The sequence below is a fragment of the Gymnoscopelus microlampas genome (genome assembly GCF_963454915.1).
Source record: "Gymnoscopelus microlampas genome assembly, chromosome: 5".
Lineage (NCBI taxonomy): Eukaryota > Metazoa > Chordata > Actinopteri > Myctophiformes > Myctophidae > Gymnoscopelus > Gymnoscopelus microlampas.
The window spans coordinates 43,144,726-43,216,814 of NC_139942.1; the positions used below are offsets into that span (position 1 = coordinate 43,144,726).

At 41.6% G+C, this 72,089-nt stretch overlaps 2 protein-coding genes across 2 annotated transcripts; both read left to right on the plus strand.

Annotated features, from left to right (window-relative positions):
• The first annotated feature begins 4,263 nt into the window (after positions 1-4,263).
• Positions 4,264-47,536, plus strand: LOC311046443 (xenotropic and polytropic retrovirus receptor 1 homolog). Its single transcript, XM_084058746.1, has 16 exons — positions 4,264-4,788; positions 21,233-21,284; positions 30,188-30,289; positions 30,952-31,175; positions 31,599-31,748; positions 31,874-31,957; positions 32,473-32,554; positions 34,861-34,950; positions 35,821-35,918; positions 36,408-36,587; positions 38,146-38,311; positions 38,708-38,905; positions 40,091-40,257; positions 41,911-42,050; positions 44,647-44,868; positions 45,477-47,536. Exons 1-16 carry the CDS (start codon positions 4,720-4,722, stop codon positions 45,529-45,531), a joined length of 2,079 nt encoding a protein of 692 aa, XP_083914872.1. The 5' UTR covers positions 4,264-4,719; the 3' UTR covers positions 45,532-47,536.
• A 15,754-nt stretch (positions 47,537-63,290) lies between these two features.
• Positions 63,291-69,246, plus strand: ttpa (tocopherol (alpha) transfer protein). The gene is made up of 5 exons (XM_084058831.1): positions 63,291-63,578; positions 64,201-64,354; positions 66,607-66,800; positions 67,484-67,594; positions 68,200-69,246. Exons 1-5 carry the CDS (start codon positions 63,333-63,335, stop codon positions 68,464-68,466), a joined length of 972 nt encoding a protein of 323 aa, XP_083914957.1. The 5' UTR covers positions 63,291-63,332; the 3' UTR covers positions 68,467-69,246.
• Positions 69,247-72,089: the final 2,843 nt, after the last annotated feature.

The following is a 72,089-nucleotide window of genomic DNA, read 5'->3' on the forward strand; positions in this document are numbered from 1 at the left end:
AGGTGTAAAAAAAAGTGTGGCGGACCGTCCAGTGAGGTCAGAGGTCAGAAAAGTGCCGTTTACAGTACATAGCCTATACAAATTGGACACTGGACCGGAGACGGACACGTGTGCCAACACTTGTGACATACTCATGCGTTCGGGGAGACCCCCTCTACAACGCCACACTCTCCGCTAAGCGGCACAGGTGTAAAAAAAAGTGTGGCGGACCGTCCAGTGAGGTCAGAGGTCAGAAAAGTGCCGTTTACAGTACATAGCCTATACAAATTGGACACTGGACCGGAGACGGACACGTGTGCCAACACTTGTGACATACTCACGCGTTCGGGGAGACCCCCTCTACAACGCCACACTCTCCGCTAAGCGGGAGAGGTGTAAAAAAAAGTGTGGCGGGCCGTCCAGTGAGGTCAGAGGTCAGAAAAGTGCCCTTTTCTGCCATTTTCAGACAATAGTGGACACTGGACCGGAGACGGCTGCCGATGCCAGCACTTGTGACATACACGCGCGTTCGGGGAGACCCCCTCTACACTGCCACACTCTCCGCTAAGCGGGAGAGGTGTAAAAAAAAGTGTGGCGGGCCGTCCAGTGAGGTCAGAGGTCAGAAAAGTGCAAATAAGTGTCAATTGGTCACCTGGTAGTAGTCTGGGAGGGTTAGCGTCGGAGCTTGGACAGCAGGGGCGCGGCCACTGCGTTGTGATTCAAATCAACAGCCAATGAAGAAAAGGGGGCGGGATCCACATGCAGTGGGTGTTGCATCTAAATAGGATCGACGGGAAGCAATTTCCCCTTGAGAAATTTCGGCCGCCATTGTTGTGTACTGCTGTTTGCCTCTCGTCGGACTTTTTAGACGAGTTGCACAGCTCTCAGACCGGTAAGAGGCGTGTCCACTCAGATTCAGAGCGTAAGGTACATCCCGCCCACAAATACCAGGGCTCTGGCCCAGAAGTTCCTCGCCAGAGCTGGCGAAAACTTCTGGGAACTCAGATTAACCTGGTAGTACCAGGTGACACTTTGCCGACTGGGACTGTACGTGTGGGACTGGGACTATTTTAAAATAGTTAAAATAGGCGATATACAAGCTCACAATGCGATTTACAATTTAGGCATTTAGGCATTTAGCAGACGCTCTTAATTGCATAAGCCTGCAAGCCTGCAATGCGTTGCTATCTTCTATTTTTGCACATTTGGCACTGCTGCTACAGATTATTATACATGTTTTAAGAGGTTTATCAATTATCATACATGCCATTCCATCTGTACTTTCATTTTTTTTCCTGTTATCTATAATTTTAAAAAGACATTGGTTGTGTTAGCACAGTCTCTGTAGAAACAGCTCCCAACATTTCACTGCTTGTACCTGTATTGAGTAAGTGACAAATAAATCCCTCTTGATTCTTGTTCAGATTAGTTCCAGAGTGCTCTTTGAAAATGTCACACATTTTGAAATGGCTCCACATCCATTACCTGATAGAAGAGAGTTGCAGATTTTCATGGAACTTGGTAGAAATGATCTCTGGGCTGCCCTATAAAAATGGCTCAAGGTCACAATCATAGTCACAGTCAATGTTACATCAGTCATATCTCAGGAACGGAGAGAGACACAGAACGAGATGTTGGTGTGTGCCTTTATTAATGGTATTGAAATGTTTTACCGATGTCAAACTGGGAAACTGAAATAGAAGCAAGGCTTGTCCATAGCCATGTCTGTTTTGTGGGAGTATCCACACATATCAATCAATAACTGGTCAACGCAACAGTACTGTATACACAGAAGATGCTTTAAAACTTCCTGATTATATTCTGTGGCACTTCCTGGGACTTGCATCCTCTTCCAAAAAGCCAATGAGTAGGTTTGATTTATTATGGAGTCACAAGGAGGTGACATCAATAGAACTTTTTAAAAGGTATTTTATTTAATTTGATACGTGAAGTCACAGCAGTAGATTCACTAGATTGGCTAATTTCAGCATGCAACCAAGTGTAAAATGTAGCATTACGACGCCATCAAGGCCCGCCAAAATACATTTTTGACGACAAAATCAACTGTAGATTTAGTCGACTAAAATCGTATTATATTTAGTCGACTAAAACTACAATAAAACAAACATTTAAGGTGAATAAAATATGACTAAAACTAAATAAAAAAAAATGGCAGAAAAGGGCACTTTTCTGACCTCTGACCTCACTGGACGGCCCGCCACACTTTTTTTTACACCTGTGCCGCTTAGCGGAGAGTGTGGCGTTGTAGAGGGGGTCTCCCCGAACGCGTGAGTATGTCACAAGTGTTGGCACACATGTCCGTCTCCGGTCCAGTGTCCAATTTGTATAGGCTATGTACTGTAAACGGCACTTTTCTGACCTCTGACCTCACTGGACGGTCCGCCACACTTTTTTTTACACCTGTGCCGCTTAGCGGAGAGTGTGGCGTTGTAGAGGGGGTCTCCCCGAACGCGTGAGTATGTCACAAGTGTTGGCACACGTGTCCGTCTCCGGTCCAGTGTCCAATTTGTATAGGCTATGTACTGTAAACGGCACTTTTCTGACCTCTGACCTCACTGGACGGTCCGCCACACTTTTTTTTACACCTGTGCCGCTTAGCGGAGAGTGTGGCGTTGTAGAGGGGGTCTCCCCGAACGCGTGAGTATGTCACAAGTGTTGGCACACGTGTCCGTCTCCGGTCCAGTGTCCAATTGGTATAGGCTACGCACTGAAAACGGCACTTTTCTGACCTCTGACCTCACTGGACGGTCCGCCACACTTTTTTTTACTCCTGTGCCGCTTAGCGGAGAGTGTGGCATTGTAGAGGGGGTCTCCCCGAACGCGTGAGTATGTCACAAGTGTTGGCACACGTGTCCGTCTCCGGTCCAGTGTCCAATTGGTATAGGCTACGCACTGAAAACGGCACTTTTCTGACCTCTGACCTCACTGGACGGTCCGCCACACTTTTTTTTACACCTGTGCCGCTTAGCGGAGAGTGTGGCGTTGTAGAGGGGGTCTCCCCGAACGCGTGAGTATGTCACAAGTGTTGGCACACGTGTCCGTCTCCGGTCCAGTGTCCAATTTGTATAGGCTATGTACTGTAAACGGCACTTTTCTGACCTCTGACCTCACTGGACGGTCCGCCACACTTTTTTTTACACCTGTGCCGCTTAGCGGAGAGTGTGGCGTTGTAGAGGGGGTCTCCCCGAACGCGTGAGTATGTCACAAGTGTTGGCACACGTGTCCGTCTCCGGTCCAGTGTCCAATTTGTATAGGCTATGTACTGTAAACGGCACTTTTCTGACCTCTGACCTCACTGGACGGTCCGCCACACTTTTTTTTACACCTGTGCCGCTTAGCGGAGAGTGTGGCGTTGTAGAGGGGGTCTCCCCGAACGCGTGAGTATGTCACAAGTGTTGGCACACGTGTCCGTCTCCGGTCCAGTGTCCAATTTGTATAGGCTATGTACTGTAAACGGCACTTTTCTGACCTCTGACCTCACTGGACGGTCCGCCACACTTTTTTTTACACCTGTGCCGCTTAGCGGAGAGTGTGGCGTTGTAGAGGGGGTCTCCCCGAACGCGTGAGTATGTCACAAGTGTTGGCACACGTGTCCGTCTCCGGTCCAGTGTCCAATTGGTATAGGCTACGCACTGAAAACGGCACTTTTCTGACCTCTGACCTCACTGGACGGTCCGCCACACTTTTTTTTACACCTGTGCCGCTTAGCGGAGAGTGTGGCGTTGTAGAGGGGGTCTCCCCGAACGCGTGAGTATGTCACAAGTGTTGGCACACGTGTCCGTCTCCGGTCCAGTGTCCAATTGGTATAGGCTACGCACTGAAAACGGCACTTTTCTGACCTCTGACCTCACTGGACGGTCCGCCACACTTTTTTTTACACCTGTGCCGCTTAGCGGAGAGTGTGGCGTTGTAGAGGGGGTCTCCCCGAACGCGTGAGTATGTCACAAGTGTTGGCACACGTGTCCGTCTCCGGTCCAGTGTCCAATTTCTATAGGCTATGCACTCCATTGAACAACATTTATCCATTTAGATACATTTTTTATCTTTTAAAAAACGTTTTTGTTACACAGAAACATAATATGTGTTGTATAGCTTCGTTTAAATGCTTAATTTATAGTTTTAATGTGCAAATGAACCGTTTTTCAATGGTTTTCAATGGTTTCTTTTTACTCTAGAGGGTACTCTTATTCTGAAGGGATCGTCAACCGGAAGTCTTATTTCTGCTCCGTTATTTCTGCTGACGGAACACAGCTAACTGTGCCTCAGTGTCACTAACCGACCTTATTTCACCACAATCAGTCTGACACAGAGACAGACAGACAACAAGGGACGGCGTTTCTCTCTCAGCAATGTGGCACCAACCGTCACCGTTCTCGACCATGATATGATGATTATTAAAAAAACAATTGTTGGCTAACGAGTTAGCCAAGCTATATGCTAATGTAAATAGAACGAGAGTCATGTTTACGCTGCTGTGTGTGTTGCTGCCTGCTGCTGCTGCTCTAATCTCCGGATGAGAAGAAATACACAGATATACCGCAGTGAAGCCCTCAGCGTCAGCCCGGGGCCGCCATAGGGTCGTCTGTTCTGTTTAGACGGATAGAAACAACACGCAGAGACGTTGTTGAGGAGGAGGCCAAGTGAGGAGGAGGAGGAGGTGGTGGTGGTGGTGGAGGAGGAGGAAGAAGCCGCCGAGGAGAAGGAGAACAAACCGCCAGGATGAAGTTCACGGAGCATCTCTCGGCGCACATCACTCCGGAGTGGAGGAAACAATACATCCAGTATGAGGTACCTATTATATGATGCAGCTCCCCGTGTAATTCTCTCACCGCTGTTCTAGCCTATACTAGCACACGGTGGTGGAAAAAGTACTCACATTTTTTACTAAAGTAAAAGTATCAATTCTGTAGAAATACTCCGTTACAAGTAAAAATAAAATAAAATAAAAAGTCAGCTATTAAAGATTTACTCGAGTAAAAGTACAAAGGTATTGGTATCAGACAGCATTGGAAGTAGACAGTTCTCATTGTGCAGAATGTCCCATTTCAAGTTTTGCAAATGTACAAGAATCTTTTGAAAATAGCAGATCTACAAGCTGCGTGGCGCGACGCATTGTGAGCTTGCTTTTCAAATGGCTTTAATGTATACAGGGCTGAAGTGGTTAATGTATGTTTTGTAATAATAATCAAAATCTACAAAGTAACTAGTAACAACATTTTTTTTTCAAATTTTCTAGTGGAGTAAAAGTACAATATTTGCCTCTGAAGTGTAGTGGGGTAGAAGTAAAAGTACTGAAAATTGGAAATACTCCAGCAAAGTAAAATAACCTCAATTGTACTCATAAGTACAATTTTGAGGAAATAAGTACAGTACTTGAGTAAATGTACTTACTTTACACCACTGCTACACACTGCTGCTGCTCAGCTAGCTGCCTGTGGCTACCTGCTGAGCTAACCAACGGTAGCTCTAACCGTGACTCCCACAACAACACCAACTGCCACGGTTTATAATCAACTGTGGGTTGGTGTTGTTAAGTTTGTATTATTATAATATATATATACTTTTTTTGCTGTATGAAAGGGAATAAAATGTTACGTGATGATGAAGGAACTATAAAGGAAGCAGTGCCAGCTAGCTCATTGAAGCTAGCCAAACTAGCCAAGCCAGATTTGTTTTTGTTGTTGGGTCTCCTGCTGCAGGCAGGTTCATTCTCATGCCTTTGTTTAAAAAACTGTTGGTGGTGGCCAGGTACACCGTAAAATTCTTAGTGTCAGTTAAACTGTGACTGTACTAATGTCCATTTAGTTCGATTTGTACCTGAATCTAAGAGTTGCAGTCTTGTTTCACAAAACTGGTGTAACTGGCAGATTTTGCAATGCGTTTTTTGGGAGACAATGCATTTAGACGAGTCATCACATATTTAGATCATCTTGCAGCCTGTTTAACCCCCTCTGTCTGTCTGTCTGTCTCTGTCCTAAACCGCTGACAGAGCAGAAACGTGTTCGTGTTTTTTTCCTCCTTTTTTTTCTCCTGCCAATTTTAAACATTGGACTGGATGGGAATGGGATGAGGTCAGTGAGTGCAAATGGGCGAGAGAAAGGTGGTGATGAGATAAACCCAGGCCAAATCTGCAACCTTTGGCACATCGATGCTGTTTGTGAGCCTTTTATATCGGGTATCTCCCAGTTAAATCACCAAATAAGCACAACCACACAACCGATATCTTGATGCTATGGAAGTTATATTAATATTAGTCATCTTCAGAAGGTCATGAAGAGGGTCTGCTCTTAAGAGAACAACTAAGAATGACCCACTGGGTGTGTAATAAACATGCTATAATTGCTATACAATTAAATACTGGTTTAACTGTAGTCTTCCTCCTCTTGATTCAACTACAGTGTAATTAAAAGAATAGATAGGCAGCTTTTGAGTATGGGTCTATGTTGTGAACAAGAGGGGGGAAAGGCCACACTCGCCTCCTTATGTCATTATCTTGCCTGTTTATTTGTTTGATTGAATACTTTATTAGTCAGAAGAAATGTAAACAGCACGAGGTACAGTCAGACATTAAGGTTAAAAGGATAACACAAAAAAAGTCCTGGGAACTTGTTTCCATTGTGACCCTATGTAATTGTATACTATGTGGTCCTGTGCTTAATTGAACCATAATGTTGTTGAGATGCAACACATTAGGGTTAGCAAGCTTAGCTGTGATGAAGTTTGTGTGTCCACCAACAGCTGTAATTTTATGGGCAAGGTTGTGAAATATGCATTGCCACTGCATGCCAATGCATTGTTATACTATGACTATACATGTGTACAGTACTGTGTTTATTATGCTATAGTTAGTTGCAGTACTGCACAATTCTAGCTCCAATTATAAGTAATGAACTGTGTGTGCATCAGCAAGCATGTCATTACATAACAGTTTACACACATCATTAGTTCTTATAGTCTTTTGTCAATAAGCATGTATTTAAATCAGCTATAAGCTTAACAAACTGGTCATTGACTAATCGGTACGAAGTGTGGAATGCAGATTGCAGAAACCATATTTCGTCTCCCCCTGGGTTGCCTATGTTTCATGCTTACGTTTCTCCCCCTGTCCCTCTCCTGCACGGAGCAGCTCTACCTGCGTTGTGTGATGATGGTCGTTGCAGTATTCTCTCATAAGTCATTGCCTCTGCTCTGAGTCTGCACAGTCACACTTGGTTCAGCACTGTCTGTGTCACTGCAGCAGCAGAGACCGTTTCAGTGCTTCTGAGCTGAGGCACACACCACCGGCAAAGCCTTTCCTGTTTATAGAAATTGTGACATTGAAGTGGTGTGGAACTATTTTAAGCCTCTGATGACTCTTTGTTCCCCCCCGGAACATTTTTGGAGCAATAGTTTATGTAGCCTAACATCTATTCTTCAATGATGTAATGTGTGTATCCTGATTCCCCTCTTCTGATCTTCACACACATTAATATGAATGATAGTTGTTTTAAAGCTTTCGTACAATGGTCATCAGGCTATTGGAAACGCAATTTGAAGACTATCTCTGTGTTTGTTTGTTTTATTGATTGAATACTTTATTAGACAGAAATGTAAACAGCACGAGGTACAGTACAGTCAGACATTTAGGCTAAAAGGGATAACTCCCATCATCACCAGATCAAAGCTGGAATTGCCACAGATTGAGCAAACAACCTTCTGCTTTATGGGGTTGACTTCTTTAACCACTTAAGCCCTATATACTTGAACGCAGAATAGCGAAAATAGCCGATCTACAGTACAAGCTCTAGTAGATCTGCTGTTTTCATTTTTTTTACCCCTTTAATGTTTGAAAATGTGCACTTGTTTTTTGAGAGTTTGTAAAAATGACTGGACATTTTTCAAAATGTTTGACCTATAATGTAATGCTCAAAATAGTGATGCCAGGGTTAACGTTAACTGCCAGACCAACTGATCACCATTTAATTAAAACAGTTATGTAACTTAATTAGGCTGTTTTAAATCATTCTAATACCAAACTGGTGAAAAGCTGTCATCACATGCTTATTTCTATGACCGTGTCAAGTTGATCCTACTGTAGTTTGCCTTTCTGGACTTACCGTTCCAGTTAATAACTCAGCTGTAATTCTGGACTTGGGCCCAGTCAGGCTAGTCTTTCACATAAGCACACAGGCCTTGAATGATGTGACCCAGACGGACTCAGGCCTGTGATGTTTTGAGACCCAGGCAGATGCATGTTGGCCTGGATCGCATTTCATGTTTTCCCACTGCAGCTGTGTTTGGGTCAGACGCATAGCAAGACAGTTCAACACTTGGCAGCAGTGCACCACTGTTATGATGGGATGTGTGTGCTGAACCATAGACTGAATCAGGCTCTCCAGTTTCATACTGGCCCAAGCCGCTTCATGCTTGTCATGTTTTCTCACAGCAGCTGTGTTTGGGTCAGATACGTAGCAGGAGAATGAATATTAGGGCGTTAACACAATGAACATCATGTATTTATTTTATATCATGTATTTATTTTACATTTGTAAGAGTGCAGTTATTATGTACATTTTTAATACGTAGTCCATCCATACCACTGATTTGTGGATCAATAATATTGAGTCAAAGGTTTTATTCGCAACAATGTGACATATAAATGTGACTTATTTTCTAGGCAGGCTTACTGGGCAACAGTTTGCGGGACTGGAACACTTACTGACCAGCTGAACAAAGGCATGACTGACTGCATAATTGGCTGCCTGGCCGACCAAAAGGATGATATGGATTTCCAAATGATCCGTTACAAAGTAGCTCTTTTTTTACCCTGATAAATATCTAGCATGACCGAAGCCTTTTTAATACAAAGGCTTGGCTTTCTGTCATCTGTGTTAGAGGAAAGCTAATTTATCCACCAATCGAATGTATAACTAATTATTGAAGTTAAAGTCGAGGACAGTGTTATTAGTAATAAATAAAGTACTGAAGAGACCTGAGTGATTAGGAAGAGGAGGAGATGGGAGAGTAGACCGAAGGATGAAGAGTCAGAAAATGAAGAGTCGGAAAAGGTAGAGGTAAGGAAGAAAGAAGGGAAGAATCTGAGGGTCTAAAGGAGAAAGCAGGAAAGAGCATGCCGGTGGCGAGAGTCCGGGTAGGAGAGCATGTCGTGGTGTTCGTGTATGGGAAGTCTCTTTGCTGATGGTGGCTGGTTTCGGTCAGAACAGCATGCAGAGCCATGGAAGAAAATGGAGAAGAAATCCACAGCTGTCACCTGATGTAACACTGTAGCATTCTGTCTGCAAGCCTTTTGCAGGGGCCACATTGTGTCCATCCTAAGCTCTTAAAATCTCTTTAAAATAGTAAAAATGCAAATGCAAAATATTCTACTAATTGCCGCTATAAATGGCTCGTCATTAGGTATCAGCTGGCTTTTAGGTTGTAGCCAGAAATGTTATAATATTGGGTTAAATGGGTAAACTCATGTAATTGAATGTGCACCCAGTAGAAATGTTTTAGAGCACATATTCCTTAGCACACATTGTACGGTTGAATCATTTATACATCAAGGAGGAAAGTGACAGAGATCCGGATGCTATCTTACCACATGCACTACTAAACTATGATTTTCTGTGGAGCCAATGCCACTAAAGGCAATAAAATACCCAAATCTGCAACAACAATAACAGCCTGCTGGAGAGACTCAGCCTGTACTTTACTGTGGAGATGCTATTTGTTCACTGCTCCCTGTCGAGGACACACACTCGCATACTCATGAAGCTAAATCTTAGTGAAGGCTAAATAATAGCCTACATCTCTGAAAATGCCCGAAACACTTAGCTTGATGTATCATTTTCACAAACTTTAAACTTCGTTTTTGTATCCAGAAAAACTGTATAAAAACATTTTTTATTTTTGTATTTTGAAGCTACAAAAAAAAGAAAAAACAAAAGAAAAACAGAAACCAAACTTTAATTGAATTCATAATTCGATAAGGAAGGTTGGATGCTCTAATAATGTGTACCTTCTGAGATACCAGATCACTTAATGTGAAAAGGGAGATTATTCCAGAGTATAGGTGCGGCCACAGAGAAGCCCCGGTCACCTTTGGTAATGAGGTTTGTTGGGGGAACTGAAAGGAGTTTCTGAGTTGACGATCTCAGTAACCTAGTGGCAGGAGGCGCTTGTATCAGATCGGAAATGTATGGAGGAGCTAGACCGTTGAGAGCTTTAAAAACAAAGAGCAAAGCTTTAAACTCAATTCTAAATTTGACTGGAAACCAGTGCAGCTGTACCAGCGCAGGGGTGATATGTTCTGGTTTCTTTGTTCCAGTAATGAGTCCAGCAGCAGAATTTTTAACCATCTGTAAACGGGAGATGGTTGACTGGGGCAGGAGAGGTGATAAAAGGATGGGTTACTGTGACTATAGGTCTGTGTGTGTTAAAATGGGTTTCAGCTAGGCTATAGTTCTACAACGTGTTGAGATTTGGCACTATAACAACATTTTATTGACATTATATGAAAAAAAAACGAAATTGAACTATTCAAGGTATTCTTATTTTCATTATTTGTAATTTTCAGCAGTGAAAATGGACTCAAACTCATCCACATTGAAATTGCCTCCATCTCTCTGTAGCGTCTCCTTTAACCTATTATTCACAAGTCACTACACATGGAGCATGGAAGGACATGACTGAATTGTGCAATTAAGGAAGTTTAGAGAAAAAACAAGCCTATCTAAGCTGGACTCTGGATACCATGCAGCCGGTTTGACTTCCCTCTTATGAGATATAAATCTCTGTTCTGTTCTGGTGGCAGGACTGGCAGAATGGAAGATGAGTCACCGTTTCGAAAATGAATCAATATTACGCTTCCATTCGAATGCATTTATCTTGCCCAAACTAGAAATAATGAAGCACTTTCCTGCTTAACTTGACTTTTCTGTTGGTGCCATCTGACAGCTGGATTTACACTCGTTCTAAAAACGCAGAGCGAGAACACGAACAAAGCTCTAATAGTTAAATGAAATAGATTTATGGAGGCTACATAGGAAAGGGACATTTTACTGAAACCATCAGGGGGAAAAGAATCTGATCAAATGAGCACATTCCAGAACCCTGTCTCCGTTATAAAAGCTTGGCAACTTTCTGTCTAGTTAAAGCGGAACTATGCAACGTTTTTTTAATGAATAAAATGTAATTCTGTCCAATCTCTATGGTTGGACAACAATACAGATTGTGTCCGGGTAGCTCAGTCGGTAGAGCTCTCGCCTTTAGACCACAAGGTCATGGATTCGATCCCGGGCCTCGCCAACTCAGCGTATGAGGAACACGGCTTGGGTGTGGCAAGTTGTGCGGTAAGTACTGGGAGCTGATGGTAGGTGTGGCGCTCCACCTCAGCAATCGCTGAGACGTCACAATGCGCTAGGCGTCTGGGAGATCCAGACGTCTAGCGTATTGTAACGGGGACAGACTACCGCATTATCGGCTGATACCGACCTTCTTACTTATGGTAGAGTATGTTAATACAATATAACTTATACAATTGGGGTGGTTGTATTAAGTCCCCCTGCTCTTCTGTTGAAACATATAGATCATGTCAAAGGTCTCATCAAGACACAGGATCTGACACACATTTTGACCTGATGGTCAAGATTCAATTCCCCTGAGCTCAGCTCAGGCTCTATTAGCTCAATGGTAAAAAATTACAGCACTTGCACAGGAAAGCGGGTTAAAATCGGGGGTAGAAGAGGGAAGTTACATAGTGCGGGTTTCAGCTACTTCACAAATGACATTTCAGCAAATGGTCTGGCTGGCCGGGAATCGAACCGGGGACTCGCTGATCAGGGTATTGAGTCCATGTGGTGTGCGCCCATAATTTTAAATCAGTCTGCTCTGGTAATCCTATTCCCAAGTACTTTTCTTAATACAAAAAATGCATTTACAATACGGATGGGCATTTTGTTTGTAAATGTGTACACTTGAGAATGTTGACATTTATCCACGGTTAACCATAGCATGAAATCTTATGTCATTTTATCTTACATTACTTTGAAGTCATATGGCCCAGCTCCAGTCTCCACATGACAGGAGTGCTTAGGTGTTGGAATGAACTTGAACCCCAGGGTTGGACACCCAGCACGTACCCCCTTCAGGGGAGTAGTAGTAGGAAAAAGTAAGACCCGCAGCTGTGTGTGAGTACATGTACATTAGTAAGGAGTGTGTGCGTGGTATGTGTGTGATCCCTCTAATACCAGTCAGGTGGTAGCTTGTGCCATCAAACCCAATTCTCCTCTTCGATGTCCTTCTTACCTCTCTCTAATTCTTTCCCTCCCTCTCTCTCTCCCTCTCTCTCTCTCTCTCTCTCTCGCTTCCATCCTTCGCTCCTTCATTCTCACGTCTTCATCTCACCTACTGCTCTGGTTCTGCTTCCTCTCCTCTATATTTCTTATCCCTTCCGTTATTTGGTCTCTTTCATTCTCGTGCAGTTTGTATTTTTCTTTGTTTGCTTTTAAAATGCCAGGTGTAATTGGGATGTGTACATTTTCAAATAATCGTTGTCAAATCTGTTGTTCTCTTTGCACTTCATATCCTAACCTTTAGTTTCTTCACCTCCTATCTGTATTCTCAACACTTTCTCACATTTTTTCCCCCCTTCACATGATAAGACCAGTAGAAGTGTCTCTCTTCCATGACTATTTGCTGCTGAGCGTTGCATTACTGATGAAGAACAACTGAACCAGAACACACATATACACAGATAAAGACAATCTCATACACAAACAACACACTCCATGGCCCGACCACTAACATGTATAGCAGCATGTACATGTATATACAAAATAGATCCGACCTACAGGACGATTTGAGCTTGTAGATCTGCTATTTTTGAAAATGTATTAAATTGATTAGTTCAATTAACTGTTGCACCACTAGAAAAGCAAATAAAAATATGTGCACACAGACTCTCTCTCAACCTCTTCCATGACATTATCAGCACTTGACCGATGTGCAATGTCTCATATTTCATAATGAATGTTAAGAGCTTCTGTTTCTCAAAGTTAATTCCATTCATGTCCATCTAAAAAAGAGCTGACATTGCATTACAGAGGTTAATCTCATAATGTTCCTACCAGTGCCAAGCTCTTTTTGTTGTTTTTTTGTTTTTTTCATGTCGCCATAGCCCCCGCTAAATCCGTTTAAAATCCGCGTTAATTTGGTTCGACACAAACACGGGATCCGTGAAAAACAAATAGCGAAAACTGCGAAGCGATCCGTGCCTCCATTTTGAAGTTACAGGCGAGAACGTTAGACAGGACGATGCGGTGAGGAAAACCACAAGGGAGATAAATCGATTCTAAGCTGATGCCTAGACAGGAAACGGATGCGAGCGAGAAAACCGGAACCAGTTTTATTTCGTTTCCGGTCGGCCCCGGAACCGGAAATGGGTCGAAAAAAATTCCGGAAAGTGCACTTTTTCGATTTAACATGGGAAATGCGAGTCGCGTAGATCTACGCGACTGGCACGCTGCGGCTTTAAATCGGTTCGCGTAGATGTACGCGATTGGCAGTCAATGTGTTAAGGTAAGCCCCACCATTGAGATTTTCAAATCCAAACTGAAGACCCACCTTTTTACTCTTGCTTTTAACACAGTTTAAGGTCATTGTCTGTTGTTGTTTGTTACTGCTTTGTTTCTATTTGTTTTTGTTGTTGTTTGCTACCGTTTTGTTTCTATTTTTATTTTTATTACTTTTTTACTACGTTAGATGCCTTATTTTGCTTTGTGAATAGACTAAGGCCTATTTTTTGCTCTTGTTTTGGAAAGCACTTTGGGTCAATTGCTGTTGTTTTTAAATGTGCTATATAAACATTTGACTTGACTTGACTATAATGACAACAAAAACAACAATAACAGCAGGCATAATAATAGTCTAATATAACATCAGTCCACAGTCGTGTTTCATGCAAACCATTGATCTATAGTTGATTAGAATAGATCTATACTCTTGGGGAATTTGATATAGCCTAATTAGCCCTAGCCCCAATGGAGATCCAAACCGAAGATATGCCACGTATTGTCTCACTCAGAGACCCAGGCATGCCATGTTCAGACTCGGTAGAACTGTGGTCATGTGGGTACCCGCCACGGGCGAGCCCACAAACCATTAAAACTCGTAACCCGGTCATTTGAGGGGATGCTGGACCAAATTCTGATTATGCTAGCCTTAGTCCTGCGGATAGTGTCAGCAAGAGCAGTCATAAAGCATGACGTCATTCTCCTGCAGTAAATGTCCTCCCCCCGCAAGAAACTCACTCGGAAGGTGTTTGATGTTCCTGACGATACCCCCCCCCACACACACACACACACACACCATTGCTCATTGGCAATGCATTGGATCCATACATCACGCATCACAATGCGTGGGATCCACACATCACGCATTACAATGCGTGCTCCAATGACAAAGACAATGTCGCCTGTCTGTCGGACCTGACAGAAACCACAGAGATGCAGCATATCAGGATGTGGGGTTTCTGTGGGAGACAGTTGAGAGCATTATCCAGTTATGACTCACATAAGCCTTCTGACAGTTTGGTGTCGAGATATGATGTTCAGCTTGTGGTGGGGGGGCTGTGAGGAAAGGAATGGAAAAAATGACGATTAGGCAAAATGGAGGGAAGTAGAGAGTGTGAAAAGAAAGATCAAGGACACGTTAAGCAGTGGAGTTGGGATAGAAATGGAGATAGGGGGAGGAGAAATAATAGGTGAGAGAAATCAAAAATTGAAGAGCGGGTGAATGGCAAAATGGTCGGGGAGGAAGACGAGGAGGGTAGAGGGAAAGAGAGACGGGTCAGTTGTAGTCGCCATTCACTGAGGACAAGCTAAATTACTTGTATACACACGCACGTTTTAACACGCGATCCTTGTTCTCACTTTGTCTCGTGTTTCTCTTCCTGTTGCACACAAACATACAAAATCACTCGCAGTCACATAGATGGAGATGCCGATGTGGTTTCACAGGTGTGTGTGTGTGTGTGTGTGTGTGTGTGTGTGTGTGTGTGTGTGTGTAAACGTGTATTAATGTGAGCAAAAAAGCTGAGGAAAAGAAGGGACAAGCGAGAATGGGAAACATCTCCAGTGTTGCCAAGTCTGCTTATTATAAGCAATGTTGGGCTTGTTTGTCTGTAAAGTTGCTTGTGAATATTGGTGATTGCGTTTTTTTGGAACTTGTGTCTAAAGTGTCTGGAATGGCTTTTGAAACTTGAAAATTTTACAACTCAAATCTTGTGTGGGGGTCCTTGTGAAAATGTTTGAGAACCTCTGCCCTAAAACATTATACAGCAACGTTTGACTGAACTGCCCTAGTTGCTTATTTTGGGCTTTTCTCACCTGGTTGCTTGTTTCTCTCGCAACATCTGGCAACGCTGAATATGTCTGTGGGTGGCTGAGTAACCACAAGGTGAGCAAGCGGCCAGGACATTACTGAGATGGGGGGAAAAAACCTCAACACACAGGGGCAAGAGGACGTGACGGAGGGAGAGATAGATGGAATAGATAGGATAGAGGTGGGGAGAGTGAAGGGCAGAGAGAGAAAGAGAGAGAGAGAGAGAGAAGTAGGGTAATCTGAAAGGATAAGCCAGGCTGCCCTCGTTTCTGTTACACTGTAACACTGTGTTATGTTTTGGAAACTTATGCCTTAGCACCTGCTGAGTTAGCCTTCTGATGACATGTGAAGAAAAATACTCACTGCTCAATCTAGGAGAAGTGTGGGAAAGTGTGTTTTTGTTGTATACCAGCATCTTGTAAAATGTACCTACTGCAGTTAGTTCCACGAGCGCTCAACATTCAAACCTTTCCACCCAGCTACTTTCTTCTTCTCCCCCCCCCCCCCTTTTTTTTCTTTCTTATTACAGATTTTTGTCTTCTGTTTTTGCGAGCTGCCTCTCACCCGATTGATTGTACCATTGAACCTTAGTTTACTAGTTTAGTTTATTTGAATTGCAAATAACCCACAGATGCTAACATGTTGGACAATTAAGTCCAGGACTTATTTCCATTGTGTTCCTCTCACAAACAAACAACCACATCCAACCATATTTATATAATGGAGCCTTGCATCCATTTGACCAAAGCCCACATCGAGGAAACAATAGAAAAAACTGTCACTTGGTGCTTGTTTGTTTATATTTTTGCTTGTGACACACATTGGCCGGCCACTGAGATATTGGCACAATTTGCTGAGACAAATTGCCTTTCAGCTGTCTTCATTCTGGTGTTACCTACATGTGATCCGTCAATGATTAAACAATGTTTTCTTTATAGTCAATTATTGGATTAACCTCCAAACCACTATTTATGTATTGTATAACTATACAGAATATTAGTCATACTTCCCATTAGCCCCATTAACATCTACTGCATGGGTGCACAATGTTTATAGTGTTGGACCCAAATGGGGCAAAGTTCCCAATAGACGTATTGTCACAGAATCTGATGATTCCGGAGGCCTGCTAGTAGAATTGGTTTAATAGATTTGCCAATTAGCGACTATTATTATTATAATTTGTATTTATTGCTGTTATTATTATTATTATTATGTTTATTATTGTACATTGTGTGATTAGTGTTGAAGGAAGCTCATCACTATCCATTCCAATCACATGGTTCTCACTTTACTCTGCTCGGTTTGCCTGAGTGCCTCCCAACGGTCAGAGGTTTACACAGAAGCGGGAGGGCTGACCTGGGATCACATCACTGCTGTGTGTGTGTGTGAGAGAGAGAGAGAGGAGCTGTTTCTCTTGGCGTAGCTGGGAAAACAGAGTGAAGGCAGTGGATCTGGGTTGAGCGTCGGTGGACGGACGTCATTGTACACACATTCACAAACACGCTTGAAAGCGTTCTTTATGTGTCTCCATCGTTCTTTCTCCCTCTCGCCTGCTGAGTGTTTGATTTCTCGGGTTATGCTTAGTCAAGACAAAACAGATCGACGTGTTTTGATCAATCCTGGATTCCCGCCGTTAGATGTCATCATAACCTCAACCCTGTTGTGACTGGTTGAAAGTTAAGGATGGGGATCCTTACATTTCAACCAGTCACAACACAACACGTACTGTGGAGCTGTCCTGTGGTCTAGGGGTGCAAGTTTGCAACAATTAATTGAACCAACCGATTTAATTATTGTTAAATTATAATTATAAAAGATGTTCGATAATCAAAATAGCAGATCTACAAGCTTGTGTAACGCTTTGCAATGCGACGCGGTATGAGCTTGTAGATTGGCTATTTTGGGTATTTGCGAATGACACCTTTTGTACGACAAAGTATAAAATAAGGCTTAAATGGTTGATCAGACTAATTGATTAGTTATTGCAAAGAAAAAAACACTTCTCGATTATCCGATTAATCAAAAAAACTGTTTGATAGAATAATCGCTGAGAAGAAAATAATCAATAGTTATAGCCATAATGTGGTCTCTAGTTTGATCAAAAAAACGATTTGATAGATTAATCACTGAAAAGAAAATAATCAATAGTTGCAGCCATAATGTGGTGTGGTCTCTAGTTTCTAAGTATCTATCATGTGGTCTCTAGTTTCTAAATATCTATCAATCAACTATTCAAGATTGACTCAGATACAAACCACAGAATGTTCAGTGGGGCTGTGGTGGGGTGGAAACGAATGTGTGACCTTGAGCCAGGATGGCTGATCACTGGAACAGGATGTTATTGCTTAATTAATTCCGCTTTTGGCAAGGAGCTCTTTAAGCCATGCTTATTGATTGGCGTGTGATGCCTGCTGTCCACGTTGTTGTTGTTGTTGTTATTGTTTTGGCTGCGCTGTCGAGTCAGTGAGCATAATCGGCTGCTTGGCTCGCTGACAGGCTAAAGCCTAATTTATGCTTCATCGCACAGCGCTGTCGCACGCCATGAACAACTGATTTTCAAGTGATAAATGTGTCTTGTTCAGCACTTGAAAATCAGTTATTTGCGGCGGCCGACACCGGCCGTGTGGCAATTTGTGGATTTAGGCGACAAGGCTCATCTAGGCTGCAGCGTGACCTTGATTTGGCCTTGTGTCTGGTCTGCTACATGAGCTACTTCTGTCCTCTGCTCCACTGTGCCTGCATGGCTGCAAGCTGATTGGCTGACTGGCTGGCACAGCGTGGGCATTGTTTCCTTGTTGTGCTCCGAGGCTGTCTGAAACATTGACTGTCTTGACTCTACTACTGTCCACCACTTGTAGAGAGAGAGAGAGAGAGAGAAAGAGAGAGAGAGAGAGATGGGGGAGAGAATAAAAGAGACTGACTGTGCTACTGCCCTACTAGCATTCAATTCAGTGAAGAGCGAGAGAGTGAGAGAGAACGACTTGTCTTCTTCTCTCGTTCTGACACTCCAGTGGAGAGACGGACTGCAGATGTACAAAGACGATAACAGAGGGAGAGAGAGACTGACGTATGGACTGCACTGACTGCACTTGTTTACAACATGACTCCGGGGCCTTCAGGAAGGGAGTCGCAGAGCCCATAGTTAGTCGAGGGCTAACACTTTCATCTTTTGGGCGTTGATGCCCTTGAGCAAGGCACTGAACACTAAACTGCTCTGTGGCTGCAGCAGTGCAACAACGATGTTTATTTTAAGGGATTATTTTATGAGTCAGTGCCTCTGCTACAGCAGTTCTATTAAACACACACACAGTCATACACTGCTGTATGCGTGAAACATTGCACAAAAACTTGGTGCGTATGTTGTATATCATTTATAATAGGATTGTGACGTAATGCGGACTGTGTGTTTTTTTTAAGACAAATTAATTGATGCATACTAATTTATGTGTGCGCATGAACATATGTCCAATCAACAAGACCTGGTGAATAATGCAGGTTGCATTATTCAAGTTGCATTTTAAACTATGCAACTTTATGGAATGTCTGAACTGGGCTGTTATTTCAACAAGAACAACCTCAAGGCAGACAGTTTATTATTAAATATGTCCACGGATGTAGTCAGGCCTGGAGAGAAGAGCCTGCTTGGAAACACCAAGTGACAGAATTATTGCATTACGCTCACTGGCTCAAGAGTTGTTTTTTGTTTTTAGTTCAGCATTATCTCAGGTTTATAAAGACAGTTGTCATTAACCATATGAACCCTAGCATCCCTATTCTGGTTGTGGGTATGTTGTCATAAGTGAACATTCTGCAAAAAATGGATGAACATTTGTCTGAAATAGGCAAACATTTGCTGAATATAGCCAATCTACAAGCTCACGTGTTTTGAGATTGTAGATTGGCTATTTTCACTATTTGACTGACATACAGAAGTACGCAGTATACAGTATAGGGTTTAAGTGGTTAAACACTGAATTATTTTGTTACAATAAAACATCAGTGCTATGTAGACCAAACATGTATCGTATCACAAATCTCAGGGTCATTCATGCTTTTTGAATCCATCACCAACACCTGCCACATACATTGTTGTGGTTTGCCTCAATTCAGATGTCTCAAACACATTATTTTAATCTGCATATCAGCATGTAGCCTTGCATAACTTCAAACTTTGATTTGATATCAAATCAAAATTTTAAGTCTAAAGCTTTGCCAATTGCATAATAGAGTCACTTTGCACTGAAATCCTCGATCCTTCAGCTTCTCATGCAGCTTCTTAAGCAATGATGAAAGTTTATAGTGTACATATGTAACAACAAGTAGCATAGTAACGGAAAATAACATAATCAAAGATAGAAGTATACAAGATAATATGGGGTTCAGTCAGTGACAGTGTTGTGATGATAAGGTAAGGAAGCTACAGTAAGTGCACATGTGGGAGTGGGGTGAGGGGTGCGTTGATAAGGAGAGGGCAGTCAGTGGCAGTGCAGTGGTGATAAGGTGCAATGGGGTGCGGGATGAGTCTTATGACTTGGGGCCCGGGGGGGGGGGGGGTGTAGAAGCTGCTCCATAGCTGATGAACAGCGGATGCTTCAGTATCAGCACTGCTTGCCTGACAGCCAGGAGGAGCAATCTGAGTGAACTGTTTGTGACTGGGATGACATAGCTTGGAGTACATGCAGTCATAAGCCTCAGTTATACTTAGTTACGTGCCGGTGTCGTGCTCAGTAAATAGCAGATCTACAAGTTAACCACCGTGTCACGAATGTGACGCGTGGTGAGCTTGTATAATTACGGCATGCAACACCAGCATGCAACTAAGCATAGATGTTTGACTGGTTTCTATTGATTGTGTATCACCAACTACAGCTCCAGGCATGTTGATTTTTGAACAAGCGCAACAATGAATCCTTTCAAATCACTGTTGTGGAATACAGTATGTAAGGATAAATGCAAGGCATAGTGTGCTGCTTTGGTGTGCTTAGGGGGTTGTATTTTGTGTACCCTGACATCATGCACTATTGACCATATTCACATGATGGCAGCCATTTTGCACATACATTATACATGAGCGAGGATGTGTCAAAATCTTTGCTAACTACTGCACATCTTAAGAGTGTATTTATCCTGTTTACACTGTGGCCACTTGCCAAAGCTAAACTGTTGTTTATGCTTTGTCACTACTTACTTTGAGGTAGATAGATAGTCCCTCTGTAACCGACAACTTTAGTTGCAACTGCTGGTAAAGAAACGACTGCTGCGTGACTGGTGCCACTTTTTATGATAGCATGTCTGCTTACTTAAATAGCAGGTCTGTTGAATTTAACTAAATACTGCATTTCTCAACTCCAAACTGCTGCGCTAGCTCTGTCTTGTTTTTACCAACTCATTCAGCCAACCGAATGAGTTTCCACTCATGGATTTATTGCAGTGCAGTTTCACACTGTGTTTGATGCAGAGGGCCAGAGATGAGATTGTAGTGGTTTGTTCGTTTGTTTTGCAGATGTTTATTAGGTGTTTAGAAACAGTTAATCTGGTTATGACTGAGGTAGTAAAGGGAACCTGGTTGCGCTTACTGTACATTGTTGCAAAAAGGGTTGGGATCCTTCAGGATTCTAACGATTCTGGTTCCTTAATGACACACTGCACAAAGTATAAATTAGGCATAAGTGATGTTTCAAGCCACATGACATAGAACTATAAAATATGATGAAATATTCGAAAAATAATAACATGTACTCCTTGTTACTTATGTATTGTTGTGTGTTTATGTATTCTTCTAATTCTGTGTGTAAACAAAGCAACAATTCCAGCTTCTGTTTTCTATCTGTCTGATCTCTTTCTACTGTACCTCTTTCTTTCTCTGCAGGCATTCAAAGAAATGCTGTATTCCGCTCAGGACCAGGCCCCATCTATTGAAGGTAAATATTACAAACATTCTTGGAGTTAATATGTCGTAAGATTGACAAGTGTATATAGGGCTTAAGTGGTTAATGGACCAAATTTATTACTGGCTAATTGATCACGTCTCATCTCCTATCTATAAATAGCCATAGGTTAAGGGTGCAAAGTCAGGTGTTTTAGATAAGACCGAAAGATATTGATGTTTTTTATTTTTTATTATTGTCTTACTGCAGTTTTTATTGAGACAAATTCCAAGATATCTCACTGGCTTACGTTGGTACCAGTGGGAAGTGGCAGGAATGAGTTCAACCGGTTGTGGTTGACGTGGGTAGTGTTTGGTTGTAATGATTGTGGCGGAGAACTACAGAAAGGATTTCCTACGCACGCACGCACACATACACACGCACATACACGCACACACACAGAGAAGGCTAAGACGCAATGTATTGGTGACATTTTGAGGTCAAATCCCACTTATGATCAATTTTGCAATGACACTTAATGCAGACTACAACTCCCGGTCTAATTAATACGGGTCGCTAGTTGTAGTTTGTAACAACCTGTGTGTGTGTGTGTGTGTGTGTGTGTGTGTGTGTGTGTGTGTGTGTGTGTGTGTGTGTGTGTGTGTGTGTGTGTGTGTGTGTGTGTGTGTGTGTGTGTGTGTGTGTGTGTGTGTGTGTGTGTGTGTGTGTGTGTGTGTGTGTGTGTGTGTGTGTGTGTGTGTGTGTGTGTGTGTGTGTGTGTGTGTGTGCATGCATGTGTGCGTGCTGTACGTTTTGACGATGGCTCTTAGCCAGACTCTATGACCCATTTTATACATGATGTGCATAAACACAGACAGACAGAGCTGTTAGCATGAAGATTGCTACTGTAGCTCAACCAGTCAGGCAGGTAATAGCTTCTCAGTCTTGTTAGGTTTTCAGGACTTCAGAGCCATCAATCTTGCTCAATCGAGAAAGTCAATTCAAGTAAAAACATGAAAATGAGTTGCACATAACACCCAAATAAGTGCATGTACAGTACTACTATATCTTTATTCCGTCTACAAAATGATAGGCAAACTCACATTTTTGAGATACCCAGTGTCTCTTTGTAGTTAATTAGTTCTACAAAAAAATATTGCAGAACTAATGTAGGATAAATGCATGGCAGAAAGCTGCTATAATGGCATTGTGAGCTAGAGTTTGTACAATGTATGGACAATTTCCGCCTATAATGACGTGCCCAAAATAGGTATGCCAGCCAGATTTAAAGTGGCTAAATCTAAAATGATCAATAGGTCAGTTCACCAAGTACTGGGAAACGTTTAATCATAGAAACCCATTATTGTTTCAGCTGTAAAACTCCTATGAACAGGATTGTACATTTTTTTTGTGACTCAGTGTATGTTCCAACATGTTCCTTGCTGAAACATTGCATCGTTCTTTCCATTAGATTTAATAGATTATTTGCATGGCAGTAGAAGATCAGCGAGAGGAAGCATTGACTTATCTTCTAGCCTAGAAGATCATAGGCGGGATTCGAACCCATGACACCACAAGGACATGCTTGCGTCTGCTGAGTCTAAGCTACCAGTGGGTGTGTGACTATGATGCGTCTGTATTCTGTAATCTTTCCTCCTCCTGTTACACTATGTACTGTAGCTATCTCATAATATGAGCTATGATATAGTCTTATATTGGCAGCAGTATGTTGTAAGGCAACTCCTGCAGTACTGTCATTATTTAATCACGGGGTGTTTTCATGCCATGATATCATATTGTCCTCATAAACAGCATTCTCTGTGTGCTGCTAAGACCTTCATCACAGTACGCGGCATGATCATTAAACTCTATTAATAGCACACTCATGACGTTCGATGCAAAAATCATCACGATCTCACCGTGCATTGCTGTACACATTATACGCTGGCTGTACATACTCACAAAACAAATTAGATCACGGTTAAGTTACAAGCAGCAGTCATTTGATCACTTAAACCTGTAGTTTGTCAGTATGCACCTGTTCTTCCATGGTCAGTGGTCAACAGTACAATAATAAAATACATTAGCTGTTAGTGGTCAACTCCCAAAGCGGTACCAGTGTATATCAGCAGCCGTGGTCTAAGACTTAGAAATTAAAGGATACGTAAAAAAGGAAAGACCTTCTGTGTTTTTTCCACATTGCTTTCCATCAACATAATCCATCATCCATCGTGGTCTCGTAAAAATGGATGTGAAGCAATAATTGACAACATCTACCGTATATGACATCACACTGCATTAAAGTACACATATGTCTGTGTGGTCAAGCTAGTATCACTCGTATTCACTTTTGTGAAAATTGCCATAGCATTGTGACTCTTGTCATAACACAGAAGAATGTCTACTTTGATGCAGTACAATAACCTTGTTTTGACAGTGATTGAGCCAAGTGTACAACATTGAACTACACCACATGTCTTCTACATACTTCAGAATGTTTGTGGACGGCCCTTATTCTTGCACCCCTATGTAACTCTTGGACTGCTTGTGTGGGAAATTATTTTATCTAGTCTACAATCAGGGCTATTGACTGAAGCATCCGATTATTCATATTTGGATGTTGTTATAACTGTTGAATTCATGTGACCTAATTGTTAACCTGCTATGGTCACTGTATAAAAAGATTGTCTTGCATCCCAATGGGGGAGTTACTGATTGAGTAGACGACGGATGGGTCATGTATGCTTTTTAAAACATATGTCATATTATGTCCATACTAGTCATCAATGATTATGTTTTAGTCATATACCCTATGTATTAGTTATAGTGCTATTATTGCCTTCTGATACAGAGTTGTGCCTTTTATATGATGCTATGGCAATGAGTCGAATGTAGCGTTCGTGGTATGGCTCACTGGCTGACCGATTGACTGACTGGCCATAGCCAACGTGTAGCTTGGACAGCATCTGTTTTTATGACTGTCTGCCCCAAACACATTCTTTTAATAATCTATTTACATACTTGGTATCTACTATGATCCTGTGATTCATACAGTAGGCTTTTCCATTCTGATTTTTATGACCAATAAATGGCTACTATGAGTCTCCCGGGCCATTCTAGGTCATGGTAAGTGACGGACAGACAGAAGGACTGGCTGGCTGGACTGGTTGTCCTGGTCTGTTCCAGTTTGTACATCTAAATGTATATATACAGCCCTCCACCTTCCGCTTCTTCTAAGAATTACTGTGACTAAAAACCGTTGTGTCCCGCTCTGAATAACAGTCACAGACCCAAACACAAGTGTGTGGAAAATGTCAAACATTACACACATTATGACTGCTCTCCTGAAAAGAAAAAAAAACATCTCTAAGGAGTCTTCCGTTTTACGTAGGTAAAGCCATTATATTTAAGTGTGCCGGACGTTGTATAATGCACTAGCAGTGCTTTGGCTTGGTCCCGGGCACATGAGACATTTTATACATGTGTGAGATAATATCAGCTGTCTGTCACTACAGAAACAATATACTCAGTGAAATTGGAGGTTTCCGAGGGATACCATGGATATTAATATTATAACGTAACATGTTTTTACAAGAGGAGTTATGACCGTCACAATGTTTAGACTTAAGCCTATTGTCGCACAACCCTTTCACACCAAAGCAGAAATTAGGCTGTAATATTCGTCTCAACACTTTTAGAGACTACTGCCAAGCACTGAAGTTGTTAGTTCATTCCTGCTTACAGAGCTTTTTGAACTGCTGGCGTACTCTCTAAACTCGTTGTCAAGCAAGGTCATTTGCTGATGTCCTACATCATCCTAAATTAAACAAACTTATGCCTTCTGTGGTCAGTATAAAGCCATACAAGGTGTTCACGTGGAGATGGGGGGCTTTGCCTTTTTATATACATCTGTCTAGCTGTCTATCATTCCACCCTCTCTAATAATCTCTCCTTTTCTTTTCTGTCACTCGCTATTTCATTTCAGTATCTCACCAGGGTTATTATAGTTAACTAAGACTAAATCTAAGACTACAAGGGAAACAAACAAAAAATTGTTCACTGAAACTAATATAAAAACCAAATTAACTCTGTGGAGTTTGCATGTTCTCCCCGTGTCCCCTAGGGTAGGTACCCTCACAAAAACATGCAGTTATCCTGGTCTTTATACTGCATAGGAACTAAATTTGTATTTCATTTAATGTAAAAATCAACTTCATAATTGCTTTTCTATCATATCTGATATGCATGTTTTTATCCTACCCTTTCAGCTTCTAGAAATCAAGGCTTTTTCCCTCAACATACCTGGGAAAAACTACAACTGAAACTAAATAGAAACCTTAGATAGAACGAGTCAATTCCTGAAACTATTACTATATGCATGCATGCACTCCTAAAACTAACACAAACTGACCTGAAATTGAAATTAAAATAACTCATTCTGTCCATTTGAGAGGGATATCAACTGTTTGTGTTTTAGGGACTGTGTCCACAAAAAAAAAGTGTTTTTGAGCTGCCAGAGACTTTCTGCCATGCATATGGTAAAGGCTTGCTGGAGCGCTCCTCTTCCAAGCGATGAGCATCACGTTTCAGCGATCTCGGTGTCCAGTGTTTTCTGGCGGAGCGCCCTGGGTGCTTCAAGCATAAAATAGTTCAACTTTTGGAGAGTAGCGCCACTCATCAATGTCTCTTTTGATCTCCCTGGCTGTGTCTGACAACCCGGTCATTTACGACCTGACTTTGAATCGTTACCGTAACCGTGAGAAGTCCATGTTTACCGTTATTTGGTGAGGCTATAACGCAGATGACGCGAAAGCTCGAGCACAGCAACAGTTGATAGGTTTGAACGTTGTGGGTGTCAATAAATGTTCTCTGTACATGATATCCAAAACGCTCCTCCGCTCAAAATATGGGGACATGGCACCTTAAAATGCTGCACTCTGATTCAAAGTGGCCTGGGTATTGTTCCTGTCCACTGTCCATGAGTGTTTCTATGTGTGAGTGAGTCCAAGTTACAACACACACATCCACAGAAAATTCCTTCAAGTGCAGGCCTTAGACAGAACCCAATGAATCATTATTACTAAAGTGCTCCCATAGCTAAATAAGTATTTTTTTAATGATATGCAAAATAACAAGTTGTTGAATCCATCGTGCCTACTGCCTACAAAAACATTATATATATATACTGTATATATTTAGTGATTTGACTGTTATTGATAAACTCAAGTGCCTAAAAAAATGAATGATGAAGTTAAGCGTTTCACATGGTGGTGCTAGACACTAGCGAGATGGTGTTGCTCTGCTAGTCGATTGTTTTGGCAACAACCATGTGTGAAACTATACTACATAACTCTAAAACCTCAAACCAAATGTAGGGCAGGAGGAAGGAACAGAATTAAGCTGAGAACCAATGTAACCTTTCTGAAGCTGGAAAATTAGGATGGAGTAGAGCCGAGACACACAACTTGCATGTATGTGCTACATTGCAGCGTAGCATTGCCCACACACACACTTGGTGGAGTCATCAACCACTTATTCACACCACCAGACCCAAGTTGAGCTCACGAATCATCTATGTCTCGGAAAACAAGACATCTTGGCTAATGGGAGATTCAGTGGCGTAGGTAAATGAGTAAGCTGTGTATGACCCTATGTAGTGGCCTAATGAGTAACCTCTGGCTATAGTAAGCACTGGTCGGCCGTCTGTTGGCTTTATGTAAACATGCAGCTAGCATATCAACTTCATTCTCACCAAGGGAAATACATTACAAATATTATTATAATAATATATTATATTTTATGGTGGAATTTACAGGTTTTGCCATTCATTCGACTCATTTGTCCAAACAGTCCGAGGCATGGCAGGACACTAAGCTTGGGACAGGAGAGTGCTCACTTAGAGTTTTTGGGGCATCTCTCCAAATCAAACCGATTTAAAAGTCAGCCATGAGACTTTGTTCAGTTTTTTTAACATTTTGTTATTTTAGCATAGCTTTACTAAAAAGTACACAGTAGTCAAATAGTGATAACAAGATATTTCCCCTGAACTGATGGGGTGCAATCTTGGTAAGAGAGGTACGCCTACACAAGTAACACTGGCCTCCCTCGGTAGTTCGGTACCATTGAGATGCCATTGCCTCTCAGGCTTGATATATACACTTTGTTGCGTGCAGTGTTGCATGCTGAAAATAGCAGATCTTCAAGCTCACGATGCATCGAAGCGCGACACGTTGTGAGCTTGTACATCTGCTATTCTCAGCATGTGACACTGACCTGCGACAAAGTAAACGTCGTGGCTTCAATCTTCTTGATTGAAGCCACGCTTCAGAGGTGTATTGTGGATGACCCAAGACTGTTTACTTTGTACCACGTGCAACTGTATGGGTGTAAAGCAGGGAGTTCCTGGAAAGGAGGCAAAAAAAACAACAATTTCCAGATAAAGTACAGCCTATTACTGCCACACAGACATGTCATAATGGCATAATGATGATAATAATCATAATGACGCCAAGACTTGCAGAGAGAGAAAAGAGCAGAATAAGGCAAAAATGGGATAAGGAGATTACTCGAGTCCACAACTGTGTGTGTGTGTGTGTGTGTGTGTGTGTGTGTGTGTGTGTGTGTGTGTGTGTGTGTGTGTGTGTGTGTGTGTGTGTGTGTGTGTGTGTGTGTGTGTGTGTGTGTGTGTGTGTGTGTGTGTGTGTGTGTGTGTGTGTGTGTGTGTGTGTGCGTGCGCGCGTGCGCGCGCAGTGTATTGTATGTATGTACTGTATGTGTTTCTGTGGCCTAGACACCCCAATTTAGTTAATTTGGTGTCTTGTCTAAAACCAGCCAGTCTGAAGTTGGATGAATCACTGACACTGCAAAGTCTGACTCAAAACCACCTTGTGTGTGTGTGTGTGTGTGTGTGTGTGTGTGTGTGTGTGTGTGTGTGTGTGTGTGTGTGACACACGTGTTTCTGTTGGTTCTCTCAGCCACATGGAGGAACAAAACATGCATGCTCCAGTGGTAGGCATTTGTATTGTGCAGACTGCACTGCAGTAAGCAAAAAAGATATACTGTATATTGTTTTGTTTGTTTGCTGATAATGCAAAAACAGTAACACACAAAAAACATCACATTTATGCATTATAAAGACATTCCTAAATAAAGTAAAATTAGTAAGACAATGAATGTAAAACAGTTTGGGTGACACCAGTGAACAGACGAATAACAAACATCTGTACATTGAGTGGTATAGAGCATCGCAGTTGCGCAGAATCCGGGTGCCGGAAGTAAATACTCAATGCATTTTTCCCATTGACTTTTCCAAAAATATTTATATCAATGAATTTAAGCCTAGAATCAAGCCATCCAGGATTCTGGTGAATCATGACCATAAAACCTTTTTTTCTGTGATTTTTTAAATTTTATATTTAATGATATGATATACTATGTTTAATAAATACCCTTTGTTTTGCCGTTTTCAAAAAAGGTTTTTCACAGAATCAAACTTTTTATGGTCATGATTCACCAGGATCCTGGATAGCTTGATTCTAGGCTTAAATTAATTTATATAAATATTTTCGGAAAAGTCAATGGGAAAAATGCATTGCAAGATTCCGGCAACTGGAAGTGGGCGGGAACTGCGACGCTCTATAGCGTTTCACTTCTACTTGCCAGAAAGCCTGTGACATACATGTCCATGATATGGGAGAAGGGCTCCCCCTTGTGGCTGTGCCAGCTAAAAAGGGTTCACCAAGACAGGAGCTACAGTATGTGCATGTTGTCACATAAAGCAAAATCACAGTAAAATAATTAAGTGGTGGGTGTTAGTGTTTTCATTTGGTTTCTTTCTGTAGGGATTTCAGTTCAGTGTACAAAGATAGTTACTCATTCTGACAAGTTGAAGGTCAACCACCCACAAATTAAAGCTGCAATCCGGAGCTTATTTTAACGAGTAAAATGTTATTCTAACCAATCTGTATGGTAAGAATGTGTTGATGCAATATAACTTGCACACCTGCAGTGGTTAGAGGCCGCGGCGGTCTCCCGACTCTTCCATGAGAAATGTAGACCCTGGTGTTGGGGAGGACACCTACTGTTTGACTGTGGCAACTGGCAAGGTGTGCTGCCTGAAGCTCAAAAGCCCATTATAACTGGGGTTTTCCTCTTGAATGAGTGGTAGATGCATTGATTAAGACATCAAGACACAGAGCATTATAACCACATTTTAAAAGGACATTTGAAAACAATAAACAATGAAAAGAAGTGGAAATAGGAATACAATTACAGAAGAAACAAAAAACTATTTAAAGGCGGCGGCAAACGCAACGGCTTTTAGCTTTGATTCGAAAGAACTAATAGTCGTAGCAGACCTGCTGTCTTCTGGGAGTTTGTTCCAGCCTTTTGGCACTAAACCATTCAGTGCTCTATAAACGGAAGTATTTTGAAATCAGTTGTTTAACAGACAGGGAGCCAGTGTAAAGATATGTGAAATGGTCCACTTGTTTCTTGGTATTAGACTCGAGCAGCAATCAAATGGAGTTGTCTTGATTGCATCAAATGCAATCAAGACACTTACCCTGTCTTTACAAGTCCACTGAAAATGAATGTGTGTTTCCAAATCTTGCTGAGACTTAAGTTCTTTAATCCTTGATAATATGTTTACTGTAGGATTTAGATATATCAATTGGTGGTAGTTTGGTTTAGGTGGCGGTGCAAGCCTAATATTACAGGGAAGGTGGGTTTCATGTTAACTCTTTAGGCCTCTTTAAGAGAACGGAAGAAACGTACGGTTATTGGAACCTATTGAGCTGTTGTTTTCAGCCTCACTACTCTGTGATTGTGTGTGTGTGACTGACTGGGTTGTGTTTCACCAGACGTAACTCAATCTGAGACAGAGTGCCTCTGTGAAAAATAGCGCTGTGTTTTGTAATATGTTTACTAATAGCCTGTGTCCTCTTCTCTTCCTTTAGTTACAGATGAGGATACAGTCAAGAGGTACTATGCTAAGTTTGAGGAGAAGTTCTTCCAGACGTGTGAAAAGGAGCTGGCAAAGATCAACACTTTCTATTCTGGTAAAGAGCTGCTACTACTACTGTTGCTACAACTACTACTTTTAATACTACTAGTCCTAATAACACTACTGTAACTACTAATGCATCTGCTACTACTGCTGCTATTACTACCACTACTAAGTAGTACTAATACTAATACTTTGCTAATTGCTAATAATTCTGGTACTATTACAACTACTATAAAGAATACATCACATGGATGCACCTGGGACGTATCGTCAGTGTTGTAGCCTGGGGTCATAGGGTGTTTCGGGTCTCGCAACATACACCCTCGCCCAGGTGACCCAGCCAGGGTTGATCAAGCCCCAACTTACGTCCCAGGTAGCTACCCACGGTCAGTCCTATAGGGAAAGACAGGGCCAATCAGTCCGCTTCTCCAGAACTACTCTGTCGGAACTCGGGGGAGGCTCTGGCACGTGGAGGGACTAGGCTTCATGCTACTACTGCAACTATTAGTAATACTTCTATTATTACTAGTGCTACTACTTTTACTTCTGTTTCTCCTGGTGCACCTGTGCGCACATTACATCACATCACTTCTATTTTCATAATCGTTACATTGTAACCTATCAAGTGAATGTTTTGTTTATTCGGTGTCCTGCAGAGCCTTTTTCCCTGCCTAACACTCTTCCTCTACTCCCTGCCCTGTCTCGTCTCTCCAGAAAAGCTGGCCGAGGCCCAGCGTCGTTTTGCCACCCTGCAGAATGAGCTGCAGTCCTCGCTGGATGCCCAGAGAGAGAGCACCACCCACGGGCGGGGCCTGAGGAAGAGAAAGACGGTGTTTGCCCTGTCCCAACAGGAGAGGTGCAAACACAGAAATATAAAGGACCTGCAGCTTGCCTTCTCAGAGTTCTACCTCAGCTTGATACTATTGCAGAACTATCAGGTATACAATGACTCAATTACATAACACAATTGTAATAATTGTAAGTTAATTCTTAACTTCATGCAAGTGCATGGCATGTAATGAAATCTATCATTCATGTACAAATCAACAGTATTTTTCACGCGCTTAAGGCTTCTGCCACACACCTTGTAGGAAACTATGTCACTTGGTTGCTGGTATAAAACATGCAAAACATTCTGGTTGTGCTGTCCCCTGTCCCTATGCCACCATCCCAAAATACACAGAATACTCTTTTTTTTCTCTCTCTCACTTTCTTATATTTAATCTTATATTTCTTTATTTTGTCTGTCTGTCTCCCTGTCTCTTTCAATTCTCTCTCTCTCCTCCTCTCTTTCTCTCCATTTGTTTCTCTCGTTCTCTCTCCCTCCTCTCTGTCTGTCTCTCTCTCTTTCTCTGTTGCAGAACCTGAACTTCACAGGGTTCCGTAAGATCCTGAAGAAACATGACAAGATCTTGGAGACGTCCAGAGGGGCAGACTGGAGGGTGGCCCATGTTGAAGTTGCTCCATTTTACACCTGCAAGAAAATCACACAAATTATCTCTGAGACTGAGGTACACAAACACATGAACTCGCATACAGGTACCTAAAACACATCAAAATGGGTATTTAATGGTTTTACTTTCTCTTACCATCTCTTTCTGCTACCCCCACCACCCCTCTCTGTTCGCCCCATCAGGCGTTGGTTACAACAGAGCTGGAGGGAGGGGACAGACAAAAGGCCATGAAGAGGCTGAGGGTGCCCCCCTTGGGTGCTGCACAGGTCAGTCAGACACACACACACACACACACACACACACACACTCTTACTGAAGTTGTTAATCAAAACTCAGGGTAAATGAAATGTACTACTAAGCAGTGTTGCCATGTCTGCTTATTATAAGTGACTTTGGGCTTGTTTTTCTGTAAAGTCGTTTTTAAATATTGGTATAATAGTGTGGGTTGCGTTTATATGGGGCTTGTTTATTGTCTGCGTACCCCCATCTGAAAATACTTAATGCCATTTTTGTGTTATTTCACATTTTTCAAATTCTTTCAAGATAATTCTTTTGAATTATTTTAGAAGACAGGATTTAGAAGACGTTTTTAGAACCGGCCTCAGGTCTAAATGGGTTAAAGTGCTCATGTGACCTACAGTCGCTTCTTTCGGGCTTGTTTTCATAGACCTGGTTGCCTATTTCTCTCGCAAAATCTGGCAACACTAAGTTCTGCTGCAGTATAGGAACAGATACTGTCTGGGCAGTTTAGTAAACGGTGTTTGTCTCTGTTTCCCTGCAGCCTGCCCCTGCATGGACCACCTTCAGAGTGGGGCTCTACTGTGGGGTGTTCCTGGTTCTAGTGGTCACAGTGATTATCACAGGTAACTAAACCGCCGTGCACACACACACACACACACACACACACACACACACACACATCCATACAAACATACTTATCTTCAAACTTTTCAACTCAACCAGCGACATAAACTGTGTTTTCACTACAGTCCCAGTATTTTACATGTAAAAAGAAGTTGGAATGGGAGAGACCATTTTCACATGCCATCCTCCGGCTGAAAAGCGGCCGTTTTCATTTGTTTATTTTCTACTTTCTACTTGCGCGAGAGGTGACTGTAAGCACGCAAGACTGTAACTTTAATCCATTGAAAGAACAGAGGATAAGCGAACGGTTTTCTCATATTTTTTTTTCTCTCTCTCTCAATCATTCATTATCATGGGGACGCAGGGGTTAACAGGTGGAGTTGGCAGATCTGTTTCTAGCCTAAAATCTCAAGACATCTTGAATGCAATAGACCATATTCACACGGCGGCCATATTGGAATTTAACATTGAAATTGCCGCCACCCGGGGTGGCTACTTTCATTGACTTCATAGAAACATGGCCGCCGTGTGAATATGGTCTATCGATTGTTCTTTTTTTAAACGGCCACTTATTAAATCATGTTAAAAACAGCTGTGTGCTGCCTGCAGTGTGTTGCGACTTGAGAACACTGTGAGCACTGAGCCTCTCTCTTTTCTCTCTCTGAGAGAGTGAAACTCTCACCCACCCTCTCCCTATAACGGAGCTAATTTTACTTACATCGTAGTTGGACGAGCCACCCCCAATACCCCATGCAACATATGTTGATATATGTAGAGTTATGTCAACATTGCTTTTAAGCATTTTTGTCACTGAACAGTTTTGTCTACAGGTACGTACAGGCAGCCTGTCACACGCTCACTCTCTTGTTGAAACCAATGCTCGCTCGACCACGATGACCGTTAGAGCGCTCTCTCACTCGGCGCTCTCTCATTCGCTACGCTATCCCAGTACTTTCTAGCGTTTTTACTACAGGGACATTTTTATTCCGCCAGAACATGCCGGAATAATGAGTTGGGAGCTTGGCGTAAAATTTCAAACACCTAAACTGCCTGTAAGATGGATTTAAAAATGTCTACTATACTTCATGCACTTTGGCAATGTGAAAACAGGGTAATAGTTTTGATTTTATTATTAATAATGTTTGATAACAGATGATAAATTAAATTCCAGTATTTATTCATACTATCGTTCAGTATCATTGCGGTCGAGGTCAGTACAGTTTCCATTCATTGAAGCAGCCAGTCAGGATAGTCTCGGTGGAACCCCTGTAGAAGGCTTTCAGGGGCCCATGCCAGCCTTCTTTAGTTGCCTAAGAAAATGGAGTGCCTCAAAGAAACTATGATACAGGTAAACTATTAACCTGTCTAAACCATATGCTATCTAAATAACATTCTTCACATTTCTACATCCATTCAGCACAAAACTACCATCACTGCTGGAACATAAAACGTAATGATTTACCTCCGTTTCCTTCCCAAATAAGTAGTAGTGCTTCAGAAAAGAAGAACAGTTTGGCTACGGGCACCTAGGCTCCAATGTAGCCTGACGCGTGTCGCAGGTTCGAATCCCGATCCTGACTGCCTTTGCTGCGCGTCACTCCCCATCTCTCTTTCCCCGTTTCCAGTCTACCTACTGTACTATCAATAAAGGCATAAAAAAGAAAAGAAGAACTGTGTAATGCTACAACCTGTAATACAAACATAACAGACCTACATTAAAACCTACTGCCACCATGACTGAATATGTTGCATACAAAACAGGCCCTTTATTGAAGGGTGCACTCATAAATTCACTCCAAGGGCACTGGAGCGCACCCCAGAGACTGTTTGTCCGAACATTCTAAAAATAGTTGAAGACAAAGGAGGTTATGGCAAAATGTGACACTTGCAGCATGTTTGGCAATCTAGATTGCATTGTTAAGTCACACAGTGATGTGCAATAACCGGTATATTGCCCATACACTACCCATAAATTGACTTGTTTCTGTCATTTTAAAACTTACTTACATTGTAGCAATTCTTATTTGTAAATTACACAATTCTGTGCTCTGGAGGGAGTGCACTGATTCCACAGCAGAGCGTCAGAGTGGATTTATGAAAGTAGTGGTGCACGGATATACTGATAGAATATCAGATATACACCTGAAAACAGGATACACTCATACTCATACACCTAAAACCAAGCATAGCCTTGATGCAATTCATAGAGCTTTGTATTAATGTAAGATTTGTCAAATTTCAATCAGCCATTTCTGATCATGTGTTGGTGTAAGTATTCCATGCATCTCTCTCTTTCACTCTCCAGGAGCCGTGACCATTCGTCATGACGATGTTTGGCCCTTGGTGAGGATCTATAGAGGAGGCTTCCTGTTAATAGAATTCCTCTTCCTGCTAGGTACACACACACACACACACACACACACACACACACACACACACACACACACACACACAGAGTTCAGTCCTTAAATCTGAAATCAATAACTTGTGTGAATAAAATGTTATTTTAGATTTGACCAATCTGTATGGAAGAGTATGATAATACAGTATATAATAATGCTATGATACAGTAGCTCAGGTAAACACCATCGACTGTTCCTTCGAGAATTAACTGCCATTTAGAATTGGTTTTACAGTAGCTTTATCAACTAACTTATACACTCTCTTTGGTGTTGTCTCTCTAACCTGCTTTTAAACACTTACTCAGCTTTTAACTTGCATTTAATTACTGTAGCTTTATCCACTAATTTATACACGCTCTCTGCTGCTGTGTCTATGACCTGCTTTCTCTGCCTGCGCCTTCTTGTTGTTGGTTTTTCTGGTTGTAGCAGCAGCTCTATCACTAACTTATAAAATCGCTGTGCTGTCGTTTCTTTAACCTTCTTTAAAACACTTACTTAGCATTTACTTGTTTCCACTGAGGCCTCCTAAGCACTTCACAATAGCTTTTGCACACTTAAGTTTTGGTCCTGCTTTGTTCTAGCCTGGTTTCGGGCATCCCTGGCCTATTTGAAGGCTATACAATTCTACTTATAATCACAGGCTTTCCTCTTTCTTTTTTTCTCCCTGGAAAGTAGGCTAATGATCACATTCTAACAGTAAGAAACAAACTTGCATTTTCAGAGCAGAAATTCAGCGTACATTTTTATTGGCCAAGGGACCTGGATATTGGATAGGGGGACGCTGACCCAAAAAAGGTTGAGAACCACTGAAGAAGTACAACACCACCACCCACATGTCTAACCTACTGTATGTTCTCTGGCAGGCATCAACACCTATGGTTGGAGACAGGCAGGGGTTAACCATGTACTCATATTTGAACTAAACCCCAGGAACAACCTATCCCACCAACATCTGTTTGAGGTACGCACACACAAGTAAACGGACACTTACACATGCAATATGTTTACAGTAAGTAATAACGTAAGACATAAAGATAGATAGATAATTAATTGTGAAGTATTGAATCGTAAATGTGAACATATTCCAGTATAAGCATTTTCATAGTTTCATTTGCAAAACTTTGTTTTGCTTTTTTAAATGTTAATTACAGCATAGGGCATGCATTTCAAAATACTGACGCACAAATGTGTATCCTTGCATATATTAACAGAACATTGTAACCTTTGCTCAGGATGAACACAACTCTACAATTTTACATTTTACGTTTCACATACTATTACTATAGTACTGTCTTTTAAGATTCAAGCCAGGTGTTTTATTGTTACATGCATGCACAATCAGCACAATCACAAGTTCAACATTGCAGGCAGTGAAATGTACTTAGAGGTGATGATAAACTTTTTGCACTGTCTGTGTTTTTTTTGTGTGTGTGTGTGTGTGTGTGTGTAGATTGCCGGTCTGTTGGGCGTGTTGTGGTGCGTCAGCCTGTTGTCCTGTCTCTTCAGTGACAGCGTCCTGGTACCCATGCAGGCCAACCCTCTGGCTCTGTACGGCTTCTTCTTCCTGTTCCTCATCAACCCCTTCAAGACCTGTTACTACAAGTCACGCTTCTGGCTCCTCAAACTGCTGGTAACGACAACACTAAGAGATATGTGTGCCATCATGTTACATCATGTGTAGATTTGGGATCCTTTAGGATTTTAACGATTTCCGGTTCCTTGACGATTCCCTCTTAGCTGTCCGATTCCTTAACGGTTCCCTTTAACAATTCCTATACGGGTTCCGAAAGGACCCTAAGAGTAGCCTGGTTCCAGACCATAGACCCCGCCCACTCTCTGAGTGGACTGCTCCTCTTGGTCTGGTGTCATAATGTGAGCCTATGGCTTTTCACGGTCAAAGAAAAACCTGTGAAATCAGAGTCGGAGGTGGGGGTGGTCTAACGTCAAGCCAATCAGCGAATATCTGCTAAAACAAGCTGTGCGATGATGTCAGATGTAGGCGGATCCGTGGATCTCTTGTGATTGGTTTAGGGAAATTTGAATCCCCTCCCCCTGGTAATCACAGACACTGCAGCCAATGTCAGACTGAAGCTCCACGCAGCTTCAGGCTGATAATCAGGCTACCCTAAGAGTTCTCTAACTCTGAGAGTGTACATATGGTAATTGCATAGCAGACCTGAACGTCAGCTCTGACAGTCTGATAAAACCGGTTCCAGAAACGGTTCGTAATGTGATGGAACCGATTCCGGTTCCTCAAGGTTGAATCCGGTTCTTCCGGTTCGGGATCCCAACTCTAATCATGTGACACAGACAGGTGTACCAAGCGCTCAGAGATCAGCTCAACTACAGAAAAAAATTGATCTTTAATAGTAAAGTTTAAAGGACCACACCAGCGTCAATACAAGTCATTGTCCAATCACAGCTTTGGTCATATATCGTACATCAATGTTGTGATGTTTATATTAAACAATATTTTGCCTTTTCTAATTATATATTTTATCCAAAGTCATTAAAAACATTTACAAACTTATAAAAAATATTAAATTATCAAATCTCAAATCAATGTTTTCTCCAGTGATCTATTTTAACTACACTTTCAAATCTGCACTTTAACATGCATTAAAACACAATGGTAAAAAATGTATATAACCGTGAAGTAAACGCTTTTCACGACAATTTCTCAAGACAATTTCAAATCTCTGATTTGAGTTCATTTTCATACCGCACTGAAATAATGTCTTTCCAATGGCATCCTCAAACATAAGACAGACTATTGTATTCCTTGAAAAAACGATTTGAAGTAACATTAGAGTTGTAGTTAATCATTAGGCTAAACAACCTTTTGTATGTTTTATGTCCCCCGTTTCTTCTATTGTTACTATATCGTTCAAAACTATTACTACGTAAACTATTGCATCAAGATTCAAATTCACAGTGATAGAGACAATATTCTCTCAGGCTGGCAGACCAGCAGAACTAATAAATCATGTTTAGTTCACAGTAAGAATTAAATAATAGCCAGCACTCCGATGTCCTTTTTAATTGATGGATACATGGACAGCATACACCGACGCGTTTCGGCGTCAAGCCTTCCTCATGACTATATGAGTATGACTGTATAGTTCCGCGCGGCGACAGCTCTGTTCCGGTGTGGAGTCTGCATACTAATCATAGATTTATCTGTGTAGTTCCGCGTGGTGACGGCTCCGTTCCACCGTGTGGAGTTTGCAGACTTCTGGCTTGCTGACCAGCTGAACTCTCTGGTGGTGTGTCTGATGGATCTGGAGTACATGATCTGCTTCTACAGCTTTGAGCTGGACTGGCATAAACATGATGGACTCATTAGCAGTGAAGGTACTCACACACACGCGCGAGCGAGCGCACACACACACACACACACACACACACACACACACACACACACCATGTTGTTGTAGCCCCTCAACTCCATGGTGTTTAATATGTTTTCATGTGGAAATCCTATTTTTATAAAAAGCATGGATCCTATACTTGCTTTTATATTTGAAGAACTTGAGAATGTAATCATGTTAAAATGCTATAATGATGATAGATGATAGAAAGATAATTATGGTCTATTATTTTTAGTGTCAGCTTTCCTCTGACTACCCGAATACAACAAAATATAGAGTTTTGTTGATAAATTGATCCTTTTTAAATGTTCTCATTTGAAACTGTCATTTGAACTGCGGCAACTGACACGAAGAAAAACCTTCTAACTGTGTTTCCCAGGTAAAGGGGATGTGTGCCACTCCTACTCGTACGGTGTGCGTGCGGTGATCCAGTGTCTTCCAGCATGGTTCCGCTTTGTCCAGTGTCTTCGGCGTTACCGTGACACCAAACGAGCGTTCCCTCACCTTGTTAATGCAGGAAAATACTCGACGTCCTTCTTCGTCGTCACCTTCGCAGCCCTCTACAGCACGCACAAAGGTACAGTGGAGACACTGCATTCATTCTGCACACTAACGTTGTGTTCACCCTGGAAAATCCAAAGCTACACAACGGCCAATGCGTGGCCAGCTACATCAAGAATCAAGAAGTTAATTTGTCACTTGTACAAGTACAGGCATCGAAATGTACTTGCAGGTACAATGTGCAGACCCAATATCTAATCCTACAGCAGCATTGTCAAATCAGATGTGCAAAAAGAAGACATGCATGTATACATTACAATGAGATTGCTGCTGAGTCATTGAATTGTTGCTCAAACGACATTTGCGTAAATGAAAAGAGGAAGGATTAAACGGCGCAGGGAACTGGTTCCTTGTAGAAAAACAGAGCAGGAATTGTGGTGAGAGAGAAGGGCAGCGGATATGGTGAAACAAATGCATACAAATTGTTTGACGCATCACTGCGTCACTGGAGTGCTGAAAAAAGTTGATGCCAGTTCAGCTTTGATTTGTAGGGCGTCATGCTCGTCACGCAGCGATGTGTTGCGTGTCACTTTGTAGCTTCATGTCACTGGCTTCCATTGAAAATGACCTGTTGCTTTGTCGCCGCTAGTGTGAACATCAGCATAAGCATAAGGGTGGGTGGAGAGCGTTGCTTGCAAATGCATACACCTTCACTGCACATACACAAATGTAAGGTGCAGACAAACATGGTTGCAATTATGTCATACTCTACAACATGCACATAGGTTAAAAACACAGGCATGTACATTAAATCACATTTGGGTTATGAATCAGAATCATCTTTCAGAATCATCTTTATTGTCACAACACAGGTTTATATGTGTAAAACAGTGGGTGAAATTCGTGTTTTTGTGCAAGCTCCATCGTTTTGATTATGTTGCCGTTGCTCGTGTTGTATTAGGTCATTTGACCTATCTGACTTGTTTTCCTTGCGTCTCTATTATCCCTTTCTTGAAACTGCAAATGATGGGAGCTTCAAAGAATTTCACCCACTTTTTTTTTGCGCCTATAAACCTGTGATGTGACTATAAAGAACCTGAATCTGAAATAGTCAAACAAAAAAATGTAAATTGCCAAAAATTGCAGATGAGCTGGTAGATCTGCTATTTTTGCATTTTTTGGAAATACAGCTTAAGTGGTTAAATAAATCACGTTAACCTTGGTGGTTAACATCATGCTGTTCTTGTCTGCACCCTCCTAGATGCAAAGCATCAAGATGCCCAGATCTTCTTCTACTTGTTAATCGGCTGCTCAATCGTCAGTTCCTGTTACACACTCATCTGGGACCTGAAGATGGACTGGGGCCTGTTTGACCGAAACGCTGGAGAGAACACCTTTCTCAGAGAGGAGATCGTTTACCCACAAAAGGTAATGAACCCATTAAGACCTGAGGCCGATTCTACAAATGTCTTCTAAATCAGTTTTCTGAAAAACCTAGGTTGCTATATCAGTGCTGCTCAATCTTTTTACATGTCAAGGATCACTCAAAATTATATGTTTTTGGCCGCCGACCGCCATCTCAAAATATTTTGTTCCAGGGACCCCCAGAAGTTAAGATTTTGGTAAAAAGAATTCACTTTAAAAAAATATATATTATTCAAATATTTGCACACATTTTCCAGATTTTTCAAAGAAATAGCAGATCTACAAGCTCATATGAACTTGTAGATCAGCTATTTTTGAATAGCCAAAGTATAAAATGACACTAATGCTTTAATGGGTTAAATACATGTGTACAGAGAGAGAGAGATGTGAAGATTACCTTTTACTGTATGCAAGGGTTCATTTCTTTCTTGTCAAATTACTACAGTATATAGGGAGGCAGACTGCGATGCGAGAGTGCGGTCTAGCCAACACCAACTCGGGACTCCTGAATCGCTGCCCTCCACACTCTCCTATCTAACATCAGGGTCTTCAGCTCTCCAGTGTTGTTAGCTAAGCTGTCGTGCCGCGGTGGTGCGCTTCTTGCCTTTCCTGGCTTTCCCCCGGGTTGGCTCACATAGTGTCACTTTGCTTGCCTCTAGTTCCGGGTGCCAGACGCAGTACCCTGCCAGCCTCATGCTTCTCTCTCTGACTTTGTCTGTGACCCTTGGTAGGTCCCCGTAGAGGACCACATTTCTGATGTGGTCTCTCCATGTAACACCTAGTGCCATTTCGTAGCCATTTCTTGTGTAGACTCCATCCAGGGCCCTTTCCTGTTGCACTGTTAGGGTCCATTTCTCAGCCCCATACAGCAGTACTGACACGAATAGCCGCCTCTTGAGGTCTTCTCCCATGTCTGATTTCCACACTCTCCCCATCCCATGCAAGGCATTCCAGGCAAGTGCCCTCCGGACCTTCAGGTCCTGTTCCGTTGAAGCAGTCCAGGGCCGAGATATTTGAAGCCCTCGACTGCCTCGAGCACCGTCCCGTACGCAGTGGAAATGGTTTTGTCCTCTGTGTTAACTGTCAGTACTTTTGTTTTCATGGCCTTGAGCTTGAGGCCGATCTTCCCTTCCTTTCTCTGCTGTATACGAGATTAGGGCAATGTCATCTGCGTAGTCAAGGTCAGTAATCCTGAACGGGACCAGAGTGAACCCCAGTGCCTCCTCTCTGCCATTGATTGCGAGTCTCAGGGCATAGTCCATCGCTATAATGAACAGGAAGGGGGCCAGAGTGTCACCCTGTAGGACGCCCGCTAGGATCTCAAAGTCTTTGGTGTCACCGTCGTGGGTTTGAACCTTGGCTCGAGTCTGGCTGTGGCTGGTCTCTATCATCTGAACCATTTTCTCAGGAACTCTGTAGGCCCGGAGAATGTTCATGAGTTTCCCCTGGTGAATGGCGTCAAAAACCGAGGCAGACTGATAGCTGACTGATGGAGAGAAAGGGGATTAGTAAACATGTCAGAAACATGAACAGGACTTGAGCAATAAATACATTAAAGAATCCATATAGTGCCTTAGGATCTTGACTATGTTTGTTCACACTTGCCTGCATTCTGTCTCTCTTTCTCTCTGTCTTTGCGTGCTCCTGTCACACTAGGCTTATTACTACGGTGCCATAGTGGAGGACATGTTGCTGCGCTTCTCCTGGACGATGACTTTGTCTCTAACCACAGTGTTTAATTACCCAGGCCTGTCTGACATACTGGCTACTGTGCTGGCTCCAATGGAGGTCTTCAGGTACGCATACACACTCACAGATTTAACCAACATGCTTTGATGATGACTTTTCTTTCTGTCTTTCTGTAAAACAATTGTTTTGGTTTATTGGTACTTTTTATGTTCAAGGAAGAGTTAAATGGCTTTACATTGTTGCAAAATGATGTCTAAATGAGCTGCCTAAAAGGCAGCTTTCCATATGCATGGCCTCACCCTACCCCACACCACACCGCCCACTTGTGCCTTCGTTTCCACTACAATGAAGTGGGTAGAGTGGTGTGTAAGTGGTACTAAACTGGTGCCTAAAAAGTACTCAGTCCTGGGTAGGTCTGAGCTAGGCCAAGCTGGGCCACGTGCACAGGTGATTTGCATTTGTATACAGGACAGTTGGCCACTCACCTACATTCCATTGTTAGGCAAAAATTTACATTACAAATGAGTGTGAATGACCGGAGTATGCTACTCATACCTGTGGATTTGAGCAGGGGTACTTTTGTGTAATGGAAACGGTAGATATTTTGATGCGGTGTGGTGTGGTGCGGTGCTTAAGCTGCAATGAAAAGGGGGCTTTTAATAGAGCCTACCTGCTTACTCAGGGGATTAATTGAATCTTGACCATCAGGTCAAAATTTGTGTCAGATCCTGCGTCTATAGGTGAGACATGACCGTTGACACCATCTAAATGTCTCAATAGAAGAGCTGGGAGACAAAACACAACCACCCCAATTGTTTAAGTTATATTCTATTAACATACTCTACCATACAGATTGGAAAAACATACATTTTATTCATAAAATAAAGTCACATGGTGCCGCTTTAACTAACATGCTTCGAAGACACGAAAAGAAGATTTTTTTTTTTACATTTCAAACAATTTTTAAATTCTTTGGGCACATTTTAAGTTCAAGGAAGAGTGAAATGGCTGCACATTGTTACTTCGCTGTAAAATTATGAACACGTTTATATAAATATATTTTAATAAAGTAATTACTTGGCATTGGAAGTAGGATTTCAGCAGGGAGCAACAGGGAGTGATAGTGTTCCTCCTCATGTGTCTCCCGGTAGAAACTCCACAGTCAGATGAAAAGAAGTGAATGTTATTTCCATGTTTATGTGAGGAGGGTCCCCAGACCGGCTGCATCGGGACCATGGTGTAGTTCAGTGGTTCTCAACCTTTTCAGGCCGTGACCCCCAAAGTAATCATATTTGAACTGGGGACCCCCCCCACCCTGGCAAGCACATGGAATTGTAGGAGTTGAGGCATTACATTTTGTTTGACTCGGTTCCACAGATGAATATTGTGGAAAATAGCAGATCTACAAGCTGTGTGAGCTTGTAGATTGGCTATTTTCACAATTTCTGCCTCTTTCTTATGTTATTTGACAATTTGGACAATGTTTGACCAGTTTTTATGCAAGGGATAATGCATGGGGAGGTAGTCATTATTGAAATTTAAAGCCCGACAGGGCGATTAACCACCGAGGCGCAGCCGAGGTGGTTAATCGCCCTGAAGGGCTTTAAATTTCAATAATGACTACTTCCCCATGCATTATCCCGCTTATTACACGGCTACTTAATAAATACATAAATACATTTACCCAAAAGTAACAACAAAACGAAGTATTTCCTTGCTTACGGCAATGAAAGTATTCCATAAGTATTGGGCTGGGCGGACAAGTTCGCCTCGCAAAAACAAATGACGAAATGGAAAAAAACTCGCCCCAAAACACACTCGCCCCCCATTCTATTTACTGCCGATTTGCCTGTAATACCGCCGGATTTGCCCCGGGGCGACTGTGTTTTGGGGCGAGCGTTTTGGTATTCCCCTGTTGTTGTGCCACGATAAACAAGGAAGAGCAGTGGATCAAATAGAATGACTTCTCGGTTATTGCATCGTCTATTTCTCACTTCAAATGTTTTCAAAAACATTCTTGAGAGCAACGTTTAGTTGTAAATGACATTGTTTGTTTGTTTACATGGCTGTCATGTTGGATAAAGCATATAACCAAGCAGCACAGGTTGACATGAGCAGGTGTTCTGAGTCTCTGATTACACAGCGGTCCGTTATAGAGCTCATCGGTCATTATCCAGAAATAATGACCGATGACTGACCAATCAGAATCGAGCATTCAACCAAGCCGTGTAATAAAGTTTGTTAATTGACCCCCAAAACCCACAGTTTCTCAAACATTTCACGGTCAAGGACCCCCAAAATGATATGTCTTTGGCCGCGGACCCTCATCTCAAAATATTTTCTTCCAAGGACCCCCAGAACTAAAGATTTGAGTTACAAATGTTTGCTTAAAAAATTAAAAGATTTTCATGATTTTTAAAAAATAGCCAAAGTATAAAATATGGATAAAGGGGTTAAAATGATTGTGACGCTTTATTAACTAATTTTGCTGTGGTCCCCCTGGTACCCCCCTAAAGACCCCTGGGGGTCCCCGGACCGCACTTTGAGAACAAATGGACTAGATTAGAAAAAACAAAGACAAGGCTTACTTTACTCATAGACCTTATTTTCCTTTCTCTCTCTGTTGTTTTTTTTGTCATGTGCCTCTTGTGTAGTTTTGCATATTACGAATCCAATCACATTAACGACTACCCCTTCTCCCAGGCGTTTTGTGTGGAACTTCTTCCGCCTGGAGAACGAGCACCTGAATAACTGTGGTGAGTTCAGGGCTGTGAGGGACATCAGCGTGGCTCCGCTTAACGCAGACGACCAGACACTGTTGGAGCAGATGATGGACCAAGAGGATGGCGTCAGGAACCGCCAGGGCAAGAAGAGCTGGAAAAGGAGCTACAGCATGAGCCTACGCAGGCCACGACTAGCGTCACAGTAAGTCACCGTACTTCAGAAATACCCGAGCAATGCACACTGTATCAACTTGCGTCATTGTCCAATGGAATATAAAACGGCCACGTAAGAATTTGGTCGGTACACCCAAATGTCTCCTGTCAAAGTCATGGATGCAAGTGGATGTTCACTGATTGCATGCTTTCGCTGTGTGTGTGATAAAGTTCTGAAAAAAGCTTGGTGGTAGCAGAGCAATTGGATCCCACAGAAAGATAGTGCTTCAATAAAGGGTATTTTGTAATAATCCACAAAATTAACCAATGGGTTCAGTGATGTCTGTGCAAGATCATTTTATTTTAGTGTGGATAGAAATGTCATTGGATCAGAGCCAGCTTGTAATAAATCTTCAGATGCAAACTACTGTGGGGAGATCATCTTGGCAACATGCATTCTTTCGGGTTTCTGAACTGTCCACAGCCCACGTCTGAGACACAGAGCAAGTAGAGAGAAATGGTACCCTTTTAAAATGAGGACCAATTATTTGAAGATTAGGTTGAAAATGGGGGACGTGCTCCTTCAAGGAAACTTCCTCTTTATTATTATATATTATTGTGTTGTCACATAACATATACTCTCCCTCTGCCCTCTAGGTCAAAGACTCGTGACACCAAGGTTCTGATCGACGACACAGATGATGACTCCTGACATCAGGCCACGCCCCTTGCATGGGTCCAGAATTTATTCAAAGGAAATTCTGCTTGCTAACAGAGGAATTACCCAGCGAGTCGGGCGTTGAAAACTATGAAGAACACCCAAGGATGGGTGTTGGACTCATACCCACCCTGTCTTATCCCCAACCCTAAGCTCCCACCTGGGTCAGAACTTGATCAAAGGAGGAAATTAGACATATTAGAAATACCCAATGAGATGGGTACCAAAACTCTTGACCTACCACTATCCTTGCCCCTAAACATATTCAGGGATTGGGGTGTGGTGGCATATACATACCTTCGTGGAGGGTGCAGAACTCAAGACACACCCCTTAACCTTTACTACCTAGAGGTGGGTTTATAACTTCCACCTCCTAATCCCAGCCCTACTCCTGGCCATTGGTTGGTTGACCAGCCTCTTCATTAGGCCAAACCTCTTCATTTATGAAAAGGAAAATGGGACGCAAACTTAAAAGCTATCTGAGCAAAAGGACAAACAAACGGATAATATGTGTACCTACTCCCTCCTCATAGCCAGACACTATTAACCCAGGGGTGGGTATAGAACAACCTATTCTATTCTCAGTGGGCCTAGAACCTTTCGCTCGCAAACCCAATAACTCCAAGCGGCTCAGAAGAACCTGCAACCCTTCTTCCTACCACCCTTCCTCTATGATTTTCATAGAAATTGCAACCTGCTCTCTGGACTCTCTCCACCTCACTTGTTGTGACGTGGCTCAATATTCCAAAATGGTTGGCGCGCTGGACCATTTATTAGGCCTCCAAGCATTTTATTTTTTTATTTTAAGATTGTGAAGAGGTCACGTGTCAATCCCCGTACCCTTTGGCCACCTAGTGGCAAAACTCTGCAATCTTCATTGATCCGTCACTCATATGGATCTTGAACCCTCAATGATTATGTTTGTCAGGTTTAAGTACCTGAGCGATGCCATGTGACAGGCATGCCCCGCCCCCTTCTCTTCAGCTTGTCCAATCACATTGTCACACAGCTGCCTACCTGCACCTTATATGCTTTAGAGACATACAGAAGACTTGAACTCTTTGAATAAAAAGAGTAACTGACTTTGAAAAAAAAAGAAGAGAAAAATGCCTATTACAATATGCACACACAAACATAGACAATGATTTTATTTCATTTTACGTTTTTCATTTTATTTGCTCATGGACATGCAAAGTGGAGTGGAAACCTTATTATTTTCAAAATGAGTTCCTGGGAAGAAAAAAATAACACACACGTATCAAGTGTGTGAATATGGTTGTACATATGCAAAGGACCAATGAGGGAGAGGTTCCATTTTCTTGCAGATGGAGAACTGTCTCAATAATTAATATAAAATATTATTGAAAAGAAGAAGAAATAGAAAAGTAAAAAAAAAGATTAATCTCCTGAGCTTTGACTGTGAGGACCAGCAGTCAGACTGTTTGATCAGCCAATCAGCTGGGAAGGATTTTGTTTTATTTCATGTTAAATCTCTCTGGACAAGTATGAAGATAATTGTAATCTTTCTCCTGCGCGGTAGCTTCCTGTCACCACATGTAAAAACAAAATATTTTCCATGGAAGGTTAGTTGATTTGTTGAATGTATACTATTTATGTATGGGTGGAAAACATACTTAGTTGCCCGTATAAATCAGTTGGTCAGTTTTCAAAGCATTTAATACATGACTTAAGCCTAATTCTTGACTAAACTTGTTCTGCGATGGCAATATCTATTGAGAGCTGCTACTAGTCCAGGGGTGGGTTGCACCAACAGGGCTTACACCTGGTCTGAAACTAAGTCGGTCTTAACTTGGCTTTATAAGCCCAACTTATTGGTTAGGCTGGTTGCACCAATCTCGGCTTAAAGGGACCCGCATGCTACCAAATGAGGTGGTCACCCTATCACCATTTAGGTAGACTGAGAGAACGAGAGCAATCCATGGTCTCGAAGGGCGGATCCAAACCCAGGCGCCCGGAGCAGCCGCGTCCTCCGATTGCTTCACCAATCTATGTCCCCGCCTCCCCTCCCCCCCCCCCCCCCCCCCCCCTGACGTCACCAAATTTAGAGCGACGCCCCTCTGCACTCTGGTTGGTTAGGAGTTAACAAGGTCCTAAGACCATCGTTCCTGCACCGTTCGCCCAGACTTTTTTCTTTTGAAACAAAAAAAAAGGCTGGGATTCCGAGGCTACCATTTAGGTGATAGAGAGAGCGCTCTCTATGATAGAGAGAGCGCTCTCTATCACCACCGCAGTGATAAGGTGACCACCGAAAATGGTAGCATGCGCCCCCCTTAAGCCTTCGTCTCACTAAGACAGGAGCAGGCATAAAGTCAAAGTTTACGGCCATCTTCACTTCGCTGCAGAAGTGCTGGATGGTAGAGAATTATTAGGGACAGAGGCTATATTAGGCATTCACAGGGACGCACATTGCTAAGACTGGGTGTAGATAAGACTAGGCATAGGTTTGGTTGGTGCAACCAACATAATATCCGTTCTAAAGACTAACTCTTAACAAAGACTGACTTAGCAGTTAGGACTGGGCGTGGTAAAGATAACGTTTGTGCAACCGGGTCAGGGACATAATTCATGTCTGTGAACCAAGTCTGTTGTGAACTAATGTTCATTAGAAACACCTAAATGACAGTATAGTTACATTTGACACAGAGTCCAGGTGATTCTACCAGCTGATCTTTGGTGGTGTAAAATCTATGTGGCAGCATTTACAGTTGTGTGCACACACTCTCATTTTAGATGTGTCTTATACAAGTTTTGTTTTTCCCGTAACACACACTTGGTTTTGGGGTACAAACAAACTAACAGCTGCATCCAATATGTCCTAAAATCAGTTAATTTGAATGCATTCATGTAAGTATATTTTGGTATACAACCTGTTATAGTTTCACACTTCTCATTTTGAGGTTTGTTCTGGTTCTGTGTTAAGGGTTCGATACAACCTCAGACACAAATTAACTTATCGATGTGACCAATTGTTCTCAACCACATCTATATAACCACCTGCATATTTGTGTATCTAGTTTGAAGGCATGACTGGAGAGAAACAACTGCAGTCCGTATACAATATGTTGTTAAATTGACAGTCTTTTATCGCCTGTTAGATACCAAAGTAGTTGACAGAACCCAAAGAAAACACTTTCAACCTGATGTCCCTATTTTGGGCATGTCATTATTTGGACATATTTTCAGAAGTTAGAAGATCTACAAGCTCACGATGTGACATGTGAGCCTGTAGAACGGATATTTTTGCTTTTCGTCATACAAGAAACATAGAGCTTAAGTGGCTATGTCTCCAGCTGTGGTGAGTGTCTCCAGACTTTGTCTTACGTTTTCATATGATACACATAATTTTGGAACATATTGCTGTTATCAGGTTGTGTTGTGGTCTTGACATTGGTTAGAATTACATTACGTGCAATGCACGTAATGTAATTGCATGCACATCGTGGATCTGGTTCACCTTTGGGTTCTGATTCTGGCTATTTGATTCTTGATCTTGCTTTCACTTGATGGCACTGTTTCAGTTTGTGCCAATTTCACGACAACAGTTTTGCACTGCTCCTCGTTAGAATTTAGGGGTGACTTACGTGAGGGATGCAAAGTGGTTTAAAACAAAAGGCAACACATTTATAAAAAACTCTCAGGAAGTTCTGATTCAACAATCCCTGCAAGTTCCTCTCCTTTTGTTTCCTTACATTACATTCATTGGCAAGGCGCAATAACATTACTATGCATCCATCAACAGCAGCCAACAATATTCAAGTTACTCCGTAGACAGTGAAGACATATGTGTAAGGGTTATGTAGCCTGGTAAACCACCCCGGTCGCGGAAATCACATTTCATTTGATTTCAGCTAATTTAAATGTGATTTCCGTGACCAGGGTGGTTTACCAGGCTAAGGGTTATGTACACCTAATGCCAAATTTGATACTTAGATTTTCTTTACCTGCAGTTCTGCTGTTGCTTGCTAAAGGTGTTTCTCTGCTTAGGTCTTAATGATGAATGTCCATAGTTTGTCAGTGCTGAGATTTTAGGTTTTTATTCCTATACTTCTATATAATAGCTCTTTTCAGAGCTTGCCAATATTTGAACATTCCAATGAGGGCTAAGCTTAACTTCACTTCAGTACATGATTTAATTGTTAATATTTTATATTGACCATATTCCACAATTTCCTTCCCAGCAAGGGTGCGGCCTCTGGTATAAACAGAGTTTGTAGTGCTAGATGTAGTGCTTTGAGTCTGTATATTTACACCCGTCCCGGATAGAGCCATTGTAAAGCCTGGTTTATACTTAATTGTGTCAACATCTCGTGAACTTGTTGATCTGCCGTTTACGGTGCGTGACACCAGTCAGTGCACAAGTATAAATCTGGCATAACAGTGAAGAGCCATGGGGGGGTGAGTGAATCCCTGACCTTTTGATCGAGATGGAAATGAGGCAGACCACTGAACTGGCTGTGTCACATGTTGTCACATGGGTTTAGCTGTATTGATGACAGAAGTCCTGTTCTTAGTGAGCAGATATGTCAATTCTCTAGATCAGTGGTTTTCAACACTTTTCATATCACGGTCCATTATTTATTCGGCATTAGAGCCACGGACCACTGTTTGATGAGATTTAGACTTAGACCCAAAACGTAAGAATATGTTGTTATCGTTGGATACGATTTTGTCCACAATTCCATGCTGTATTGCTAAATTGTAGATGGATGGGTACCAAATGGTCTGTTAAAGGGCTATGGGGGTCAGTGGCCTAGTAATGCATACCAAACTGGGAGTCCTTGAAATTAAAAACTTTGAGAAACACTGCGGTAGACACACACAGGAGTTCAACAGGAGTAGGGACAGATTTTATTTTTTATTTTAAACTTTTTGTTATGCTTTATTTCAGATATATCTGTAGAAAGACCGGAAACCAAGGGCAAGACATGCAGGGTCGGACTTGAGCAAGGGCCCTTGTGCTCACTAGGAGCATAATGGTTTATATAGTAATTGGCTCTGTGACATTTTACTTTCTATTTTTCTACATCACCCTTGTTTTATTTTTATAGGGTTAGGGGGTAGGCACGGCAACATTTTTCGTTCAGTACTGCTATATATCAATGCAAATCTTACATGCATACCAATTCCATGTATGAGAAACAAACATTCCATCCAAAGAAGACACAGGGTATTGTCATCAGGGACTTTTTTTTATTGTTTTTATGTGTTCTTAGCATGCAATAGACAGTGACCAGAAGAAGGGTGGATGATGGAGATGAGGTGTGTTGTCATAGAGAGCCCTACTTCCTTTACTTTTGTGCCATTCAGACAGCACACCCCTGACTTCCTAACTGCATGAGGTCGTTCTGACATTCCAAGAATGTTTCATTGCTCGAATATTGCCAGAGAACTGTTAGCTTGCAGAGGAAAACCTGAACCTTCCGATTTGAAGTATGTCTGAAGTGTGCTTTACATACCAAATTAAATACTGTCAACGGATAATAAAAAACAAATAACATTAAAACACGCAACCCTATTCTGGGGTGAAAATTTGGCAAAACTAGATCTATAAGCTCATGTGAGCATGTAGATCGGCTATTTTCAGCGAAGAGATTTGGTGTAGAAAGAAAAATAAATAAAAGAGCGGACGAGATAGAGCCGACCCCGATAAACTAACAAAATTACTGTCACCTGTTCTCATGTTGGTATTTATTGACCTCCATGTTGAAACTTTACCTCAGCGTCCCAGTACTTTTGACTGTATACTAAGCTTTAAACCGTGTCCTCATGCTGTTTCTGTTGATACCGCATCCCTCTACCTCCTCTGTAGAACTTCTGTAGAACTACCTGAGAGTTTTAGTACTTCAACTCTACATTCAAATCCATTGTCAATTTCATGACATGTCGAGACCACCTGTTGTCAAAACATCTCTATACAATCAATATTGACTTGAGATGATATATCATTTCATGAGGTTGTTGCAAATCCATCTTATCTGAAAAGGAAAACAAACAAAACATTCTGCCCATCGCTGCTTTTTCTACTTGCCGTCATTTAAGACTAACACAATATATTGACTGAAATCACATTTGCTAACTAAGAATATTGGCACCAGAATTTAGCTCCAGTATGTCAATCTGAGTTGCTTGATAACAGGTCAGTCTTAGAATTTTAGATGAGAGAAGAGCAAAGTTTTTTTTTTTCTCTCTCTCTTGATCCACAGTGCAATATGGATTTAACGTTAAAGACGTGACAGGGGGGAGGGGAGTTTGTGTCAATGGTGGGACTTTATTGGACTCTTGTAATCTTGGTTAAAAAACAACATGAACTGTCACTTTTGTCAACTACATTGATGAGCATTTAGTTGTATGGCCCCTGCCCCTTTGTCATCTCTATCTCTCTTTTGTTATCTCTAGCACCTGTACAGATTTGGTAACCAGACCTTGAATGCTATGGATCATCCTGTTTTCAAAGTGAGATCTGGTGGGGAAAGCTGGCCAGTTCTCTTTTATTATTTTTTATTTTACATTCCAAATGTTGCCTCGTGCCCCTGAGTGCAGTGGAGCAGACACATACAATTATAAATACATGTTCCTCATTCCAAATACCTACCAGACTGCTTTGATGTGAAGATATGTACTATCAAACATACGGATTCACCTAATCCTAGGATCCTAAGGGATTCGAGACTTTGACCGCCCTGGCTTCTCTCAGTATTGCAACGCTCCCAAATGTCTATCAGATAAACGCCTGTAATAGATGAGCTGTGGGATATGCATTTTCACAGAGCATGGACCAAATGGATGCTCTTTCAGAATGTCACAGATTTTTTTTCATTTTCTTCATTTTGCTGGGCATTTAAGGCAACTGGCAGTTGGGACATACCTGACCTCAGAAGTTCAAACCACATTAACCCTTGTGTCCCTTTTCTGGGGCGAACAGTCGGCGAAAAATAGCAGATTTACAAACTCACAATGTGTAATGTTGCGATGCGTTGAGCTTGTAGATCGGTTATTTTCGGTGAAGATATGTAGTGGGGGGGAAGGAAAGGTGCCTAGTATAGACCCCTGGGGACCCCAGTCAACTAGGTATATAGCAGAGGTGGGGACTTGGACTCGAGACTCGAGACTCGACTTGACTTGAAGTCCCGATTTTGATGACTTGAGACTTGCTTGACCAAATCAAAAATAGACTTGGACTTGCTTGGGACTTGAATGCCAAAGACTTGAGACTTGACTTGACTTGAACACTAAAGACTTGAGACTTGACTTGACTTGAGCCCTCGTGACTTGAAAATTCAAGTCTTTTCAAGTCACCTTCAAGTCACTTTCAAGTAACTTAAGCAAGCCAAAAATGTTTAAAAAAGTGTGCATCAACTATAATGTTATTAGTCAGAAATCCCGGCCGTCAGTGACACCTAGTGTAGTGTTGCCAAAGCTGCTTATTTACCCTAACCTTTGGACAAAATTTGGTTTGTTTTTGGCTTGTTTTTGGAAGTCGGTTCGCTTGTTTCTCTCCCGATACTTGGCAACACTGGCCCACATGTTGCACGTTACCAAACAAACAACACACCGGCTTCACTCCTGCCGTCGCTGCTGGAACTGAAGCCAGGTGGAATAAAATGTCAACTCCAGCAGTTATAGCTTTCGGTTTTAAAGATAGACAAGACGAGAAAAGCAGTATGCAAGGCAAGACCTATACTTCACATTAACATTACTGCGTGCTAAGTGCAAACTATAACCAGTGGTGGAAAGTAACTAAGTACATTTATTCAAATACTTTACTTAAGTAAAATTTTGACTTATTTTTGACTTTACTGAAGTATTTGCAATTTTCAGTACTTTTACTTCTACATTATTTAGCAGACGCTTTTATCCAAAGCGACTTAGAGTAAGTGCATTCAACATAGGTAGGGAACGAAACTACTAATCACCAGAAGTCTTAAGTGCATTTTCTGCAAAAACAAGCAACCAAGAGTATACCTAGCGCTAAGGTAAAAGTGCAATATATCAGCTACCTACTTCTACTCAACTACATATGAGAGGCAGATATTAGCCTACTTTTACTCCACTACAATTATTTGAAAATTTTAGGTACCAATTACTTTGTAGATTTTGGTTATTAATACAAAACATACATTGACCACTTCAGCGCTATATACATTTCCTCTTCTACCCCGGATTTGAACGCGGTTTCCAGTGCAAGTGCTGAAATTTCACCATCGTGATAATAGAGCCTGCCTGCTTGATCAGAGGATACACTGAATTTGTGTCAGATCGTGTGTCTAGGTGAGACATGGCCTTTGACATTATCTAAATGTCTCAATAGAAGAGCAGGGAGACAAAATACAACCAACCTGATTGTATAAGTTATATTGTAGTAACATACTCTACCATACAGATTGTACAAAATTACATTATATTCATTAAAAAGGGCCCTTTTAAACCCTGTCCTCAAGGAGGATATTAAAAGTACAGTATCTGCGTTCTGTTGGCCTGGAAGAACCCATGTTTTAAAACAAATGCAAATTGTGAAAAATGCTCATGATTTATGTAAATCTTTACATATCTTGAATTAACATTTTGACTTGTTTGGGACTCGAAACAAAAGGTTAGGACTTGTTTGGGACTCGAAACAAAAGGTTAGGACTTGTTTGGGACTTGAAACAAAAGGTTAGGACTTGTGTGGGACTCGAACCAAAATGCTAAGGACTTGTGTGGGACTCGAAACAAAAAGCTGAGGACTTGGACTTGACTTGGGACTTGGCTGTGTTGACTTGGACTTGACTCGGGACTTGAGAGCAAAGACTTGAGACTCGACTTGGACTTGCAACATAGGGACTTGGTCCCACCTCTGGTATATAGGCCCTATATACTTAGTTGACTGGACCCTATATTATAGGGTTTAATTGTTAAAGAGAAATTGTGAGCATCATGTCCGAGTTTGAACTGGGCCACTGCAATTTACCACTAAGCATGTGTTGATGTATATCCTGGTCCAAAACATCCTAGTTCCCAGTTGTCATGAACCATGATCTGAAGACCTGCAATTCTTGAGTGAAGGAACCTGAACTTCAAACACAAGTGTTCCATGTTCCCTGCTTTGTGCAGGACTATTGTGTGCACCGTTCTGTCTGGATTGAGCCATCTATGACATGTATTCACCATCGTCTGCAACCCACTGAAACTCGGGGCCTGCGTGCGTGTAGGTTTTAAGACACTATAAGGTCAATTGTCTCAGATTAGCACTGTGGTTCTAAGAGCCTTTATGTACACAGGCCCAGGTCTGTCAAAACACTATTAACCACTTTCAACCTGGTGTCTCTATTTTGGGCATGTCATTAGAGGCGAATTAAATTTAAAAAAATAATCTAAAAATTAAATAAAATAGCAGATATACAACTTGTGAGATTGTAGATAGGCTATCTAAGTAATATTGGGGATGGTTTTGAGAAACGGACACAAATGGAACATGGATCAAAAGAGTTTAGGAAATTCCATGTAAATCTTAAATTATAACAATTGTTTAGGGTTCAAATTGGGTCACAGAGTACTAGTATGAATTACTGAAGCTGAACCATGGTTCTGGAATAAGAGATTACCTTTGCTCAGTGAAGCACGCCTATGCGACTGTGTAAAGACGATCGAACGCAGATATTTTGATCCACGTTCTGATGTTACTACGGAGTGGCCCAGAGCTGTTGATTATACAATATATTTTATAATGAATAATGTTGATTATAAGTGTTGTATAATCGGTGGTGACTGTGCAGTGGGTGTTGTCATGTTGTATGTACAGTAGCAGTGTTATGCTACGGAGGTGCCTGGTACACCACCCTTTTCCCTGTTACAGTTTTACAGTAAAAACTAAAACTAAAGATCAATGTTTTCAGAGTTGTTGTTTTTTTGTTTGTTTCTTTACAACAGAGTAAAAGTGAATGCACTGATATTTCACAGAAAGCTGTTTAGAATGTTTCATCGGCAAACAAGTATTCCCTTTCAGCTATATCAAGGGTTCCCAAATTGTTCAGGCTGTGACCCCCCAAATGAATCCTATTTGAACTGGGACATTCAATATACAGTACATTTATACAGTAGCCTATCGTATTTAGTTGTCTGATATGCACCACTCCATAGGTCACTGATAAAACACATTGCATTATGTTATACGGATGGAGCAATGCAGGTATGTACTCAAATGGTAAATATTATATTCATTACTATTAATTGAAGTCGATTCATTTGTCTCAAAACCATTAAAATGTGATAGCCTTTTAGAATGTAGATTTTTTTTGGAGGGGGGGGGGTCATTTTGTTTTTCTTTGAGGACTTGGCAGGCCGGATTGAGATGGTCAAGGAGCTGGGTCCGGCCCCCGAGCCATATGTTGTTGCCCATGGGTGGTCTAGCTCTACCCTCTCCTATTTCACTCTCTTTTCAATGAAGAACCTTGGCACATGTGACCAGTTGATGGCAGTAGAAGCCTAAAAGGCCCTGAAGTGTTTTCAGCCTAGTCATGTCGAGGCTTGGTGGACAATTTTATGATGTTACCTCACAGGCCAAACTTAATGATATTAAGATAAATACTGGCCTTCACGATCATCACACTCCTTCCTTGGAGGCGAGGGAGCTGTCAATCAAATATAGTGTGTGCACGGCCTACACACAGCCCTGTCAGAGTATCTGAAATACCTGTATGATTTTATTCAGGGCCTTAAACACTCCCCACATTATTTTTTAGGGGTCCCTCCCAGATGACAGTGAAGTGACAATTTAAGGACTTTTAAGACTTTTTTAATACCTCCAAAGAAAAGAAAAAGACCATTACTGCATCAAACGTAATCAACAAACTATTATATAAAAACTGGTCAAACATTGGCCAAATCAAATAATATAAGAGGCAAGAATTGTGAAAATAACCGATGTACAAGCTTGTAGATCGTAGCTTGTAGATATTTTCATAGCCTTGGAAGTTGGAACATGACTAGCATGTACTCAATTCATCGAAATAAAAATTGTTCTCCCCGTCGGGGAATTGAACCCCGGTCTCCCGCGCGGCCGCCGGGGATTCTTTAGCTAAACGGCCCTAAACGCTTTCCCATTCATTCTCTATGGTAGTGCTAAACCACTACGGACGTAATGCCATTTCTGGCCACAACGTGGGTGTCAATGCGCTGTGGCGCTGTTCCATTGACTCGGATGGGCCCCGTCCCCGCCCCCTCCCTCGTCTCTGAGTTTCTCGAACGGCGGCCATTGATGTTTACATGGAGGATGTATCGCTGCCTGTTAATGTTTACACCACATACAGTACAGCAGATGGAGAGACGGAGCGGAGGAGATGGGGAGCAGCAGCAACAGACAGGCCAAATGTATTTTCTTGACAACAGAAACTTCACTGAAGACATGTAACATAGTGTGTTTAAATTGACACATTGTTTTATTTGGACGGATGCTAATTGGATTAGCGTGTTAGCATCGTTGTAAACAGACGCATTATGGCTCCGTGGGGCATGAATAGATCACCTTCTGACTCGCCAAAGGAAACGTTTTAATGCTTTGCTGTCTTGGTGATTTGGTGAATATAGTGGATTAGTTTTTAGATCGATCGGGGATTTGTTAATAGTGTACTGGGCTGACTGTACACAACACATGGGTCGGAACGCTGCATAGCAACCAGCATAGCAACCAACAGTCCATATTAGACAGACAAATAATAATGATTCATAGGACCTAATCATTGATCAGTTACTACTCCTCAGACCCTACAAAAGACTCGATGTTATGTTAATAATGGTCTGATTTGTTGAAAATAGCTGATCAACAAGCTCGTAGATCGACTAGTTTCAAATAGCCCATGTAAATAGTGGTTATAGCTGATGTTGATGCTATATTAAAAAAACAAAACAAAAGTCTGGGGTCCCCGGACCCCAGTCTGAGACTCACTGTGCTATTGTATATTGTGGTTATACTGTATGTCAATCAGTAAACACTGGAGTTGGTGCTTTCATGAAATTAACAATAGCACTCAATTCATTGATTCACAGTACCGGAATGCACTTTTAATTTTAATACATAAAGCAGATAGTGTGCTAATCTTTAGCACACTCATGGTTGCATCACACTGCAACCACACTGTGGTTACGTTTTTATTCACAATGCAACGTTATTGTGCTCCTATATCATGGTGTAGTCAACACAGTGGATTAATATTTTGATCGACCTGGGATGTTAAAATTGTGCAAAACTGTGTTCAATAAATTGCCTCTTCTGCTACATTATTAATTTTAAGGTTATAATTGTTATTGAGACTCCTAGAGCATGTTGACATGGATAGCTCAGTGTCTAATAGCATCTGTGTTATAATTAATGGGTGATGAGAATGATGTCATACTGCACACTGTATGACATCATTCTCGTATAGATGCACTCTTTTGGGACATTTAGGCCACTATAGCCTCTCCCTTGAACAGGGGAGATATTTGAAGATGTAGTAATACTTTCAACTACTGTAATGGGCTTTAGACTGATAGATATTCACCCTATGTTTTCAAATGTTTAATGTTGATCTGTGGTGTAACAGCTGTATTCACACATGCAACTAAAGACATGGTGTTCTCAAAGCAAACCAGGCACTGGTAGTAGTACTTCCACTGGATACAGGGTGCAACTCCCTGCGGTGCCCTGCTCTGTCACCTTTGTTTTGTATGTTTAAATTAAATGTAAATTTCACTGTTCACATTACCAAATCTGAAACGTGATTGATTGATTGATTGATTGATTGATTGAAAATGTTATTAGCCGTTTGCATAGAAAAGGTACAGTTTCATGACAGTACAGTTCACTGGTACAAGGTCAACTAAAAGGACACTCAAGAAAGCCGTTAGGCTTATTTTAAATTGGGATCCCTTTTTTACCTCATATAACATTGAATGACATACCAATAAAACATGGTACTATGCAGTAGATGAGAGAGAGAAAAAGTATATACATTATTTACAGTCAATAATAAAAATAAAAAAGTACAGAGGGGGGGAAAAATGGGATTTACAATGGGAAACAAAGGATATTTACAATGAAGGGGAGAGATATGGCATTTACAATGGGAATACTGTTTTACGGAGGAATGTCGGTTTACGTTTACCATTTTCTAGAAGTACCAGCTTGTAAGTGGCTCTTCAGTGCGGCTTTGAATGAGGGAAGGGATGTGTGCTCTTTTAAAGCCTTCGGTAGGGCGTTCCACATTTTAGTGGCATAGCAAGAGAATGAGTTTAACCCTTTGTTTGAGCTATGTCTGGGTTGGACATGATCTGTGGAGCTACCTCTGGTGTTGTAATTGTGACGATCCTTGACTTTAAGGAAGTAGTCTGTCAGGTACTTGGGTATCTTGGTGGTGTTGTGTATCTTGAACACCAGGCCCAATGCAAGGTGCTGTACTCTGTTAGCTACTGTGAGCCATCCCAGACTAATAAAATTATTATGATCAAGGTGAGCCCGAGATGGAAGGTTAAGTTGTAGTCTAACCAGTTTGTTTTGGGCTGTTTGGAGCCTTGTTTTTAGGGCCTTTGAGGCGCTGCAGTACCAAACGTGTACTCCATAATCAAAGAAGGGCTGGATGAGTGCTCTAGTTAGTGTCCTCAGGGTTTTCTTACTGACCAGTGGGGCAATCCTGTATAGAAATCGTGTTCGTTGGCTGATTTTTTTGATTACCTTAGAGGTCATTTTGTCACTGGAGAGATTAGCCTCTAGGATACATCCCAGGTAGGTAATTTCGTTTTTCCTTGTGATTACACTATTACCCACTTTGAAGCCCACTTCATATATTGTCTATCATACAACAGTGATACAACAAATACAACATCATTTGTACGATATTATAGCAATACAATTGTAATTGTCAGGCCAAAATGTATATCACCCAGACAGCTTTGTAATTACACCCTTTAAAAAAGAAAGAAAAAAGAATAGCAAACTATAACATAGCTCTTCCCTTTTCTTTTTTGTCTAACCCCCTCCTGTTTTCTACTTTATTGGAATAGCCAGCATTTAAAATGATCTGTTTCCCTCCATTCTATTTGGGAGACACTTGAAGGACCAGTGAAGACTGGTGGGAGAGTGTTTGTGTTGGACCATAAGCGTTGGACATCCCCTATGAAGGAGGCGATCAACAACCTGCTAAACAAATATCATGGACAGAAGGACATGCTGACACGCGTGGACCAGGAATATGCTGCTGCTGTTAATAACTCTGCAACTGACCCAAACAGCATGCTCCACCCAACAACGAAACACCACATTTCGCAGTATGTGAAGTACAGGGCCAAGCTACTGAACACCAGCTCCTCTCTAAACACCAGCCCAGAGAATCTCCAGGAGAGACAGCAGCTATGGCACTCTTTGACAGAGGGGAGTGAGACCATAAGTGTGCCTGTGGTTTCCATGCCACCAGCGGTTGTCAATCCACCTGAACCTGCTGCAGCCACAGCTTTGACAGAGGCGTCCATTGAAGGCATTGTGATAGGCATCATGGAGAGGCAGCAGCAGCACCAACAACAACAGCAACAACAGCCAGGGCGCAAGAAACAAACAAAAACATGTCTGTCCTGCGGTCAGCCAAAGTCCATGTTCGAAAATGACGGCTCCTCCATCCACTACTTCTACCAGCAAGGCACTGTTCGCTATTTCTACTGCTCCACTAAGGTGTACAAGGCCTATGGTGCTGAGGGTCTAACAAATCCTAGAATGCCCTTTAAAGACTTTGTACAGACCAAATTCTTTCCGCAGGAACTGGAGAACACAAAGAAGAGGGTGGAGGAGAGAGGGCAAAAGAGGAAACGGTCAGACTCCCAGCAACCCACAGGGCGTTTGTGCCGTTTCTGCCACAAGGCACTGAAGCAGGGACCAAACAGTCCTCATGTGCCCACAGGCTTCCCTGGTGTTGCGGGAAAGTACATATACTGTCCAGCCAAAGTCCTTTCCTTGTACAAAGACCAGGGCATGGACAAGGAGATGACCTGGAAAGATTTCAAGGAGTCTGTGTTTTATGAAAAAGAAAAACAGAGGTGGGAGGTGGAAAAGGGGAAATGAGTGGTCTATACCAGAATCCAGACTGGTATAGACCACTCTCTCTCCCAGCCCGTCCCCCTCACCCTCTCACATACTCAGCCCCCACTGACTCTGGACTAGCACAACCCCCCCCCCCCCCCACCACCACCCCCTAGACTCACTCTCTCACACACACACACACACACACACACACACACACACACACACACACACACACACACACACACACACACACACACACACACACACACACACACACACACACACACACACACACACACACACTCTTGTCTTTTGCAATCCTCCAAATTGCAGGCCACGGAGCACAAGTTTGTGAATGTGGCCCAGACTCCCAAACACAAGGACAATAAGCTGACAGTTATATCCCAAGGCCATAATACGTTCTACCAAAGGCTGATATTTCATAAGTTTGGATGTAAAACAAGTGTCCATATACAAATCAAATGGGCAGCCTATTTCAAAGATAGTAACAGTTTTTCTATTTTCATTAATGAACACAATATCTGGGGTATTTGAGATATCTTGCAGTGAATTGACATGTGTGTCATTTTGATCAAACCAGTCTAGTTTTACAGTGCTGTGTTTATACATTTTTGTTGTCCTTTCCTGTACTTCTCTGATCTTATCTGAGACCAGGTCCACCAGACGGTCGTGTCTGGCAATGTACAGTCCTTTATAGTGGCTGCATCCATTTAAGATGTGTGCGACTGTCTCTTTATCATGTGGGATTGGGTGTAGGATACAGTGTGGGTCATGTTCTGATGGGTACCAGGTTGCCAAGTTGGACTTGGTCGGCAGCACTTGTAAACGAGCACACACACACACACACACACACACACACACACACACACACACACACACACACACACACACACACACACTTGAGCCAATGAAAAGTAGTAAAAAGTGCTCCGGTCAAAACCTCTTAACTCCACTTAAGTTCATTTTCCCGAAAATGAAGATTTGGGAGTTAGGAGGTTTCGATCCGATATACTGTATCCTACTTCTTTTTTTTTATATATATATTTTATTTATTTTATAATACTATTTCTCTTTGTTTCGTTTTTTTTTTTTTAAATAAAGACTTTGTATTGAGACACTTCCCTAAGGTTCAAGGTTCTTTATTGTTACATCTTACATACTTGTACACAGAGTAAAATGTCTTTGTGTTTTCCGAGCTCTATGTTCAACAGCAGTAGATAGCGAAGAGAGGATAATTCACATTATATATATCACCATATACATAATCACACACACATTTACATTGACTGTTCTGTCCTGACTTACAATGCAGATATTTGAGAACTGTTGAAAATACGGTATACTAGTTTGTTCTAATGTTAGTTATAAATTACCCAGACGTTGATGTTATTTGCCAGTATGTTATTTACTATCAAGTATACCTTTGATCCAAGATGATGTTTAACAATATTTGAGGCTACAGATTAACTACCATTAACCTTTAGCTAATTAGCTACCATTAACCTTTTACCATTAGCAAGAAGCATGAATTACATTAGTGACTAACTCTGAATAAGAACAAATAACAATTAAAATCTAATCTAAGATCTAAGATTTAATTAAAGGAATCAAAAATGTATTAAAGATCATTTGGAATACAGCAGATCGCAATTAATAAGGCAAAACAACCATTAATCAATGGTTACAACTCAAGATTAGAATAAATTCATAATACCTGAATTATCTTCCATGAGGGGGAATCGAACTAGGCTCTACTAATCCCAACCAAGAAAAGTGCAAAATTCTGATTGGGTGAAAAGGATGGCAAAACTGCCTGGCAGCAAAGACACACCATTTTTTCATTGGCTGTCCGTCTGTGCCAACTATCGCGGACTGGCCCCCGCGTGACAGGCGGGGATACTGACCACTATACTAACGAGGATAGACACAGAAAGCGCTGCATCCGGACAGTATTGAACGTGATTGATTGCACATTTTATTCATATTTCATCCTCTATGTCTGAGAGGCATTACATTAGCCCTAGTCCAGAGCGTTAGCGAGTTCTCTCTAACGCCCCGCCAGGCGCGCTGCTATTCTCATCACGTGCGAGGTCTCCAACTTTAGTTAAAATAAACTAAACTACTTCGCTATTCTCCAGGGTGGGAAGCCTCTCAGGACCCCACCTTCTCTGTACAATACACTTTTTGGGCAGAAAATCAAAAAATCAAATATGTCCGCCAGATGGACATTGTATTTATTTGATTTACTCCACTGCGCCCTCTGCAGATCTGGTCAATATAAATGACCATTGACCAGGCTAGGCTCAGTAACGCAACGTGCTGCTGCCTCCAGCATTATATTATGTGCAATTTAGAAACAGGTGGTACGCAGGACCGTTGAGTGATTGATTTCCAACATCAAATACTTCTAAGTGTCTGTCAAGGGTTGGTATTGCAACTCTATATAGCTCTAACTCTAACTCTTAAAAATAGAATATATAAGTGTTGTTTTACTTGCTTAGTGGCTACTGAAAAGGTTGAGAACCACTGGTCTAACATATGGTTAGGTTAATGAATATGATACACATTACACAACCTAACGAGAGAGAGAGAGAGAGGCAGAGAAAGGGAGGGAGAGAGAGAGAGAGGCAGAGAGCTCTTTCTGTCTCTCTACATACCGCCCCCTTCTCTTCTTCAAAGTTTGCTTTGAGTTACAGTATAACTTCGGTCCTGTTTTGCCAACGATTATGAAATGCAAGGTGATCCACACTCAGCCGACATGAGTGTCAACGTTACCGAGCAGCAGGAGGAGAGACGCCTGTTGGGATCCGAACTGAACGAGTTACCGGAGGACTCCAGTCTGGTCAGACCGTATATCACCAGGGTTAGACAGGCTGCCCAGGCGGAGCTGCAGTCAGACAACACGCCGGACTTTTCTGACCCATTCCTGGTCAAGTTCCTGCGGGCTAGAGACTTTGACGTGGAGCCGGCGATAAAGGTGATCTGACTGGATCACAGTCACAGCCACTAAAATGTATCTCCGAACAGCAGCTACAAAAACATGTTATTGGTTTTTAATACGAGGCAGGCATACTTTGGGACGGTGCCAACTCTGTATAAAAGGGGCAGCCAACATTCAGTCTGTTTTTGCAGCCGAATGTAGGTCGTAACACAGTTTGCCAAAATTGTTTATTGATCCTTGTTCTACAGTAAACTCTCAGAAAGTGAATCCACCCCAAAACATTTTTACACCCCCCATAGTTTTTGCATTTTACATTTTCTTTACTATATTGTTATAGGCTACGAAACATTGCTTGGCAAGGAGATACAATTATTTATCAGACCATGTCAGTTATATAGCAAATTTGATGTATATAGCTATTTTCTTTTTTTACCACATAACATGTCCTATTTCTTACTGATTGCTGATTGGCATATATAAAAAAGGTAAAGTGGTTAATATCAATGAATCTGTTAACCAGGAGGAGACAACTAAATGACTGACTGAATGAATGGCTGACAGAATACTGATTATTGGCCATTGACAGTGAGTTCGTGGATAACAATCACTAACTCTCTGTCTTTCTGTCCATCTGAATTCATCTCCATCTCTTCTCCAGCTGTTACTAAATTACCAGCGGTGGCGCAGACAGAGTCCAGAGATCAGCACCAGCCTGTCTCCCAGTTCAGTTCTTGGTCTACTAAACCATGGTTACCATGCTGTCCTTCCCCAGAGGGACCACAGTGGCAGTAGGGTGTTGGTGTACCGGATCGGTGAGTGTGTGTTTGTGGATCAGATTACTGTCGCCCTAATCTAATAAGTGGCACAGGTGGCAAAATGTTGAATTCTCATGCAGACTGGGTTTAGTAGGCAACTGCTTGACAATACTCTTGTGCAAGACAAGTTCCAAGGCTAAGGCATGACAGCATGTCAAAGTAAGCTAAAGTTCTCACTTGCAGAAATGGGTAAGGAATGGGGGCTACATGTTATTTTGTGTTTCATTTGTTGAAACGTTTTTAGTATTCATTATTCCGTTAGAACAGCACATGAGTAGGCTAAAGTGCTGTTTTGTGTTTTTCCATGAGTCACCTTTGCCATATTGGAAATGGTCCAATCATTGCTTGGTGGTGATAAGAAATGACCACACATACAGTAGCAGTAAGTGGACAGTAATCCACCAATAGACAAACCACATTGACTATGACTGTATCATGCAGACAATAGAATTTTACCACAAGTAGGGATGCAGACGGTTCTGATTGACAATAGGTTTGCATACAGTAGATTCTCCAAGTGTCTGTAGCTCAGTTGGAGTTATGAGACACCATTTTTGCACAGGAAATGCTTAATACGTTCCAACCATCAACAGTATTTTCATAATAATACATTTTATTTGTATTGCACTTCACATTTGAACAAACCTCAAAGTGCTACAGTACAGAATACAAATATTTGCATAAAACAATCTAAAAAAGGGTCTTAAAAAAACAGCAATTAAAAACAAGTAAAAACAACAAGCAAGGGGGGCAAAGAAAACCTGGGGGTTAAAACCTGAAAAGCTAACCAAATGCTTTATTAAAAAGGAATGTCTTTAGTCCTCTCTTAAAAGCACAGACAGACTGTGGAACCCAGTTAACAGTATTGTCATGGTCACTGTGGATACATTTCTTGTTGATGGTGTAATTCATCCATGATGTTATACTGTATGGCCATATGATATGTTCTGACAATCTGAATATTATAGAAACAACAGGCCAATTCATGCTGGCTTTGGTGTTTATTTGTTATGAGTACAGCTTGTGACTATGACACAAGCCATCCCAGAAGGATATTCTGGTTAGGGTTAGTCTAACCCTTGGCAGAGAACTACTTGTGTAGGAATGTAGAAGTAATGTAGTAATTTACTTCTGACTCATTTACCTCAACTTCCTGATTGAGCCACAACATCTCTGACATCTAATCAAGCCAGCAAATAATGGATAACAGGGTTTTTATAATAAACATAAACATAATTGGATATTACCAGGCTCTATCAATATACTTAGTAAGTCTCAGTTACTCCTTTATCTTGACAGTTATTGTATAATATGTGACGTTATTTGTTGATTGATCAGATTATCTGTCTAGTTTATAGTTTCTATCAGTCCAAGTTCTCAAGCCAGACAACTCTTTCCACAATGCTAAAGAGAGTCTAATAATAATATAATAATAGCTCAGATTTATATAGCGTGTTTCCAAGTACCCAAAGTCGCTTTACATAAAGAAAAGGAAGGAACCAACTTTATTAAGAAAAAACAATAAAAAGTGCTAGATTAAAATCGATAAAAGGTTAAGCATGGGTTGGAGAGACATGTTAACTAGACCTCAGTTGGGAAAAGCTATCCTGAAGAGGTGGGTTTTGAAGGGACACCTCAAAGAGTTTGGCATCACTGGACCTGAGGGAACGGGAGGGGACAATGTTGAAGAAGATCAGAGAGGTAGTGGGGAGCCAGATTATCGAGTGCCTTGTAAATGGGAAGCAGGATTTTGTAGCGGATTGACGGGGAGCCAGTGTAGGTCATGGAGGACGGGTGTAATATGGTCTCTGGAGTGGGTACTGGTCTAGGTGTAGTCTGTAACTACACCTTGTAAAAGTCTCAAACAGGAAGCTGTCATCTGCTATTCAGACCGGCAGGGTATTCAACCAGTTAGTGTTCACGAAATTTAATTTAAAATAATCTGAATTGCATTTTCTCCTAAGCAGCAATCTAGATAGGCTTTGACTAATCTGATATCCAGTAAAATTGATTTAATAGTTACACGACTGCAAAGGGAAACGGAAGTGGAGGTTGGCAGGACAACGCATTTTCAGCGCTTCCATTGTACAGACTGTTAGGCTTCCATTGTACAGACTGTACAGACGGAAGCATTTAAAAATTGTGTGAGCCAGCAGTCTGTCTCCAGAGACTACTGTCAGTGTGTCCAGAGACCTGCGTAACATGGCGCGTGTGTGTGTGTGTGTGTGTTTGTCTGTTTCTCTCTAAAGGTCAGTGGAACCCCAAAGAGTGGTCTGCCTTCCAGGTGTTCAGCATCAGCATGATGACATCAGAGCTCATTTCCAGGGAGACAGAAACCCAGAGGCGGGGCCTAAAGGTCATATTTGACCTGGAGGGGTGGAGCTTCAGCCACGCCATTCAGTTTAACCCCTCCCTCGCCAGGAAGATATCCTCTGTGCTCATGGTACGCTAACCAAAAGTCTATTATTCACATTGAGCTAACCATAGTGTGTACTCTGAGTACGCTAACCAGAGTGCACTCCTGGTATGGTGTGCTAACCAGCTGTGTATGATCACTAACTCAAGGACTAGGTAAATCATCCGCACACTGGTTTAAAAACGTATTTTATTAATGGCGCAATGTTTCGACCTTATAGGTCTTCATCAGGCAAATGTTTGCCTGATGAAGACCTATAAGGGCAAAATGTTTTAACCAGTGTGCGGATGATTTACCTTCTCCTTCTCCTTGATTCTTACCTTGATGTCCAGCACCTAGCCTAAATACAGTTACAAGACGTGCACACAATCTCCTCTGTGATATGATCACTAACTCCACATTGTTATTTAGGACTGTTATCTTTACACTGTGGTAATTGATAGACCTCAGTTGTAGAGTGGTTGATTTCAATGGACTGCTACAGCTGCCTGTTACATTAGTCTGACGGACCATTATTCCGGCATCCCAATGGCCCCAAAAAAAATGTTTTTTGGTTATTGTGAGGTTAGGGTTAGGCTTAGTTATAATCAAATCAATCAATGGAACCTTGCTACAGGTCAGCTGATTAGTTAGTTGGTGTATCTGCTTGTTTTAAATTCTGACTGTGTGCCTTTAAATTTATATTGTGTGTGCGTGTGTATATTCTCTAGGACTCCTTCCCTCTGAAAGTGAGAGGGATCCACTTGATCAATGAGCCAATCTTCTTCCAGCCGGTCTTCGCCATGCTCCGCCCCTTCCTCTCAGACAAGATCAGATCGAGGGTCAGTGGGCTGTCAATCACTGATCATGTTCAACAGATGTCATTTGTATGACCCTGTTGACACCTAAAGTCACTTTAAATGACAACTTTGTTGGTTTTTAACTTGAATCTGGTTGTTCTACTGTGAGGAGGACAAGGAATTATGACATAAAACTTCCCTAAAATGTTGCGTGTGTGAAAGTGTTTTGTCTGTCTTCATGAGCCACAACACATTGAAATATGTAGTGTTACGTAGGCAGTGTTTTTTTCCAGTACCTTGGGGGCGAGCCATCGACCAGTGGCATGCCCTCTTCACAGTAGAATGATGATAGGATACAGGGTTTTAAGCAAAGTTGCCCTTTAATGTCAGTTAGTCTGTCACTGAAATTATTATTCTAATAAATAATCATTGCAGTAATCTGATATATGAATGGTGTGTTTTGATCAGACAATTGGTCTGTACACTGTTTATCTATGCTGCTAATGTATGCATGGTTTGCAACTATGGTTGTTATCTATTAATGGTCACTCAAAATGTTTTTTACACTCATTTCTCCTTTATATACCATCTAATAACAGAAATTATGAAATGACCTTCAACTAGATTATTTGTCTCTCCCTCTATAGATCCATATGCATGGAGGCAATTTCGAGGACACGTTGACCGATTTCTTCGCGATGTCCCTCTTACCTCCAGAACTCGGAGGGGATGGCCCTGGCATCGAGGAAGCATGTCAAGAGTGGACCAATCAGCTTCTTCAATCCGAGAGTCTCTTGGAGCAGATCGCTGTGCACCCGACAGGTGACGTCGGCACGACTCCCAGCCTGTTCCATCCCAACACAAACGGAGATGCCACCTCCCATAGTTCACAGCTCCCAGTTTCTGAAGGGTAGATGGCGATGCACTTACATATAATATACATTCTTTAGACTGATGCTAACGCCACAGAATGGCTCAATGCTTCAAACTGTGTTTTGATTTAAGAGATCTTGCGCACACAGCTGTCATGTGGTGCAATGTTGTAGCGAGCACATAGTTGCCTTACTGTAGCAAGAGGCTAGAAATATACTGTGAAGAGAAGAGAGAGGAGATCACATGAAAATGTTTCACACCCAAAGGACGCTGATGGTTGATGGGTAACAGCTCTCCTTTTCTCTGTCATTACTCCATCCATCCATCCATCCATCCATCCATCTATTCATCCATCCAGCTATCTGTACATTTACAGAAGCATAATATTTTTTTAACATAGCTATTATTCCAGTTTGGGGGGAGTATGTTTTTTTTTTTGATCCGCAGTGTTACTAGTTTTTGCACTTTTATAGAAAATTAAGTGATGTTTAATTGAAACAGTGCCTTTTCTAACTGAAATGTTTACAGGCGTATAGGTACAGTATGGTCTTAGCTGTGTTCTAGTGTGCTTTTTTCTATGTTTATGCTAGGACACAGGTTAGACATCAGAAAAGTATTAACAAAAATGTGTACACACTTGTATAAATATTTTATTTTAACAAATTGCTACTGTGAACAGTTTGTATTTTCAAAGACAAGATTTCCACTTTTTTAACATGTTTTCTTCCATTTGGCATTGTTGCAGTTACATTAGTATGGGTTCTGATTATGTCTCTTGAGTCAACCTTTTAAACTTTAAATTAAAGTGAACAGAAAGTCAATAGTTGGATTTGTGAAGTTCTTTGTTTGTATTATTATCACAGGAGACTATAACTATGAAGGTAAAATTAACTCTGAATATATTACATCAGTACAAGTACAACAATGTCTTCATTGACCTTCATTTTACATCTAATGTGAACAGCTTGGTTGAAACACATCAGTTCAGAATCTCAAAAATCATTTGTATTCAATAACATCAAAACATAATTGCCCAACACAATGTTATGTTATATTGAATCTCACTAATCTGCTTTACAACATAATGACACTTCAAGTCTTTTTATTTCTTCCTCTCTCGATTTTTTTATTCTCTCTTCTTGGCATCTCTTCCTATCTCTCTCCCACTGTCAAACCTTTGTACTGGATTCGAGGTCAGTAGCCTATCGTCAGCTCTGCCAGATCCTTTCTGGTGCTGATCATGTTTTCTACTACACAACACTCCATTAAAACCACTTAAGCCTTGTTTTATAATGCATCGTATGACGCTATCATGTGATGAAAAATGGCGTATCTACAACACGGTGTGAGCTTTTGATAATTTTCACCTATAATGACATGCCCAAAATACAGCCACCCCGGGTTGAAAGTGAAAGCTATGTCTACCTTTCAGTACTTATGAAGACCCTGTAGTACAGCTCCCTTCTGATTCACTGCGTCTTCATTCCACTAGCATAACCTACTTTAGAACCATCACTATGTTGTAAGGACATTAATATGTGATGCATCCCATGATCCTTTCCTCTTTAACTTTCACTGCTCAGCTGGGACTCTTGTCTATCATTGCTTAATGTAGCTTAAAGTAAGAAGGTAGTAGTGTGCGCACAGCATGGCATTTCTCTCAACAGAAATGTTTCTCATTATTGTCTCCACCAGGCCGAAAGGCATGGCGAGAGAGTATGTTTTACCCTCTGTCCGTCCGTCCGTCTGTCCGTCTGTGTGTCCGTCCATCTGTCTGCGAGCAGCTAATCTCCGGCACCGTTGGCCCGGTCACTGCGAAACTGTGCACACACACTCCCTGGATTCCAATTCAGAACCTCTGCCCCAAATTTTTCACATGGGCCTGTTATAGCGCCACCAGGAGGCCAATTTGTGCAAAACTCATTTTTGTATATTACTCCTACAGATTCTATCCAAACATCACGCAAATCGGTACACAGTATCTCTATAGTCATGTGATCAAGATGGATCTGTCCGATATTTCATATTCCATCCCGATTGGCTAAGGTTGGCTTCCAAAGTTTGCAGGATTGGTTCGTTTTCAACAAAATGTCTCAAATCATGAATGCAGCGTACGATTTCCATGACATTTTTCACGCACATTCCAACTAGGCCGAGGAAGAAATGCCACCCTTTTCACATTGCCCTGTTATAGTGTCACCAGGAGGCCACAATAACCTACCTGACGTGGTTGGAGACCTGTGCTCCGAGGAGCACTTTTTCTAGTTTGCATTGGTTGCGAACGCAGCGCAAGGAGGCGCGCCTCCGCGCAAGTGGAGCTTACTATGACACGGTGCTCGGCTTGTGTGTGTCTCTATTGTGTGCACTATTGTGTGCACTGCCTGTGTGCAGTCAAGTAAATGTCCAATATAGACGTACCATACATCAAATGAAAGGTCTTTGAAAACTGAACACACCTGTCAAGGTTGTGTTTAAGCCCGCCCCTTCCCCCGGAAGCCACGCCCCGGAGAAGGCTCCTAAAAACTCCCCATTGAAACCCCATGTTAAATGAAAAGTGCCCGAATCGCTCCCAAACTTTTTCTACCCCCCCTAAGTGGGGGTCTACGAACAAATACTTCGGGCTCGGATTTTGGCTCCGCCCCCCGGAAGTGGGTGAAACAGGCACCTCAAACACTTTGTTGAATTGTTCAAAAACATTCAAAGTTTTTTTTTTGTGAATTTGTATTTTTCTAAGATGCTCCTTTTAACGCAGAATTTCTTTGTATTTTTTTATTTATTTTTTTGGTTACTTTTTTTCAAATATATTTTTTTTCATTCATTTTTTTTTTTCTTCGTTCGCCTCCCGCGTTTGCGCGTCTTACTTGTACACACCATGTCATCACCTTTATTTCAACTCGGGAGTACAGTTGAGTTGAGGGGCAGGCCCTCAAAACACATTACTAGGTAGAGACATTCATATACAGCAATATTAAAATACATGAATCAGAAGACAGAAAATACTCAAATAACTAAAATATTCAAATAACCAAAACAGATAAACTAAAAATGCAATAAAGCAGTTACAGTCAACCATGTACCAACAGAGACATTATTGATTCTAGTGCCACACACAACCTTTGTCCCTGTTTGCTTCCAAAGAAGAAATATGCCTTAAAATATAAAATACCCTCAAAAAAGAGTGCAAAAGATTTTAAAATCACCTTTTGACTTTGATCATGTTAAAATTAGGACAGCAAAAGAGTGTGGGTGCTTTAGTTCTATTCCTGCAGAGTTAAAAACTACAATATTTCTATACATATAGCTCATTTGACTCCAGTTATCTAGGGTCAATGTAGGCTACCCTTTTCACTTCTCTGACCAGTTGCTTACATGTCTTTGCGGCTAAGCATGGGGGAAGTGTTGACACAGATGTTTGGAAACTACATCACTTTACATGTGTACACAATGCTGATTGGCTAATACCAAATGCTCCCGTATAATAAAGAATCAGAGAGGGGAAAAATAACTACTGTGTATTTTGATTTCCTTTTATTATGGAAAAACAACAATAGCAACAACAGCTATGTTTTTAAAGATGCTATTCTGATGTGTGTATTATTTTCGTTTTGTAGTCTGACCTTTTAACACGTGTAGAGGAAATGTGTAGAAACCCTCTTCTGTGTTA

Bases quoted from the DNA above. Each gene is read 5' to 3' on its own strand.
- LOC311046443 (XM_084058746.1), top strand. From the start codon at position 4,720: ATGAAGTTCACGGAGCATCTCTCGGCGCACATCACTCCGGAGTGGAGG. The intron at 30,290-30,951 runs GTAAAGAGCTGC...TCGTCTCTCCAG, and splicing joins GATCAACACTTTCTATTCTG to AAAAGCTGGCCGAGGCCCAG. The intron at 44,869-45,476 runs GTAAGTCACCGT...TCTGCCCTCTAG, and splicing joins AGGCCACGACTAGCGTCACA to GTCAAAGACTCGTGACACCA.
- ttpa (XM_084058831.1), top strand. From the start codon at position 63,333: ATGCAAGGTGATCCACACTCAGCCGACATGAGTGTCAACGTTACCGAG. The intron at 63,579-64,200 runs GTGATCTGACTG...TCTCTTCTCCAG, and splicing joins ACGTGGAGCCGGCGATAAAG to CTGTTACTAAATTACCAGCG. The intron at 66,801-67,483 runs GTACGCTAACCA...TATATTCTCTAG, and splicing joins AGATATCCTCTGTGCTCATG to GACTCCTTCCCTCTGAAAGT.